Below are 71,838 nucleotides of genomic sequence, written 5' to 3' on the forward strand. Positions count from 1 at the left end.
CAGTCAGAGTTTGACTGTTCATCAGAGTTTGTTGAATCAGAGAATATTTCTTCATTTTCAAAATGCAGTTCTTCATGATCATCCATATCTGCTAAGCCCATAATTCTTTTGTCATCAAATGACACATGTATGGATTCCATGATCACCTTGGTTCTCAGATTATAGACTCTGAAGGCCTTTGTTATCAGAGGATAACCTACAAAAATACCTTCATCAGCTTTTAAATCAAACTTGGTAAGCTGTTCTGGATGAGTCTTTAATACAAAGCATTTGCACCCAAATATATGAAAATACTTCAGATTTGGCTTCTTTTTCTTCACCATCTCATATGGGGTCTTGCCATGCTTATTATTCAAGGTTGCATTTTGAGTGAAACAAGCTGTTTGAACAGCTTCTGCCCAGAAATAAGTAGGCAATTTAGCCTCATCAAGCATAGTTCTGGCAGCTTCTATAAGAGTCCTGTTTTTCCTTTCAACTACACCATTTTGCTGTGGTGTACCAGGTGCAGAGAATTGTTGCACTACACCTCTTTCTTTGCAGAACTCTTCCATTGTTGAATTTCTGAACTCAGTTCCATTATCACTTCTAATGATCTTCACTTTGTCTTCAGATCCATGATCCAGTTGTTTCACATGATCCATCAGATGCAAGGCTGTTTCATCTTTAGAGTGAAGAAAATATACCCAAGTGTATCTGGTATACTCATCAACAATGACAAGAGCATATTTCTTCCTTGCAATGGATGGTACATTGACTGGTCCAAATAGATCAACATGTAGAAGATGATATGGTTTGTTTATTGAGAATTCAGTCTTACTCTTGAAAGATGTCTTTCTCTGCTTGGCTTTTTGACATGAATCACATAATCCATCAAATGTAAGTAGTGATTCAGGGAGTCCTCTCACAAGCTTTTTCTTTATAAGCTCATTTATGGAGTTGAAATTCAGGTGTGAGAGCTTCTTGTGCCATTTCCAACTTTCTTCTGCAGAGATCCTTGTAGACAAGCAAATTGCTTTTCCTTCAGAGTTTGTAGGCAAGTGGATTTCATAAATATTCCAATGTCTGTGAGCAGTTACTGCCACTTTGCCTGTTGACTTGCTTACTATCTCACTGTGTTCTTCATAGAAATCAACATTATATCCTCTATCACAGATCTGACTGACAGAGAGTAAATTGTGTTTCAGCCCTTGAACAAGAGCTACATTTGATATGATGACATTTCCAAGGTTGATGTTGCCATATCCCAGAGTCCTTCCTATGTTGCCATCTCCATAAGAAACACTTGGGCCAGCCTTCTCCACAAACTCTGATAGCAGGGCCTTATTTCCAGTCATGTGTCCTGAACATCCACTGTCCAAGACTAGAACGTTCTTCCTGTTGCCCTGCAATCACAAAGACCACTAATTGTTAGTTTTAAGGACCCAGACTTGCTTGGATCCCTTGGCCTTATTAAGTTTGTTAGCTTTTGCAGCGGTTTTATTTTCAGAGTTTGAGCTAACAGACTTTGCAACAGAGTTTGTACTAGAAACAGAGTTTGTACTTGCAGAGTTTTTATTAACCTTTAAAGAACGTTTCAATTGATAATAATCATAATACAAACTATGATATTCTTTGCAAGTATAAATAGAATGCCATAAACTACCACAATGAAAACATGGATCTTGTGGTTTATATCTAATACTACTTTTTCTAACTCCAGACTTTGTAGGTAAAGAGTTAATGTCCTAGTTTTTCCTGCAAAAATTAGCAAGATGATTAGTATTACCACAGTTATGGCATGTCTTCCTAGGTGCATTTGGAACAGGCATGTAGTTATTACTCTTGTCTATACCAATCTTGCCATTTCTATTTTTCCTAGGCTCCTTGTTTTTGTCATCAGACTTTACCTCTTTAAGCTTATGTTTAAGCTGTTTCTGAGTCATCAGTCCTATGTTAACCTGTTTGGGCTTATCAGATTTTAAATTTTTGTTAATCTCTGATTTTGGTCTACTCTGTTTAGACTTAGAGGATTCAACAACAAATTTGACAGGTTTAACCTTAGGTTTTTTAGTTTTAACAAACTCTGTTTTTGATGACTCAGCTTCAGAGTTATCAGTGTAACCTAGTCCCTTCTTCCAGTTTCCACTACCTAAGATATCCTGAGTAGTTTTGCCTGAATTAGTCCATGTCTTAATGATCTCCCTTTCCTTAGCAAGTTCTGATTGAAGAGATGCATACCTCTTTAATAATTCATCTTTGATAATGACAGCATCATCTCTTTCTTTCTGAACTTCCAACATTTGAACTAATTCTTTTTCTAGATAATCATTCCTTTTCTTCACACTTAGAGTTTCAGATTTTAATCTTTCATTTTCTAAAGTCTGATCTCTAAAGCTGATGTGCAAAGTTTTAAGAAACAATCTTAGCTCAGTTATATCTTCAGTATCAAAGGCAAGAGTAGAATGAGGTACCTTTGCAGCAGATTCAGAGTTGTTGTCAGTGTTTGCCATCAGAGCATAATTGACTTCTTCTTCTGAATCAGATGTATCTGTCCAGTTTCCTTTCTTGGTGATGAAGGCTTTTTCTTTTTCCTTCTTGGCTTTCTTGCATTCAGATGCAAAGTGTCCCTTTTCACCACAGTTGAAACAGGTATACTTGTCAGCTTTTCCAGCTTTCCCTTCTTTGCCCTCATTCTTCTTGAAGTTCTTCTTGTCATAAACTCTGTCAGAGTTTCTGTCTTTCCTTGAAAAACTTTTGCCTTTGTTGAACTTTTTGTAGGCCAACTTCTTGAAGCTCTTCACCATAAATGCTGCTAACTGCATCATCTCATCATCACTTTCTTCAGAGTCTGAGGGAACATCAGAGTTTGAGTCATCAGAGTTTGATGACTCAATGTCAGACTTTGTGACATGAGCTTTTCCCTTGCTCTTAGCAGTTTCCTCTTGAACTTTCAGAGCAACAGACTTTGATTTTCCTCCATGTCGTTTGCTCCTTTGCTCCATCTCAAGTTCATGAGTCTTTAGTCTTCCATAAACATCATCAAGAGACATTTCTCCAAGATCAAGATTGTCTCTTATTGTAGTGACTTTCAAATCCCATTTTTCAGAAAGAGCTAGAAGGAATTTGAGGTTTGAGTCTTCAAGATCATATTCCTTGTCCACCAGAGATAAGTCATTCAACAGTTTGACAAATCTGTCATACAGATCTGTCAGAGACTCACCAGATTTTGAGTCAAAGTGCTCATACTCCTGTGTAAGGATTGTTTTTCTGTTTTTCTTAATGGCCTGAGTTCCTTGACATCTGGTTTCCAGAGCATCCCAGATTTGTTTAGCAGTTTTGCACCCAATCACCCTATTAGACATTGCATTATCAAGGGCACTATGCAACAGATGCTTCACCTTTGCATCTTTACTGATAGATGAGATGTCCTCTGGAGTATAATCTTTCTTTTCTTTTGGAACCATCTTTTGAGGTTCATCTGCAATCCCAACAGAGAGCTTGGTAGGCATATGTGGTCCATCATAAATCCTGTCAAGGTATTCTGGATCAACAGAGTCTAAGAATATGATCATTCTTTCTTTCCAGACTGGATATTCAGATGCCTTAAGGATTGGAACTCTAAAGGATGAAGCTTGTGATTTTTCAGACATGATTGTGTTTAAGATCTCACTGTAGTAATCTTAACAGAGCTGGCTCTGATACCACTTGTTAGGTCCTATAAACTCACTATATAATATGATATAGTGATCACAATCTGTAACACAGTAAGACAATATAAGAAATTGAAATCAATAAACTCTTATATTCACAAAGCTTTGATGGTTACAAAAACTCTCTCAGTGATTTATATTGTATCACCAAGAGCTGCTAGGGTTCTAAACAATGTACTCAATAACTCAACTCATATAGAGTAACCCTAATCTGTGTTTATATAGACACAGTTACAAAATCAATCTCTGATTTGATATCCTATAAATCAGCTAATAAATCTATCAATCAAAGATTGCTCCAGTTTTCTGTTTAGTTTCCATAGTCAGCAAATCACTCCTCCGCTTCTATCCTCCCTTGAAGTATATCCGCTTCTGAGCTCTTTCCACGTGTAAACTCTGACGAGTCTTGACTATGTAAACTCTGATCAGACTTTATCAAACTCTGTCAGACTTTACTAAACTCTGATCAGCTTCCTGATTAAACTCTGATGATTCCTGTTCTAAAACAGACTTTAAGAATATTAGTAATCATCAATTATATCTAACAACTTCCCTCAAGATCCCTTAATTAATTCCATACTGCTCAGATTCTAAAATCATTTCATGCTCTGCTCGGACTACTCGATCACGGCGCGTCCAATGTTTTTTCATTCTTCATCCATATACATTTATGAATCTTTTTCATCTTATGGTGTCTTGCTACCACTGTGTATCTCATCCATGCAATAATGCATAATCATGTTGCTTTTTAATTTCAGAGCAGTTTTGAAAGGGACCTTGGGATTGTGGACAAAAAAGAGTTACGAGTGTTGGGCCTCAGCCCAAAACGCCCCGGCCCAGAACCAGAAGCCCACAAGATAAGCCCAAGACGCCTAGCTCTATAAATAAGAGAAAGAAAAGCTTGTACAAAGGGGGGAAAATATAGGAGTAAAAGAATATATATACACAGAGGTTGTAAGCATCAACATTTGGCGCTAGAAAGAGGGGGCTCTACTATTTTCCAACGAAAGCTCTCTATCCCGACCACCGGATGGCCGGAGGAGAGGAACGAAGAAGGAGCACACGCTCCACAGTTAAATCGAAGCTGACAAGAACAATCAGCTCTCCAGAAATAGATCTCGGCAGCAATCTTCAACCTAAGAAGTTACTGTTCGGAGATGCTTCTCCCGAAGGTTCGATAGCGGCTCCGGCGCAATCTGACCCTACAGGGAAGGGGCGAAAACGAGGCCCTAGACAAACCGTACTCACCCCCCAGGGAAGGCATGTCTTAACCAGCGACGCTCGCCTTCACCTCGAAAGGATCAAGGCGCTAAGGCAACATGAGGAGCGAGTGAAAGCACACGAAACAGTGAACCTCGAGGAGGAGCTTCAGGCCCTAGACACCAAGAGGCGTTTACTTGCCGCTAAGGTGAGGCAGCAAAGAGAGATAGCTCGCCTCGAGGCGGAAATAGGCAACGCCTCACAAGAATATCAAACCAGAGATGATGAGGAAGTCTCGTGGAGGCCTTCAGCCAACAGCGAATACACCACCAGGGCGGATTCAGCAGGCTCTCACAGCTTTCGCCGTCACAAGAAGAAATCGGTTTGTGACGACGAGGAGGAAGAAGAGGAAACTGGATCTAAAACTAAAACTAGTTCCGAGATCACGAAAATCAAAAGCGAGCTCGCGAGATTGAGAAACCAGATCAAAACAGGCTCCGGAGGCACAGAGACCCTGTCGGAAAGCCCCCTATCTGAGGAAATTGAAAACTACAAGTTAGACAAACGCCAAAAAATTCCCTCGATAGGCCAGTTTGACGGGACCACGGCCCCGTCAGACTTCATCAGCCAGTTCGATGGTAGGATGAGCTACTATGGCCATTCAGAAATATCGCGTTGCCGCTTCTTTTGCACCTGCCTCAGTGGCACAGCCTTGGAATGGTTTGAAAATCTACCTCCACGGTCCATAGACTCGTGGAGCACGCTGAAAAACAAGTTTAGAACGAGGTTTTCAAGTAACAAAAGAGGCGGGAAGATCACAGCCTCCCTAATGACGGTTCGCCAAAAATCCTCTGAATCCCTCAGAGATTTCTTAGCCAGATTCAGAAATGAGGTGGCCGTGATACCTAACCTAATCGATGAATTGGCAATCAATTACCTGGCGGCAGGGGTGGATAAATCTCGCCATGGTAGAATTTTAGAAGAATTTTTTGAAAAAAATCCTAAGACGCTCCAAGCAGCCATGGAAATCTTCGAACACAGGCTGACAATCCAAGAAGCTGTAGGCAGTATTCAGATGGCTTCACCTCAGGCCAAGAAGTGGGACAAAAGCTCGGGCTCGAGCAACAGATGGGAACCAAGGAGGCTACAAGGACGTGTCTCACATGGAACTGATAAGCAGGATCCTGTCCAAAACGCCTCCGCGCCTCAACAGCCCCAGGGCGCCCCAGCGGCTCAACGGTCCAGAGCCTCGTGGCCTCCACGCCCCCCAGGGAAGAAAAGGATTTCACCAAACTAAATACGGAAATCACCTCCATCTTGGCAATCATGAAGACAGACCCGAACTATCATCCCCCAAGACCGATGAACCCTAATAGACCCCAAAGTTCCAAGTACTGTGACTACCATGAGGACACGGGTCACACGACTGAAAGGTGCTACCAACTTCGCAACCTAGTGGAGAACAAAATCCAAAGCGGGGAATTATCGCACTTTGCACTGCGAGAAGAGCCTAACCAGTCAGACCCAGTGGGCACTGACAGAATCATTGACGTCATTTCGGGAGGCCTTACAGCCGGAGGAGCATCAAACAACGCAAAGAAGCTTTATGCCAGAGAAGTATATAGGGTCGACTCTAAACGACCCAAGCAAAACCCTTCTCCAGTCATCTCATTTTCAGACGCGGACTACCCAGAAGGGATAATCAGAGCACACCAAGACGCAATGGTTATCACAACAAAAATTGGTACAAACACTGTCAAGAAAATCCTAATCGACGATGGTAGCTCAGTTGATATCTTGTACCACGGAGCATTCTCCAGGATGGACCTGGGTGACAGAAAGCTTGATGACGCCAGGAACGCTCCCTTATATGGATTCACGGGAAACGAAGTCAGGGTCCTGGGAACAATAGATCTCCCAGTACTTTTCGGCTCCCCACCCGCACAGCTGTGGCATGTAGTCAAGTTCCACATAATAAACGCCACAAACACCTACAATGCAATTCTGGGACGAACTACAACGACAGCGCTCAGAGCGATAACGTCGATACCACATTTAAAAATGAAGTTCCCCACTGAATTTGGAGTAGGCGAAGTCCGAGGAGATCAACAGATGTCAAGACAATGTTACATTGGCAATGTCATCCCTAAGAGGAAGCCTCCACGCTCCTCAGGCTCCACGGTTAATCAAGTTGAGGACATACCCCGCAACCCTGAAGGCCCGGAGGCTGAGGGTCTAGATACTAACACATAATCAGCTCACCAGGAGGACAAACCCCCTGGTTTACAACCTGTGGAGGCACTAGAACTGGTCAACCTGGACCCCGCCAACCCAGAAAGGACGATAAGCATTGGAGCCAGTCTACCCCCACATATTAGGGACTCTTTGGTATCACTCCTTCAAGAATTCTCAGATATATTTGCATGGTCCCCAAGTGACATGCCAGGAATCCCCGAAACAATAGCACTCCATAGGCTAAATATCAAGCCGGGTTCCAAGTGCGTGAAGCAGAAAATCATAACTTTCTCACAGGAAAAGCGAGAGGCCATCGAGGCCGAGGTAGATCGCCTTCTTGCCGCAGGTTTCATCAAGGAAGTCCAGTTCCCACGATGGATAGCAAACACAGTTTTAGTTAAAAAGAGCAACGGGAAATGGAGGATGTGCATCGATTACTCCGATCTCAACAAAGCTTGCCCTAAAGACTTCTATCCTCTACCAAACATAGACCAGCTCATAGACTCCATAGCAGGACACGAGCTTATCTCCTTCATGGATGCTTTCTCAGGTTATAACCAAATCAAGATGGCCAAAGAGGACCAAGAAGACACAGCCTTCATCACCCACAAGGGTGTATTCGCCTACACCGTGGTACCATTTGGCCTACTCAACGCTGGCGCAACATTCCAGAAAACAATGGACACTATTTTCGCCCCACAGATTGGACGAAACATGCAAATCTACGTCGATGATATGATTGTCAAGTCTGTGAAGACAGCCCAACACCCCAGCGATCTGAGGGAAACATTCTCCCGGATCAGGGACAATCAAGTACGTCTTAACCCAGCAAAATGCTCATTTGGAGTAACGGGTGGCAGATTTCTGGGTCACTTGCTCACTCAACGAGGCATTGAGGCTGACCCGTCTCAGATCAAAGCTATTAGAGAGATGGAACCCCCAAAATCGTTGAAAGATCTCCAGGTTCTCACGGGCTGTATAGCAGCCCTCAGACGCTTCATTCCACAGTCCTCGAAAAGGAGCCTCCCTCTTTACGAGGCAATAAAAAATGCAGCCAAAGCCAACAAATTCGAGTGGACAAGAGAGTGTGACCAAAGCCTCACGGAAATAAAAGAGTTCTTATCTAACCCTCCCGTCTTAACAAAAGCAATTCCAGGGGAACCTCTCAAGGTCTATCTTTCAGCTTCCGATTCCACGACAGCAGCCGTGTTAGTCAAAGACGTCAAGGGCTCACAAGCTCCCGTCTACTACGCAAGTCACTTGCTAAAGGATACTGAAACACGATACAGCAAGATCGAAAAGCTAATCCTAGCACTGGTAATGGCCAGTAGGAAGCTACGACACTACTTCCAGGGACGCGACATGATCATCCTGACAAATCAGCCACTAAGAAGTGTCCTGCACCGCCCTGATATTTCAGGGAGGTTGGCCGCTTGGACAATAGAGTTAAGCCAGTTCAGCCTAGAATTCATGCCCAGAACAGCCGTCAAGTCACAAGTGCTGTCAGACTTCATCGCCGAATGCAATTTCTCTGAAACCCCAAGTAATCCAGGTCAGTCATTCACGGATAAGGCCTGGACACTATTTACTGATGGATCCTCCACAGAGGAAGCAGGCGGCGCAGGCATACTACTTGTTAGCCCCGAGGGCTTCAAGGTGCAACAGGCAGTGCGATTCAAATTCTCAGCCACAAACAATGAGGCTGAATACGAAGCCCTGATTGCAGGCTTGAATCTCGCAAAACACTTGGAAGTCAAGAACATTGACATATTTTGTGACTCGCAGCTGGTAGTCAAGCAAGTTTCAGGTGATTTTAAAACATCCAACGAGAGAATGGCTTCATACAGAAAAGCGGTGCTGGACCTCCTACAGACTCTGACAGCCTGGTCTATCAAAAACATAGCCAGATCGGCAAACCACTGGGCTGACGCACTCTCACGCCTAGCAACCTCATCAGCAGCCCAATCTCAAGAACCAATCTATATCAAAGAGTTGAGCCAATCATCAATCGTCCGGGATGAAATCAACTGCACGAGAGCCGCCCCCGACTGGAGGTCACCTATCATTGATTTTATCAAGGGAACACTGAATGTTCAAGACAAAAATGAAAAGCGAAGGATTGAGTTCAAGGCTCGCAACTTTTGTCTAATAAACGACATGCTCTATAGACGAGCCCTAACAGAACCCCTACTCAAGTGCGTTGGTCCAGAAGAAGCTCAAACCGCTATGATAGAAATACATTCTGGTATCTGTGGGGAGCACGCCTCGGCAAAGAGCATGGCTACAAAAATGTTAAAGCATGGGGTTTTCTGGCCAACCTTACGAGCCGACTGTGAAGCTTTCACCAAGAAATGCAAACCATGCCAGTTATATGGGGCGATGAACCACAGACCCGCGACAGGCTTCTCTGCATCCCAGCCTCCATGCCCATTCTTCATGTGGGGCATGGACCTAGTAGGCCCATTGCCCAAATGCTCAGGCCAGAAACAATTCCTAATCGTGGCAATAGACTATTTCACCAAATGGGTCGAGGCCAAGCCCCTGGCTAGGATAAGGGAGGTGGACGTCACACACTTTTTCATGGAATCCATTGTATTCCGCTTCGGAGTCCCACGCATCATAGTGACAGACAACGGTTCCCAATTCACCGGCAAAGACTTCGAAGAGGCTTTAAACCAGCTAAAGATAAGCCACATCAAGTCCTCGGTGGCCTACCCACAAGCAAATGGTCAGGTGGAAATCACCAACAAGGCCATATTGCAAGGAATCAAAAAGAGGCTCCAAGAGGCAACAACCAACTGGGTAGATGAGCTCCCCAATGTGCTGTGGGGCCACAGAACTACACCAAGGTCAACCACCGGCTTTTCGCCTTTTAGAATGGCATATGGCACCGAAGCAGTACTCCCGGTCGAAATCAGCATGGGATCTCCAAGGGTAGAAGACTTCTCCCCTGAAAAATCTGAGGAAGGGTTGAAACTCCACAGCGACCTAATTGAGGAGTCTCGAGACATCACTCAACTGAAGGTGGCGCAGTACCAGAAGAGGGTAGCCCAATACTACAACTCCAAAATCAAAATCAGAAAGTTTGCAGAAGGCGATTTGGTTCTTCGAGAAGCGGCAGCATCCACGCCTTCCAGGCAAAGCAAGCTTTCGGCCCCATGGGAGGGTCCCTACATGGTCACAAAAGAAGTCAGGCCTGGAACCTATCGACTCGCTAACCTCAACGGCTCCACGATCCCCAACACCTGGAATGCAATCCATCTAAAGAAGTTCTACCAGTAGATCATGACACCCTTCGCCCACAATGAAAGGCATATAAGCCAACCACCAGAAAAAGTTTATCACAAAGCAAGGCAAAAACGCCAACCACCTACTCTCTTTTTAGCACAATCAAAGAGCCATGTCGGCCAAAATTCTCTGCCAGGACTGTAAGTCCATAAAATTCTCAATTAATGTCTCCGAATATTGCATTAACTATTAAGCAAATTGTCATCTTTTGGTTCAAAGACTTACATTATATTACACTAGTTATCTCCCTTGCAATACTTTTAACAATCATTTCCTTCAACACACACAACACATATGGTTTAACTAACATCTCAAAATTATGCGATTGGCATACATAGCAATATTTCAATAAATCACCCTGCAGGAACACAAGAATTCTTAGGGGACCATACAAAGGTAAACTCTCCAGGAAAAGTAAACAGGATTTCAAACACCGGAAGAAACACGGAGATAACCAGGAGCATCCATATCGAGATCCAAAAAAGCAAGTCAAAAGATTACATAAATCATCCGAGGCATACCCCGGGCACCAGAGGATAAGGTAGCAAAAACCATGTCTTTTAAACAAAATAAAACATTACATGTTCACATCCGGGGCATACCCCAGGAAATCGGCTAAGCAAGGAAAGAACTTCACGCGACAGAGCCCTCACGGCGATCAGAATCTCCTCCACCTTCACGGGCGCGAGCTACTTCTTCACAGTGATGGGCAAAGGAATGAGGTCCCATATCATAACCAGCCTTGACGGCCTGATCCCAGCACAAGTTATAGCCGCTTTCCAGCGCAGTAAAAGCTTCATTATGGCTCTTCAACAAAGCACCCCGTGCCTCCACCAGCTCACCTCCCAGCTGAATCTTGTTCTTCCCCAGCTCAGCGATCACAACACCAAATTCATTCCTTAACTGCTTCTTCTCTGCAACAAATTCAGACCCAATATCTGGTAAGACGCCACAAGGGCGTTCAGGGCCTCCTTTTCAGTAGTAAGCGCCTCAACACGCTTCTCCAAACTTGCCACTTTCCCAAGAGCATCACGGTTCTTACGAGCAAGAGACGCAATCCTCTTCTCAGCTTCAGCCTTTTGTTTCTGCGCCTCAGACACATCGGCCCGAAGGCGACTCAACTCGGCCTGCAAATTGCCACGAACACCCAACGCAACTAGACGGTCAAACTCAAAGGTAAACTGCAGATAGGAAACAAGTACATTAAACCTAAAGGAGCCATCACAAGCTCGAACAAATCGACAATCAACAAAAATCACAGGTAAAAGGAGAATACGAACCTGGTCCAACAACCTTTTAGCAGAAGAAGCAGCCCGGACAGCGGAAAACGCCTCGCCTACAAGAGGCTCTCCAGAATCACGACTCGGCGTCCCAGGCTTCCCCACCTCATTACTCCTCAGCTTAACAACTCCCTTGTTCTTCTTTTCAGCAGGACAGACACTTTCCTCATCAGCTCTGCGCATACGCTTCCGCTCAGAAGTCCTCATGGCAATCGAGTCAATACGAGTCCCACTCGCCTCGCCAAGCAGCTCCAACGACTCACTAGCTTCCACCTCGGCATCCTTCAACTTAGAAGATTCCTCAAAATCCCGCTCACCAGAAAACTCAATTCCCCTGCCAGCCATAGAAGAGGCCCCCCTCTTAGCACACATCGCCATCAACGCAGAGCTCAACATCTTGCGAGGAGTTTGTAAAAACACCCGAAGCGGTTCTCCAGCCACTGCCAGAACAACAAAACAAACAAGTCAGACAACGGAAAAAACAGAACAAACAACAGTACAAAAATGGTATCTTACAACAATGAGAAACCAAAAAATCATGCTTAGTAAAATCCTCAGTAGAGAATTTCTTCTTTTTCGAAAGGAACAAATCCAAAACACTATCCGGGAGGCCCGACAGATGATTCAATTCATAAAGCCAATTCTTAGAAACATCACTCCAAGGCCCCACGGACCCTAATTCCCCACCAGCAAAGTACGCCCACTTGCCATGCCAACCATTGTTGGATGTTCGAACATCAACCAATCGAACACACCTGGGTTTCTTATCCAGGTACAACTGCCCACTCCCATACTTCACTCGGTAAAGGGACAACAATAAATCAACCGTGGGAACCTTCCCCTTGTCATGGCTACGAGCAATAACACCACAAATCTGCACCACGGCGTTAGGGGAAAGCTGCGCTATCCCACAACCCATCAGTTTCAAAAAAGCAGCAAACAAAGGATGCATAGGTAGTCGGAATCCAAGTTCAAAAAAGATGAACGGGATAGCCTGCCACCCTTCTTGAGGCATATGCCACAACCGATCATGTTCACCAGGAAGATGAACAGTATAAACCCCATCAGTACCACAATACTCACCCAACTTCGCCATCTCGGGAGAGTCGGCACCGATTACGCTTCGACGGTTGAAAGAGGGGTTCGATCGGAACAACGCCTTCAATTCCTCCGGCATAAAAGAAGCAGGGGTCAAAGGCTCAGCCTTCACAGGGGTCTTCTTCGTCATATCAAGAATAAGTGGATCAACCGACTCAAGAACCTGCAACTCATCATCTAATGATTCCAAGTTGTGAGAAGAAGAGTGGGGAACCAGGGTGGAAGACAAAGGAGCAAGGCCATCGAACAACGTATCACCGACAACCTCAGACTCAGAACGAGAAGAAGAAGAGGGACGAATCTTGGGCGACATGGATAACAGATAACAAAGAAGGAGAGAACAAGAAAATACCTAAAAAGAACCGTTTCAGACGCAAAGAAAAAGGAAGTGACAAGAAGCGGAAAAGCTTTTTTCGGAATAAGTAGCCACAGGGAGGTTGATCGCCACAAGCCAGCGGGAACTCCAGTTCCCAAGGAGGTCTACAGTCAAAAAATCTACAGGCGCGCCTAGTTAACAAAGGGCCTCAATGTTGGGCTTCAAAATAAAACCAAGAAAAAGGTGAAGGCAAAAATAATTAGGCCATCTAAAGATCGACCACAACTGGGGGGAGACTAAATGTTGGGCCTCAGCCCAAGACGCCCCGGCCCAGAACCAGAAGCCCACAAGATAAGCCCAAGACGCCTAGCTCTATAAATAAGAGAAAGAAAAGCTTGTACAAAGGGGGGAAAATATAGGAGTAAAAGAATATATATACACAGAGGTTGTAAGCATCAACAACGAGCTTCCAGGATTCCGTAATGTTATGATAGACAGAAAACATCTCTCTGATATGCATCCATTTTATCTCTGACCAACTGCAATGGCATGCATTCTGATCCTTCTTTCTTCGTTCTGTTTTCTTCTGCTTCAAGCCAGACGCCTATTCTTTTACATAATATTCTTCAAGGCGCGCCTTTTCTTTCACATGCTCAGGTTACTTCTTAAAGTTTTTGAGTCCATTTTTCATTCTTGCGCCTCCAATCCATAGCTTGTTGACTTTCTTTTATGCAGGGTTCATATTCATCCAGATTCTTCGGTTTCTTTCTCGCAGAACTTCGGAATCTTCACTTTTGCATTTTAGATAGCAGCTAACCGTCAGAAGCTCGATCAATTGACTTGTGTTGAACATAGCTCGATCAACAGGAAGCACCAGTAGTTTCTTTATTTACTTATGTTTTGGTAAAACAAGGATTTTAAATCCAAGGCGCGCCTTCTTCTCTCTTCACACATACGATGAATCATCGTGCACATACTTTATTTTGCTTTATAAATAATAGAGTAGATCTCTGTACTAATAAAATAACTTCTGAATCTTGATAAAAATGGCGTGCCTTAACTCAACATAATCTTCTCTTTCTTGCTTCCTTGTTTATCCCCGTAGCAAACCTTTGTTTCTAACATAAGTTACATAATACAGCACCTGATGCATTTAGTTTCATCTTTTAGTGGTCCCCGCACATCACATGCTTCTCTAATATAATAACATTCCATTTCCAAGCACCAACCCCACTTGCATGTTACTTTCATCAACTTTGTTGCTTAAAAATGTCTTGCATGTCTTCTTACTGTTCTTTTTTCTTGGGAGAATCTCTTTGTATTATTTTATACATGTTTCGCTAGCTGGACTTGACATTATTCAAATCTTTGATCGGATTGAGGCGTGATCAACAACAGCCAAAGAACATGTCCAAGGATGTGTTTATATTAAAGAATAAAATCCTCCACTAACATAAGAAAGATAGCTCCTGAAAAACTAAATTCAATCCAAAGGCCAGGATCGAAGAATCCGAGTCTTGGATGCCAATTGTGCTTAAGCTTGGTGAAACGACGCGCCTGGAATATAGTCGGAAGGCTCTGTTGCTTTTGTTGAAGAAGTTCTAAAATGAATACTAAAATCTTTAATGTTTAAACAACCTGCTTGATTTTGATTCAGTGTGCGCCTCATTTTATCTGATGATAGATCTTGGGCCCTCAATATTCGATAGAGGAGTTCGTCTAGCCTTCCAACTTATATCTTGGATCTCGACCTAGCTTGTGACTTTTCTTTATGCAGGTTCGTATTCATACTTGGCGTTGGAGCTTGTCTTGATTTTATTTAAAAATTAATAATAAATAGTAGTCTCGTACATGCTTGCAGTTATAAAATAGCCTTGTACATGCTTGCAGCTTGACAGAAAAGGCGTGCCTCTGCAAGTCCTGCTCTTCTGACCATCTTCAAATTTCTCTAGTTTATTAATCTAACTCACCTCGTAGGCCGCATGACACTTGAGTATATAAAATACACCTTCTTCTAACTAGTTGGTTTAATTTTCTTTATGTAAGTTGCAAGCGGAGCCCACCAAGGAACATACCCATCATTAGATTGTCAACATGAAAGTCTCTTTCTTGCTTTACTTGTGTACGCATGTGCTTTCCCATTCATGTATCCAAATAAATAGTTTTTAGTGACCCCAGATGCATTATACTTATAGTTTTATATTGTTTATTCAATAACCTCCTTCATAAGTTGCGTAAACATGCACACCACCTTCGTCTCAGCATCTCGTTACTCCTCCAGGCGCCGCCTTTTTTATTCAACAAAAGTCTTCTGTTGCTTCTTTCATTTGCCTTCAGGGAATTTATCTTCATTATTTTCTTCTCTCTTTTTTTTTACAAACCTAGCGCGCCCTTTTCAAATTTGCACGTGTATGCCATCTCTTACTAGCCACACCTTAATAACAGAAATCATTTTTCTTTTAATTAAGTAGGTACAGGATGAAATCGTCGCTGTCCTTAATCTTCACGCCACATAAGAATCAACATCTTTCGCTTAGAGTTTCCATAATTTGTACTTCTAAAATTAATGTCAAAACCCGAACTAGAAGCTCCGGTAAGATGAAGGGCATATCCAGATCCTAGGTCGAAGATTTCAAGGGTCGTACATAAGTTATATTCCCTTGAAGTTCAACTTGAGCCAAATGATTTGGTCAGGGACCTCTCTTTGGGAAGCAACATGCCCACCTTAGTGCCTCACGCTGGGACGTTGATGATTGTAGGAATACTAGCTGACTTTGGTGCTTTGACTGATAAGGGCGCGTCTGGAATGAAAGCCGCTCTCTGAGAAGTTCATATCAATCTACATCTCAGGCTTTCGATATATTTTTTTTACTCGTAACTCGTCTTGGGTCTCATAGCTTGTACAGGGTCAACAATTTATATGTTGGTGTTTATCCTGGTCTTCGACTTATATTAAGGATCTTGTTCCGGGTCTCTGGTCTTCGACTTGGTCTAGGTCTTTGATCTTCAACCTGTATCCTCGGATTCGTCTTGCGTCTTCGACCTGTATCCTCGTGCTTGTCTTGCGTCTTCGACCTGTATCCTCGTGCTTGTCTTGCGTCTTAGACCTGTATCCTAGAGCGCGTCCAGGATCTCCGACCTATATTCGGAGCTTGTACTGCGTCTTCAGCCTTCAACTTGTATCCTAGAGGTTGCCCCAAGTCTTCTCTCATAATCCTCCGCCATATGTACCTCCAAGGCAAGTGCTCCAAGCAACGTGTCCCTTCAAAGAGTTAGCATCTGCTTCGACAGGGTTCTTCCCGGTTAGCATCGAACACTCCATGACCTGGCAAGTTCATTCCTGGCATCATCCTGCACAACACTAAGTCCCTCGTCTTCAAATACTTGACATTCACCTTGCTATTGTAGAACGAGATGTTCTCTGTTGATATGCCGCCTTCCTGATTTGTGACTCTCTTCTGACTTCTTCCACCATATCGGGGTGAAGCTTCTGATTAACTTCATTTGCCTCCTGCTCGAAGTTGTCTCTCCTTAAAGAACTTGCTTCAACCTCGACTAGAACCATTTCCTCAGGATCTTTAGAGCAAGTGAACTACCCCCGAGTGATTGTCACATATGAACTTCCCTCATCTACCAAGAAAACAATGGCGCTGGTCTTCGGAAGAGTCCTTTGTTGCGATTGGCTTTAAAGATGTGTTCTATTGACGCAGCCAAAGGTGTCTGATGATTAGATCTTCCATCATAGTCCCGAGGTGGTGTGTAGTTTCTTCTATAGGTAGTATTGTCTCTGCTTGGATTTTGACGTCGACTTCCATGCTCCGGGCTGAAGGATTGTTCTCGTTTCCTCATCTTGATCTTTGAAGGACTTTGAGATTCATTCTTATCGCTTTCAGCCAAGGATTGTTCCATTTTCTTGTACGCTTCAGCCCGGGCGTAAAGGTCAGCCAAGGACTCGGGTCGTTGATTTGTAGATGCTTCTAGAAGTCTGTTCCTACTCTGAGACTTGTATCCAAGAAACTCTTCGGCATCTCGACATTGAACCTGCCAAGAAACTCAACAACATCGGAGTTGCCATGAAATTTGAGATCTGATGTGTGTTCTTGACGGGCGAAGGAGCCTTGATGACTTCGGCAAAGACTGGTTCTTGACTGGAGGTGACATCTTTCCTCCATCAAAGTGTGTCGAGGTTCTCCAGAGAGTGTTGATGTTGACAGCACCGATCCCTGGAATGTTCTGGACATTAGGTTGGACAAGCGTTGTAGATGGGATTTCCCCCGGTAGCTATGAGGTCGCTTGGCGGCGGAGCAAGGAGATTCGACGACATGGCAAGATTTGATGGAGCAAGGAGATTCGACGACGGATCAAGATTTGATGGAGCAAGGAGATTCAACGACAGAGCAAGATTTGATGATGAGTTGATGATTGAGCGAGAAGATTGCCGATGTCTGTTGTCGAGTTGTGTGGTTGATTTGAGCATCATTGAGATTGAAGTGAAGCGTGTCTGTGCCTAAGGTGTGCCATGTGAGAATGAGGTGCACCTCCTAACATACTTCCTCCCTGCAAGGGATACAACCAACACAACATATCGTATACGAGTATCAGGAAGAATATTTACCTGGAGGCGCGCCCAGTCAGGGGGAGGCGCGCTTCTCGATATTTTGTGCCATCCGTGGGACTTGCTTCCTTCTGAAACCTTTGGAAAGTCTCCAGATCCGCAAATCGCGTTTCCCTCATGTGTTGGCCTCTTGAACCTTCGCTCCGATCTTGCCTTCATCTTTCGCCCTCACAACCTTGCCTTGTTCACTACCGATAACAAACAACCGTCTTCTCCTCTGATCATACTTCTTCATCGAACCCGTCTTCTCCTTCATAACGGTCTTCTCCTTCGATCCCGTCGTCTTCTCCTCTGAACGGACTTCTCAGATAATTCATCGTTACTCACCATGATTGGAGGCGACTAGGCGATCGGGTCGTAGACTAACGTTGTCTCCATCTGTTATCACAATTGCCTGTTCCTGGAGGGTGTCCCCGACCGTGGTGTCGTCCGTCTGGTGTTGCTTGTCTTTCCGACATTGTCTCCTCTGGATCTAGGATCGGGTTGCTGGTTTCCGCCGGGCGTTGTCTCGTCGTGGTTCGACATCTTTCTCCTTGATGGAAAATCTTGAACTAGCCCCTCCTTCTAGCGCCAATTTGTTAACGAAGAAAACTGGTAGGTTAACAAAGATGAGGTTCGCGGCGTGGATCAAGATTCTTGTTGGCGAGAATGTAGGAAGTGGTTGGTTGTTTGTTATGGAGGCGGCTGCAATTGTAAGCAAAGGGTTCAAGATTGCTAACTGGAATAGCTCTCAAGAATGATCGATGCCTACAATCTGCCTACGTACCCCTATTTATAGGGGATCAAGCCGGCACGTAGTTCTTTCTCCTAAGAGACCCATGTGGGCTGGGCCTCCCCTTCTAGAATCTTCCTCCCGAAAGGGGCCCAATACGATGAGGCCTAGCCTTGGGCCTTGTAGACTCTCGAGCACCCAAGGCTTACCCCAAATGCATGGACACTACTCCACTCCCCGACAGGGACAACCCGCCAGACTACAGAGATAGAGCCTTTCAGGGCGCGTCTTCTATTCTACCTCCACCTCCCAAGGAGGACAACTCCTCAGACTACAAGGTAGGGCCTTCTACAATTCAACAGTTGGATTTACTTATGCTTAAGGGCGTCCCCCTAAACAAAAGCATCTCCTTCTGTCCTTCTGAACCATTGCTAACTGAACTGTCTTCGGCAAGATGGCGCGCCCAAAGATAGGGCGCGCCCTATCTTTCTACAGAGTCACTTCTAAATCGGGTTGATCTTGATTCTTCTGGCCCAACCAGGTCTTCTATTGTGGGCGTGGTCCATGAAGTCGGCCTTCATATAAATCATTTGCCTTTAAAATTAAGATGTGTCTTCTCCCTCCAATCAGGGCGCGCCCTCATGGAGAACCTTCTGGGCGTGGTTAGATATGTGGGCGCGCCCACATTGCCAAGCCCAATCTTAAGTGTTTCAATCCATATCTTCATCTTCTATACGGGCCTAGCCCACCAGTAAATTTCATGTCGAATTTTGGGTGTAACACTTACTATAATAAATATCATAGTAAAGATTATTTTAACTATCATATTAAGATTATTTTAAAGATCATAATAAATATAATAATAAATATTCTTTAAAATGATCGAGATAATAATAAAATTTTACCTATAACGCAATCTTTCTAAATGATTGCGTACCTTTATTAATTTTTTTAAAATTGAACGATTCCTTAAAATGACACGGGATCGTTTATCTAATTTTGACTAATATACTTTGAAAATAAATTAAAAAAATTATTTCGAATCAAAAATAAAAAAATTATAAAGTATAGGTTGACATTATTTAAATAAAATGACTTCTGTGTATTTTTATTCAAAACAATTACATTAAATTTATATTGGAACAATCTATATATTATGCATAAACCTAAATATTACGAGCAAAAAAAATGTTTCTAGATCTCTTTTTAGAACCTTAGTATTTTTTAGAACACCTTAATGAATATCCATATTAATCAAAATAATAAATCTCTATAGTAAATTTTCAAAAAACACAATCACGCATTTTTATTATATGGTTACGTAACATCTTAAAAAATCTCTACAAAAGAACATATTAAAAGTAATTGGTAATTTAATATTAAAAAGATATAAATTATTATCATGTGTCTAAGAAACACCTTAGAGAATCTTTACAAAAGAACATATTAAAATTAATTGGTAATTATTATCATGTGCCCAAGGAACCCCTCAAAGAATCCGGTGAAAATTAATTGGTAATTTAATATTAAAAAGATAAAAATTAGTAGGTAAAATATACTATAACGGCAAAGAAACAATGAGATTTTATTTTTTAAATTATAATGGTAATAAATACAACAGATTTTTCGGATAATAAAATTATGACTTTATTGATATTATTGTAATTTTTTTATTTTAATATTATTGTATAATTATTCTAATCACTTTCACGAACACGTTATGGAATCTCTATATAAATTAAAATATTAAATGTTAGGAATATGTGATTTCTTGATGATACAAAGTGTTTTAGTCTTACATAGAATAAAACTGAATGTAGCTGATCAATTGCATGCTAAGGCAGTAGCAATCGATCAGATTCACCCATCAATCGATGATGTGGTACTATAACAAAGCTGGAGCATCTTAGCGATCGATATGATAATAATGTACACTTTTAGATTAGCAGTTGATATATCAATGGATGTATAGATATAGTGACATAATTGTAAATATTTGAAGTCATGTAATCTATCCAAGTGAAGTGAAGATCAATCGCTAGTCATGAAGTATCAATGGCTAATTAGTGAGTTTATCAATCACTATATCAACACCTCAATTGGTAATCAAGGAAGGCTATCAGTCGCTAATTTAAGAAGCCTATCAATCTCTAGTTCAAAGATACCATCAATCGATAATCTTAGCAATTGATAGTTAGCAATTGACAGCTACAAGTCAAGTGAAGGACAAGAAGCACATGGGTTGTTGTGACAGATGCTGCACCAGTTTTGGAAGCTAAACCAAAAGTAGTTTAGTCAAATATTGAGAACCTCGGAGCCTACCATTTTTGGAAAAGCAACAAGAATTTCTAGCTGCCAAATGTTGTATCAAGTTTAAGAAATTCTATATTTGTAATAGCTAGAAACTAAGTAGGAAAATACATTTACAGACTAGTTTTGTTTGTGGTAGTATATATTCACTTTGTAATTTACATTTCAAAGTATCCAAAATACTGAGAACAGAATAGCAAAGCAGTATAGATAGTGAGCAAGAAATTGTAAGCTTCTGCTCTTCATTCTTTTGTAAGCAACCACGTATTTTTACTTGGAAGGTTCTTAATATAAAAATCTCTCAGGTGGATCAAAATATTCACCTAAAATTTTTAAGATCCTGTTCTTTAAATTTGTGTTTTAGTTTTAATTTTCTCTTGTAGCTTGAATATAATTTGTTAAGCAAAAATTAGTTGAAATTTTTGTAGATTGTATTCAACCCTCCCTTCTACAATCTAACTTATTGTTTGCATTGTATGAATAACAATTGGTATCGGAGCTGGTCTTCTAACATACAAGAATTTCAAAGATCCTAAAGACAATCAACAATGGGAAGAAGAGATGAAGGAGTCAAGATTCCAATGCTGGTCAAAGAAGACTACTTTAACTGGAAAGTGAAAATTAGGATGCATCTTCTTTCCTTAGATCCAAGCTACATCAATTGTATTGAGAAGTGCCCAAAAATCCATCCGAGTTTACTGAAGAAGATGAGATAGAAGTGCACAAGGACAACAAGGCCATGAACATTCTATTTAATGGTATTGATGATGATATGTTTGATAGTGTCATTAATTTCCTTACTGCTAAAGAAGTATGGGACACTATTCAAACTCTATGTGAAGGCACTGATCAAGTCAGGGAAAACAAGATGCAACTGTTTGTTCAACAGTATGAGAGCTTCCACTCTAAATCTGGAGAATCTTTAAATGATCTATTTAACAGATTTCAAAAACTGTTAAACGGATTAAAATTGTATGGAAGAATCTACATGGTCAAGGACTCAAATCTTAAGTTTCTAAGAGCCTTGCCTAGAGATTGGAAGCCCATGACTGTTGCTTTAAGACAAGCTCAAAATTTTAATGAATACTCACTGGACAGACATTATGGTATTCTTAAAACTTATAAGCTTGAAATACAGCAAGATGAAGAACTGGAAAAGAACTCCAAGAAGGAGAAGACTGTGGCTCTTGTAGCTGAGAAGGAAGAAGATGAAGAGAAGGCATTAAAATTTGTAATTGCTGGTAAAGCTTGAAGCAGTAATGCTTGTGAAGGAAAGAATGAAGCTGGAAAGAACAAAGGAAAAATCGTTGAAGAAAACGAGGTATCTTCAACTCAAGATGAGCTAGATGATCTTGATGAACATCTAGCCTTCCTTGCCAGAAAATTCTCCAAACTCAAGTTCAACAGAAATGCTGTCAGCTCTAGACCTTTCAATAGAGGAAGTCAATCCAAACCATCTGGTATGGTTGATAGATCAAAAATCAAAATGCTTCAACTATGGTCTAGCTGGACATTTCACTAATGAGTGTAGAAGACCTTCTGCTGAGAAGAAAGGATCTTCTTCTGAAAATGTAGATTATAAAAGGAAATATTTTGATCTACTCAAGCTGAACAAAGAAAAGGCATTCATAACTGAGGATGGTGACTGGGCTGCTGATGAAGGTGACTCTGACAATAAAGAACATGTCAATCTGGCCTTGATGGCAATTGGAGATGAAGCTGATTCTACCACAACTAGCAATGGACAGGTAAAAATCAACAACACATCTGATCTTACTAAGACTTAATGCAAACAAATCATTGATGACATGTCTAATGAAATTTATAATCTTAGAGTCTCTCTTAAATCTCTAACCAAAGAAAATGTTAGAAATAAAGGGACTAATGATTTGCTTGCTGTAAGAAATGGAAAGCTTGAGACTGAATTAATCCAATTGGATAAATTCAAAAAGTCTTCTGAGCTTGCTAAAGATGAGTTGTTGGCTGTTCTAAAAAGAGAAGAAATTCTCAAAAAACAATTGGAAAGGAAACAAGAGATAATAACTAAGTGTAAAGATTCCAGAAATGTTCTTGAGAACATGTGTTCCACTCAAGTTTTTGAAGAAACCTGCAAGAATTCCTAGAAGAAGAACAAAAAGTTGTTAGATCAGTCTGATCTCTTATTGGATAGTGATCATCCATTGATAGATAGTCCATCAACGGATGAAAGCTATCCATCGAAGAATCAGACAGCAGTTGATGAAGAAAAGCTCAAAAATATTGACGAAATATGGGCCCATCAATAAAACTTTTGTGAAAGCATCTGGTAGTTCCGAAAAGATTGAGAATGAAGGGATTGGTCATAGTGCAGAAAGGGTGGAGGCTGGAAAAGGAAAGAAGAAGAGATCTAGGAATGGCAAAGTTGGAATCAATAAAAGGAATGATTACACACTTGATAAAAATGATGTTAGAAAAACTTGCTCTAAGTGTGGTAGTGTTAATCATCTTGCTATTAACTGCAAAACTGTTTTATCTGATCATTGCATGCCTAGTCTTATGATGAATGCTCACATGCCTTATATGCCTATGTTTCTAAATGCTCCCATTCAATATGCTAACATGAAATTCATGCCTAATCCATATTTTGGTGCATTTATGTTCGCACAAAATCACGCAAGCGTACGTGGTCACAAGTAGTATAGAATCAAATTCAGTTCGTTCCCACAGAGACTGGTGTATTCAGAAATATGCACTTATGCACCAATGTATGATTATTGTTCAATGCTCGGACAATTAACAAGTTGGTTGGTTTTTATCTAAATTAACTAATTGAACTCGAATTATAACTAAGAGAATTAAAATCGAATTACTATTGAGAATAAAACATGGGATTCTAACTTCATTATATACTTCATTCAGAGCTATGCCTTATCGATATGTGATGGTTGATAACTAATCAGATAACACGAAACTGATACACGCTAACCGTCGTTATACGTGCACCATACTGCTACACATCCACAATTCAGATAGAAGGTAAACTGACACCAATTATGCTTAGACCCTATATGTCTATAGAATTTGATAACATAACGGCTAAAGAACAAGTTATCTATCAAGATTACATAGGGTGATGCAAGATGGGTGAAATCACATCACTAATCATGTATATCGAATACATAATCCTATGTTCGCATGGTAAGTTCTAAATAAATATATCCACTGTCGCTTCAATAAAGATTAACAAACAATCTAAGATGTTAGCTACACATCCAAGACGAATAAGCACAACCAATACGAAGAAATCAAATTCTTCACACAAATAATTAAGGCAAATTAACTACTGAAATCCATATATAAATCCACTAGAATCCTACGATAATGATTAGTTCATACTCGAACTTCTCATTATCATGGGAATAAGAGTAAACATGATACTGAAAAGTCTAAACAATATCAAAAGAGTAAAACAAGAGTTTCGAAACAAATCCGAATGAGCATCCAAAGTTATGCCTACTTCGAAGAATTACAAAAGTAAAAGCTATGAAATTCGATCTCGATCTTCTCCGTAGCCGTCACGTGCTCCTTAGAATGTTTCTAGGTTATGTTTTTAGTTCCCCGAGCCTTTCTTGTACTTCCCCATCGAACGGGCCTTCAAACGGATCAAAAATGGTCAAAACGGGCCAAAAATCCCGCTCAGAGTGTGAGGAGGGGGCCTCACAGCTCAGGCGGGGGCCTCACAGCTCAGGCGGGGGCCTCACAATGGCAGAACGCTTTCTTGCCCATAACTCTCTCCTCGGGCCTCCGATTGCTTCGCCGTTTTTTTTCAATGAAAGCTATGATTCTCCTCTTCATCCTCCTTCCAAGAAACAAACACAACACAACACTAAAAAAAAATCAAAAACATCAAAAGCTTGAGGCCATTCCATCATTTTAAGTCAAAATGAAGGCTTCCAAGTGGATATGAAATCCACTTATCACACCCCCAAACTTAAACCGATGCTTATCCTCGAGCATAGACACACACACAAACACTACTAATGCACGAATGCAACTAAATGCCTACATCTAAACGAATCATGAAGTGTAATCCTTGTTAACATAGAATCCTCAGAATATGCAACATTCTCGGCATTCATCTTTTTCACATGTTAGCCATGTTCTCTTCCACTAAAAATGTGAAGTGCATCGTGTGTGCTACCATGCTCTCTAGTGAAACAAAACAAAGACCATCAAACTTCAACAAAGTCCTCACTATGAGTCGTTAATCAGAATCAGGTTTGAACACTTCTTTACTAAAGAGTCAACTACAATTTAGGGTCACTAAAGAATTCCTATGCCTCTCCTATTTTTTCTATTTTTTTTTCTTTTTTCTTGCTAAGTCTAAGGTTGGGACGCTTCTCAGTGTAAGTGAGTCACGACCGCCATTCGACTTCGCATATTCTTTTTTTTTATCAAGTAATTCTCCAGTAATCAAAGGTTGTGAAAGGTCACCAAGAAATTGCTTATTCTAATACATTTGCACTTAATACCAGCACAAGTACATGGATCGTCCCTTTCACATGGCATTGCATTCTACCCATTGATCTCAAAGGAGTACTTGATAATTTTTATTCTTTTTTATTCTTTTATTCTTTTTTTTGAAAGGCATATTCATCCCTTAACTCCCCCAAACTTAAGATTTACACACTCTAAGTTCAAAACGGGAATACTCCAAACTCTACGCCCGACTCAACGCGAGGACTCAAGAAATAAGTTAGTCTAAGTCTTATCTCTAGAGCATAAGTGTAATTACAATTTTCACACAAGCAGTTTCTAAGTAACAAGGCATCACATGCGATCAAGACTACTAGCCAAGAAATTATGCACATAAACTCATCATAGGACATCAACTTGGAAAACAACTTCAAGATTCATGCAAACAATATGAGATAATATGCTAAACTAAATGCAACATGCAACCTATATGAACACACACTACTACTAGTCCTTAGATTACCACCCCCAAACTTAAAATATTCAATGTCCTCATTGAAGGTGATAAAAAGGATCGAATATACCTAGAAGGAGTCGGAATGATCACTCGCCTCACCCTCATCGGGTGAAGAGTCAGCGGGAGGATAGACCATGCCAGCACCAAACACAGGCCACTCAATGTCTACGCCCGTAGCACGAAAAGCAGTCCCTAAAGCCTGTGTCAAATCCTGAGCAAATCGGCTATGCATATCATGCATAGTATCCATACGCCGTGCGAGCCGCCTGTACTGAGAATCACTGAACCCCGAATGCTGAACTGCCCGACGAGAAGGCCCTGCTGTAGCTGGTGGACGAGAAGGCCCTGCTGTAGCTGGTGATTGATGATGTCGACCCCCAAAAAAATATCCCCACCCCCTAGGATGGGGTCTGCCAATACCCTCCTCAGGCAACCTCTCTATAATAGAATGATCAATGGGAGCGCTTGGCAACTGTAGCTGCTCATCAGCTGACCAACGAACTCCCACCGCAGTACATAACTTGGTAACAATAGTCGCATGAGGGATGGCCCCTCTCGTGCTAGTGGACAAAAACTTAACAATATTCTGATGGATAATATAGGCAATGTCCACATATTCATCACTGACAATCCCATATAACAATATAGCACGAGCAACAGGTACATCATGTGGATGTCCAGAAGGCATAATATTGGCACAGATAAACAAGTTCCAAGCGCGACCATAACTGTTCATGGCAGAAGCGGGGAAAGATAGCTTCTCATTAGTGGAAGGATTTGTCTTCCAATCCGTACCCAAGACACATAGTCCCTCGATGATTTCATCCAAATCCATTAAGCACTTTGATTTTCGCACCCAATCATCTTGCGTAGATTCCATCTCAGTACCCCCGATAAGTCGGCGGATCGCCTCCAATGTGTAATCCACCGTCAAACCTCGAACAACCGAGTACCCGTTTTGATCCGCCCGAGCATTAGCATAAAACTCCCGTACAATGCTCATCGGAATTGGTCCCGGTGCTTCACAACACAATTCCCAACCTCTTTCTTGAATCATCTCTACCAATTCTCCATCACCCGGTGAAGGTAAGAAACCCCTCTCCTTCGCAATTGGCTTTCCCAAAAGCCTAGTAAATTCCGTTTGTGCTTCCGAAGATGTGAACTTGTTATCCCCGGAACCACCCATACCCGAAGAATCCGATGATTGTGCTTGAACATTACTACTCTCGGCTCTTCTAGCTCTCTTGGGTGCCATTGAATTGAAGGTATGTGTTTTGGTGGAGAGTTTAGGGAGATGTGGTGAAAGAGATGAAATTGGGGGTTAGATGTGTATGTATAGGTGTATGCATATGTATATGAGGGTGGGAATCGGTGGGAGGAGATTTGTATAAGGTTAGATGGATTTAGGGGTGGTTTTAGGTTTAGAAATTGGGTATGTGATTGCTAGGAAGAGTGGAGAGGCTGATGGGTTTGTAGAATAAAAGGGAGGAGAATTTTATTTTTTTTTTATAAAGCGCAGCGGCCACTGCCGTGACCAGGCCGGCGCGCAGCTCACGGCGCGGGGGCGCCGCTCACGCGGCCGCCTGGCGCTGGTAGTGGCGAAAATCTTTTTTTTTTCTATGGGAACCTACTGGTGGTTTGAGGCCCCGGCCTGGTGTGTGGCGCGGGAGCCCCATTCCACCAGTAGGGAAGGACCCAAAAAATTTTCTAAGTACAAAAAAACAAATTTTTTTTTTGTTGTTGTTTTTTTTTAAGCAAAAACTCGAAAACGCGTGGGTTGCCTCCCACGAAGCGCTTTTTTTTAACGTCTTTAGCTCGACGTGAAGCCCGAAGAATTACACAACAGCAAGAACGATGCTTACCGACTCGCGACTCACCGTTCCTCCGAAATAAGGCTTCAACCTTTGCCCATTCACTTTAAATGATTCACTCGGTGTTGTCTCGAAAATTTCAATCGCTCCATGTGGAAACACCGTTTTAATTGTGAAAGGACCAGACCATCTAGATTTCAACTTCTCCGGAAAGAGTCGGAGATGAGAATTATAAAGTAGAACTTGTTGGCCAATGGAGAACTCCTTTTGCACCAACTTCTTATCATGCCATCTCTTGACTTTTTCCTTGTAAAGTTTGTTGTTCTCGTACGCTTGAAGCCTGAACTCATCGAGTTCATTTAATTGAAGCATTCGCTTCTCACCAGCAGCTGTCATATCAAAATTCAACTTCTTCAAGGCCCAATATGCTTTATGCTCTAACTCCGCGGGCAAATGACATGCTTTTCCATAAACCAACTGAAAAGGAGACATCCTCAATGGAGTCTTATACGCCGTTCGATAGGCCCAAACGGCCTCATCAAGCTTCAACGCCCAATCTTTCCTCGAGGGACTCACAACTTTCTGTAGGATTCGCTTGATTTCACGATTAGATACCTCAGCTTACCCATTCGTTTGAGGATGATAGGCCGTAGCAACTCTATGATTGATACCAAACCGCTCCATCAGCGCTGTGAACTTGCGATTGCAAAAGTGTGATCCCTCATCACTGATTATAACGCGAGGAGTACCAAAGCGAGTGAATATGTTCTTCTGAAGAAAACTGATGACTACTGCAGCGGTGTTGGTTGGTAAAGCCTTGACTTCAACCCATTTAGATACGTAATCTACAGCGAGCAGAATGTATAGATTATTGCAAGACGAGATAAAGGGTCACATGAAGTCTATACCCCACATATCGAAGATTTCAACCTCAAGAAGTACATTGAAGGGCATTTCATCCCTTCGAGAGATATTACCAACCCGTTGACAACGATCGCATTTCAACACAAACTGATGAGCGTCCTTGAAGAGTGTAGGCTAAAAGAAACCGGCCTGCAAAATACGAGCCGCTGTCTTCTGTCCTCCATAGTGTCCTCCATAAGTAGAGTCGTGGTAAGCTTGCAAGATTCCTTCAATCTCACTGTATGGAATGCACCTTCGGATAATCTGATCTGAACCTTGTCGAAACAAGAATGGCTCATCCCAACGATACCACTTCGCCTCATGAAGAAACTTTTTTCTTTGAGCATAAGACAAATCGGGAGGAATGACATTACTCACCAAATAGTTAACTATATTAGCGAACCATGGCTCTTCTTCTTGAACCCCAAATAGCTGTTCATCAGGAAAAAACTCGTTAATCAAAGTTGTGTCTTTGGATGCTCGCGCTTGATCTTCCAACCGAGAGAGATGATCAGCCACCTGATTTTCAGTACCTTTCCTATCCTTGATCTCCAACTCGAATTCCTGAAGTAACAGAACCCATCGAATCAACCGTGGTTTCGAGTCTTTCTTCGATACCAGATACCGAATAGCAGCATGATCAGTGTAAACAAACACCTTTGTCCCAAGCAAATAGGATCTGAATTTCTCGAATCCATAAACAATAGCCAGTAGTTCCTTCTCCGTGGTAGTGTGATTCAGCTGAGCACCATTGAGAGTCTTACTAGCATAGTAAATCACATGAAAGATGTTATACTTTCTCTGACCAAGCACTGCTCCCACCGCATAGTCACTAGCATCACACATCATCTCGAAAGGCTCATTCCAATCAGGTGCAGTAATAACAGGTGTTGTGGTTAAGTTCTTCTTGAGAGTTTCGAACGCGGCCAAGCACTCTCCATCAAATTTGAAGGGCACATCCTTCTCTAACAAGTTGCACAAGGGTTTGGTGATTTTAGAGAAATCCTTGATGAACCGTCGATAGAAACCAGCGTGACCAAGAAAACTCCGAATCCCCTTTACTGAGATTGGTGGGGGAAGATTTTCAATTGTTTGCACCTTAGCTTTGTCTACCTCAAGTCCCTTGTTCGAAACTTTATGCCCAAGAATTATGCCTTCTTGAACCATGAAGTGGCATTTTTCCCAATTGAGAACGAGATTAGTTTCCACACATCTTTTTAGTACCATCGTCAAGTTGCTCAAGCATTCATCATAAGAAGTACCGAACACAGAAAAGTCATCCATGAACACCTCAACATTGGTACCAATCATCTCGGAGAAAATAGCCATCATGCATCTCTGAAAAGTTGCTGGTGCACCACAAAGTCCAAAAGAAAGACGACGGAAAGCAAATGTGCCAAAAGGGCAAGTGAAAGTGGTTTTCTCCTGATCTTCTGGTGCGATACAAATCTGATTATATCCTGAATACCCATCAAGAAGACAATAATACTCATGGCCGGCCAACCTATCAAGCATCTGATCAATGAAAGGCAACGGAAAATGATCTTTTCTGGTGGCTTTATTGAGCTTCTGATAATCCATGCATATTCTCCAACCTGTGACTGTTCGCGTCGGAATGAGCTCATTCTTCTCATTAGCTACCACGGTCATGCCTCCTTTTTTAGGCACACATTGAACAGGGCTCACCCAAGAACTATCCGAGATTGGATAAATAATGCCGGCATCAAGCCACTTAAGAATCTCCTTCTTCACCACTTCTTTCATGATTGGATTGAGTCTTCTTTGATGTTCAACAGTGGGTTTACTACCCTCCTCGATCAGAATAATATGTTGACAATAAGAAGGGCTGATTCACTTGATATCTGCAAAAGTCCATCCAATGGCTGATTTGAACTCCCTAAGAATTCTCAAAAGCTTTTCTTCCTCGATACCTGAAAGGTTAGATGCAATAATTACAGGTAATGTAGAAGCTTCGCCAAGAAAAGCATACCTTAGGTGTTCAGGAAGTTGCTTAAGCTCGAGTTTAGGAGTTTCGACAATAGAGGGTTCCAGCTTTTCATGAGAATCCTTCAACTCCGATAACCCAAGAGATTCAATTGGAGGATCTATCTGTCTTCTCCAAGGAGAAGCATTTAAGTATTGAAGGTGTTCTTCTTCCTCCTCATCTCCGAATTCTGAGTCACCTGACAGAACCCTTTCCAAGATGTCAGTTTTTAGCCTGTTGTCAATTTCCGAACGAGCTGCAGCATCGAGCATATCCACTTTAAAGCATTCCTCCTCATCTGATGGAAGTTTTATGGCATTGAACATGTTGAAAGTGACCATCTGATCCTGAACTCTCATTGTGAGTTCACCCTTTTGAACATCAATCAAAGTCCGCCCTGTCACAAGGAATGGTCTCCCCAAGATGATGGGAATCTTCTTATCTTCTTCAAAGTCGAGAATGACATAATCAGCAGGGAAGATTAGCTTATCTACCTTTAGTAACACATCTTCGACTATCCCCCTTAGGTATGTTATCGAACGATCAGCTAGCTGCAAAGACATATTAGTAGGTTTCAGCTCCGGAAGACCAAGTTGCATGAACACAGACAAGGGCATCAGATTGATGCTAGCTCCCAAATCACATAAACACTTGTCGAATGACAATTGCCCAATAGTACAAGGGATTGTGAAACTTCCCGGATCTTTTAGCTTCGGGAGTAATTTCTGTTGCAACACAGCACTACACTCCTCGGTCAAAGCCACAGTTTCCAAATCCTCAAGTTTGAGTTTTCGAGATAGAATACCTTTCATGAATTTAGCATAACTCGACATTTGTTCTGGAGCTTCCGCAAAAGGTATGTTGATTTGTAATTTCTTGAAGACCTCTAGAAATTTTGCGAATTGTTTGTCGAGCTTATGCTTTTGAAGTCTCTTCGAAAAAGGTGGAGGTGGATATACTTGCTTGACCCCAGTATCAGTTTTCAGACTAGACTTTTCGGCTGAATCCTTGCTTGCTTCCTCGTTGATTTTATTCTTGTCAGCTTTAACAACAGTTTTTTCACTATCAGACTTAGATGAGAGCACTGGTGTTTTAACCTGATGATCACTCTCTTCCTTGCTTTGCTCTGTTGCTGATTCTTTATCCTTCGTAACCTTGCTGGACCTCAAGGTGACAGCCTGTACCTGTTCTTTCACCTCTTTCTTACCCGGATTGGCCTCAGTATCACTAGGAAGTGTTCCTTGTGGTCTATTAATCAACGCATTAGCAATCTGCCCAATCTGGTTCTCCAAAGTCTTGATTGACACCGATTGGCTTTTAACCATTAGTCTTAATTCTTCCAATTCTAATCTTTCATTGGAAGATTGTCCAGCCACCCCATGATTTTGTTGCGGGAATCCAGGTGGATGGAATTGTTGTCTCGGTGCAAACTGTTGTTGAAAACCAGAAGAGTTAAAAGGTCTAGATCCTTGCTGCTGAAACTGTTGCTGCTGTTGTGGCATATAGTTCTGATTATTGCTCCAGCTGAAATTCGGATGATTCCGATTATTGGGATGATAAGTAGCCGGAGCTGGCTGTTGAGACCGCTGAAAGTTGCTCACAAACTGAGCGGATTCGCTCGATATAGCACACTGATCCGAAGAATGTGCTCCAGCACAGAGCTCGCAGACTGAAGGTGGCTGCTGATTTCCTAGATTTGACAAAGAATCCACCTTCATAGTAAGAGCCTTAAGCTGAGCAGCTATGGCTGAAGTAGCATCAACATCCAGAATCCCTGCTACCTTGCCCTGATGAAGACGCTTAGTAGGATTCTGATATTCATTCGCGGCCATCATCTCGATCAACTCATAAGCCTCATTATAGCTCTTAGCCCATAGAGCCCCACCTGACGCTGCATCGAGCATTGGCCTCGATTGAGGACCCAAGCCATTATAAAAGCAATTTATCACCATCCAATCAGGCATCCCATGATGTGGGCACTTTCGAAGCATCTCCTTGTAGCGTTCCCACCCTTCACATAAAGTTTCACCAGACAACTGAGAGAATTAAGTGATAGCATTCCTGATTGCAGCTGTTTTAGCCATAGGGAAGAACTTAGTAAGAAATTTCTGAGCCAGATCCTCCCATGTCGTAATAGATCCTGCAGGAAGAGAATGCAACCATCCTTTAGCCTTGTCCCTCAGAGAGAATGGGAACAACCTCAATCTGATGGCATCTTCAGTAACACCATTAAATTTGAAAGTATCGCAGATCTCAATGAAGTCCCGAATATGCGTATTAGGATCCTCAGTCGAAGAACCCCCAAACTGCACTGAGTTCTTCACCATCTGAATAGTGCTCGGTTTGATCTCGAAAGTGGTGGCCTGAATTGCTGGCCTGACAATGCTCGACTGAATGTCATTGATTTTAGGCTCAGAGAAAGCCTTGAGAGCCTTAGTATCATTCGCAACTGGTGGTTGATCAACCATTGTAGCACAAACTATCGTTTCTTCCTTAATTAATGCTTCCTTACGAGCCTGAGAATGTGTTCGCATACACGTCACTCAAGTACCTGAAACACACACAACGAACTAAAGTGAGAAAAGAATCCAAGTCACTGAACTTTAACGACCACTAATGACAAGCACATAAACTAAAATATAACACCGAGTCCCCGGTAACGGCGTCAAAAACTTGTTCGCACAAAATCACGCAAGCGTACGTGGTCACTAGTAGTATAGAATCAAATTCAGTTCGTTCCCACAGAGACTGGTGTATTCAGAAATATGCACTTATGCACCAATGTATGATTATTGTTCAATGCTCGGACAATTAACAAGTTGGTTGGTTTTTATCTAAATTAACTAATTGAACTCGAATTATAACTAAGAGAATTAAAATCAAATTACTATTGAGAATAAAACATGGGATTCTAACTTCATTATATACTTCATTCAGAGCTATGCCTTATCGATATGTGATGGTTGATAACTAATCAGATAACACGAAACTGATACACGCTAACCGTCGTTATACGTGCACCATACTGCTACACATCCACAATTAAGATAGAAGGTAAACAGACACCAATTATGCTTAGACCCTATATGTCTATAGAATTTGAAAACATAACGGCTGAAGAACAAGTTATCTATCAAGATTACATAGGGTGATGCAAGATGGGTAAAATCACATCACTAATCATGTATATTGAATACATAATCCTATGTTCGCATGGTAAGTTCTAAATCAATATATCCACTGTCGCTTCAATAAATATTAACAAACAATATAAGATGTTAGCTACGCATCCAAGACGAATAAGCACAACCAATACGAAGAAATCAAATTCTTCACACAAATAATTAAGGCAAATTAACTACTGAAATCCATATATAAATCCGCTAGAATCCCACGATAATGATTAGTTCATACTCGAACTTCTCATCATCATGGGAATAAGAGTAAACATGATACTGAATAGTCTAAACAATATCAAAAGAGTAAAACAAGAGTTTCGAAACAAATCCGAATGAGCATCCAAAGTTACGCCTACTTCGAAGAATTACAAAAGTAAAAGCTATGAAATTCGATCTCGATCTTCTCCGTAGCCGTCACGTGCTCCTTAGAATGTTTCTAGGTTATGTTTTTAGTTCCCCAAGCCTTTCTTGTACTTCCCCATCGAACGGGCCTTCAAACGGATCAAAAACGGTCAAAACGGGCCAAAAATCCCGCTCAGAGTGTGAGGCGGGGGCCTCACAGCTCAGGCGGGGGCCTCACAATGGCAGAACGCTTTCTTGCCCATAACTCTCTCCTCGGGCCTGCGATTGCTTCGCCGTTTTTTTTCAATGAAAGCTATGATTCTCCTCTTCATCCTCCTTCCAAGAAACCTACACAACACAACACTAAAAAAATATCAAAAACATCAAAAGCTTGAGGCCATTCCATCATTTTAAGTCAAAATGAAGGCTTCCAAGTGGATATGAAATCCACTTATCAATTTAACATGGTTGCTATGCCTATTCAAAATGATAACATGAATCATGTGTTTGTCAATCAATTCCCTGTGAATTCTACCATTGTTGGTTCTTCTAATTCTGCTTTGTTGCCTAAAGTTAAGAAGCACAATTCTGAGGATGAAGTTTTTTCAAAATCTTCTAAATCCAAAGAAAACAATGCTTCTACACCAAAGGAGGTTTCTAAAAAAACTGGACCCAAGACTGCTTGGGTATCAAAATCAACTTAAAATGTTTTTGATCTATGCAGGGAGGAAGAAAGAATCTTTGGTACCTTGATAGTGGTTTCTCAAGGCACATGACTGGAGATTTTACCCTGCTCATCAAATTTGAGGAAAGAGCTGGCCCTAGTATTACCTTTGGAGATGACAGCAAATGATTTACTCTGGGATATGGCTTGATTTCAAAAGGAAATGTCATCATTGATAATGTTGCATTAGTCAAAGGTCTTAAGCACAATTTGCTTAGTATCAGTCAACTATGTTACAGAGGACATCAAGTTTGGTTCTCAACAAAAGCTTGTGTTGTTTCTGACAAAAAGGATAACAAAGTGGTGCTAACTGGAAACAGGAAGGGAAATGTCTACATAGATGACTTCAATTTAATCAATGTAGAATCTATCACTTGCTTATTCAGCAAAGCAAGTTTGGATGATAGTTGGCTATGGCACAAGAAATTGTCCCATTTAAATTTCAAGACCATGAATGATCTTGTGAGAAAAGATCTTGTTAGAGGACTTCCAAAATTGGAATTTTCCAAGGATGGCCTATGTGATGCTTGTCAGATTGGAAAGCAAAGAAAGTCATCTTTCAAAAGCAAATTGAAATCCACAATTGATAGACCTCTACAGCTTCTTCATATGGATTTGTTTGGACCAGTCAACATCATGTCAATATCAAAGAAGAAATACTGTCTTGTGATTGTGAATGATTTTACAAGATTTACTTGGACTTATTTTCTTCATTCCAAGGATGAAGCAAGTGAAATCATCATAAATCACATCAAGATAATTGACAACATTGATCCAAAAAGGACAGTCTCAAGGATCAGGAATGACAATGGGACTGAGTTCAAGAATTCCATAATAAAAGATTTTTTTGAAGAATAAGGAATACACCATGAGTTCTCAACTGCAAGAACTCCTCAACAAAATGGTGTTGTTGAAAGGAAGAAAAGAACTCTTATTGAAGCTGCTAGAACAATGCTTGGAGAATCAAAGTTGCCAACATATTTTTGAGCTGAAGCTGTTAACACAGCATGCTATACTCAAAATATCTCTTAGATAAATCAAGCACAAGGGATGACACCCTATCAATTGTTTAAAGGAAAGAAGCCAACTCCGAATTTTCTACATGTCTTTGGATGCAAGTGCTTTGTATTAAGGAATCAAGGTGAAAACCTTGGCAAATTTGAAGCAAAGGCAGATGAAGAAACTTTTGTTGGTTATGCAGCTAAAAAGGCCTATAGAGTCTGCGACCTAAGATTAAAGATTGTTATGGAATCTGTCCATGTGATGTTTGATGACAAGAAAAACAAGGCCTAGAAGATGAAGGCTTTCATGATGTTCTTTAATTTGAAAATGAGACTGAAGGTGAGGTGGAGCTGGATAATGATGATGATGATTATGCTGGAAATGTTAATATTGGTGAAAACACTCGATCAATTGCTGATAATACATCAATTGCTATAATAGCAGTTGATGTATCTCAAACCTCATCAATAGCTAATGTTCCATCAACTATCAGTTCACCAATTGCTAGTAGTTCAAGGGCCACATATTTAGGGGGAGCTTCTCAAAATGAGAATGACTTCACAAATGAAGCCAGTTCATCCAGATCAAATCTTCCTCCCCTGAGAAAATGGACAAGGGATCACTCCTTTGAACTCATTATTGGAGATGCAGCTGCGGTGTCAAAACAAGAAGAGCCACCATGGATGTGTGCCTGTACAGTAGTTTTCTATCACAGGAAGAACCTAAAAAGGTTGAAGAAACTCTTTTTGACCCTGACTGGATTTTAGCTATGCAAGAGGAGCTAAACAAGTTTGAAAGAAATAAAGTATGGAAGCTGGTGCCCAAACCAAAAGACGGGACCATAGTTTGTACAAAATGGGTATTAAGAAACAAGATGGATGAAAATGGTGTTGTGACAAGGAACAAAGCAAGACTGGTTGCTAAAGGCTATTCTGAAGAGGAAGGAATAGACTGTGATGAAACATTTGCTCCTGTAGAAAGACTTGAAGCAATTAGAATTTTCCTTGCTTATGCTACACATGCCAATTTCAAAGTCTATCAGATGGATGTCAAGAGTGCCTTTCTAAATGGTGAGCTAGAGGAAGAAGTCTATGTTTGTCAGCCACCTGGTTTTGAAGATCCAAATTTTTCAGAATTTGTATATCTTCTCTTGAAATCTCACTATGGACTGAAGCAAGGACCTAGAGCCTGGTATGACACTTTATCAAAGTTTCTTCTTGAGAATCACTTCACAAGAGGTACTGTAGATAAAACTTTATTTTATAAAAATGTTAATGGCTCTAGTATACTTGTTCAAATTTATGTGGATGACATAATATTTGGCTCTACAAATGAGAAACTTTGTAAGAAGTTTGCCAAGCTTATGCAAAGTAAATATGAAATGAGCATGATGGGAGAATTGACATACTTTCTTGGTTTGCAAGTCAAAAAAGTTAGTGATGGCATATTTATCAATCAAACTAAATATGTCTATGACTTATTGAAAAAGTTTGATCTAGTAAATTGCTCAACTGCTAAAACTCTCATGGCCACTGACACTAAACTTTAGTTGAACACTAAGGAAAAGAAAGTGGACATCTCAAGTCATAGAGGCATGGTTGGTTAACTTTTGTATTTAACAGCTAGTAGACCTGATATAATATTTGCCACTTGTCTTTGTGCTAGATTCTAAGCTGATCCTAGGGAATCTCATTTGATAGCAATTAAGAGGATTTTCAGATATCTCAAGGGTACTCCAAATCTTGGCATTTGGTATCCTAGAGATTCTGGTTTTATTTGATTGGCTTTTCAGATGCTGATTATGCAGGGTGTAGAATCAATAGAAAAAGCACAACAGGCACTGTCAATTTCTAGGAAATATGCTGGTTTCTTGGTTCAGCAAAAAGAAAAATTCAGTTTCCACATCAACTGCAGAAGCTGAATATATTGCAGCTGGAAGTTGTTGTGCACAGATCTTATGGATGAAGAATGAATTGGAAGATTATGGTGTAAAAGTCTCCAAAATTCCTATATTCTGTGACAACACAAGTGCTATTGCCATAATTGAAAATCCAGTACAACACTCAAGAACAAAACACATAGATATCAGGTATCATTTCATTAGGGAACATGTGATGAATGGAACAATTGAGCTTCGTTTTGTTCCCAGTGAAAAACAACTAGCAGATATTTTTACCAAGCCACTTGATGAATCCACATTCTCAAGATTAGTAAGGGAACTTGATATGTTAAATTTCTCTAGTTAATTATTTATGTTTTACTACAGCCTGTGATATGTGACAGCTGGGTTAAAATTTTGCCTAAGTCAAAATAGCCACAATCGATCGCTATTTTAGCGATCGATAGTATATCACATATCACTGGATATATGAATATATTTTAAGTATATCGATGGCTAATTTCTTTCCATCTCAGCCATTGATATATTAAAATATCAACCGCCAGTATCTAGTAAACTTATCGATCGGTATAAACACACACACACACACACACACACACACACACAGATATATATATATATCAATTGATGATGCTTTGCTACTTTTTGAACGGTTACTTCATTTGCTTTTTACTGAGAGTATAAATAGTTTGCCTTTACTTTTATTTCATTTCTCACCTGCATTTGCAAACATTTATCTCTCTCTTCTACAAAACTCTCTCGAACCCTAATCTCTCCAAGCTCTTTCAACAATGGCGCCTGTAGTCAAAATCACAAGTTCAACTAGGTTTATCTATGAGCAGAAAAATCAAGTCGCTTTTGTCGACAAAGAAGGCAAACGAAGTGAGGCCTTTCACTCCTCGATGGATTTCATCAAGGAATGTAAGTGCTCCTATGCCATGCTTCATGCTCCAACTATCTACTGTAAGATTGTTGAACAAATGTGGACTTCTGCCAGGTACAACCCTTTGTCCAAAACTCTCTCTATTATGATTAATAATGTTAACTATGATATAACTGGTGACACTGTTGGGGCTGCTCTTAATCTTCCTAGGAATTCCACTGATAGATTGCCTAATGATAATGAAATCCTTAGAATGCTTAGGGATATGCATTACAATGGTGATATGTCTAACTTAGGACAGATTCTTAGACGCCATATGCGTAAAGAGTGGTGCTTTTTATGTGATTATATTATTAAAGTGTTTTCTGGTAAAGTGTCTAACTATGATGCTTTTACCATGTCTATGCAAACTATTTCCCATATGATGCTAACTGATGGTTATTTTAATATTGGTGAATTAGTTCTGTTTGAGATTGTTGCTAAACTTGGTTCTCATGAGGGTAGAACCAAGAACATATATTTTTCTAGATTTTTAATGATTATTGCTAACCACTTAATCAAGAATCTAGTCATAGCACAGCCAGATAACAAATTGGAATGCTTGATTCAAAGCAAGAGAGTGTGTGGTGATCTGTTAAGAATACTTGCAAATGAGAAAGTACCCTTGACATTACCATCACTTATGCAGGTATCTTCTAATCATGTCAACTCTTCCGACCCCCAAATATCTTTTGTTTCCAGTGTAGCTATGGAGAATAATATAAAATATAATTATTCCTATCACTTTCATGATCACGTTATGAAATCTTCATATAAATTAAAATGTTAAATCTTTAATACAATTTTTTTCAAGTCTCTTATTTTATTTAATAAGTTCATTAAGATTCTACTAAACAATTTATTAGGTGATTCGTTAGTCGGTCATATATAATATATGATTCTGTTATGTGTTCTTTTAAAAAAATAGAATATTATTTAAAATAATCTAGTAGAATGATAAAATATTGATGTCTTTTATAATAAGTGTTGAACTAAAATAATATTCTAGCAGAACACCTATTAGATCAAACACTTGAAGAGTTAGAATCATACAAAAAGCTTAGATTAAAGATAATTAGAAGAACACTTATTAGATCAAACATGTAAAAAATCGTAATTATATGAATATATCATGAATATATTAGTTGAAGAATAGTAATCTTGAATTTTTCCAAATTAAAGAACTACAAACCACATTCTACTCGCTTTTCTGAAACACTGCCGAGAACCATAAAACCTGTCTACACTTCAAACTGCCTAATAGCTTAAATAATATATATGCAGACTACTAAAAAACATGATCCCTCGACTAAACACCGGAAAGAATAGCTTTATACATAATTAAAGGGATTTTCCTATTGTAATAAATTACATTTTACATAATAATCATTATAAAAGATCTGTATAAGCAAAAATCAACACATCAATCAAAACACTAGACAAGATCTAGTCTGAAAAAACCATATATGCATCCTCATCCGTCTCCCCATAGACCTCATCCGTCCTAACATGGATGAACCTCCTCATCTGTCCAGTCACTTTGCAGGCTTCTAAAAGCTCATGAGTACCATAACTGTTGTTCTTTTTTCTTTTTTTTGGCTAAGCAGATAATTATATTAATAACACCAAAAAGATCAGTACAAGGAAACCACTGGAAGCATACCCCTGACCCATTACAAGAGCTAGCCAACATGATACTAAATAGCAAAATAACCTGAATACTATGCACGATTGCAAACCTAACATCATAGATGCTAAATTAACCTAACACCATAGATTCTAAAAACCTGAACCAAAATACTAGAAACTTCTTGAAGCAAACTCGTCCCATTCCACCATCATCTGAGCAACTTCCATTAAATCAGAATTCAATATAGAGGATTCGATTACAGCATCCTTATGAGTTTCATGATCATGAATGGAAAAGGATGAGGAGGAGCCTTCGCCTGAACGAGCTTCCCATCCAATAACTGCAAGCTCTAGAAGGTCTCTTGCTTTGAAACCATTCCAAATGCCTTGATCAAGGTTCACCACTTGCTTATCAAAAACAGATGATATCCTGCAATTGGCTGCAGAGCTATTGAACAAAGGAGTCCAGAGGGAAGCTGGGTAGGTTCGAGAAAGCCCTAAAACTGCAAGCCCATGAGTATCCTCGTTGAATTGGACCGGAATATAAGTCATATGAATGAAATGACTTAGCTTCTCTAGATTTTTAGTCGGCCTTGTAAAAGAATAATAATTTTTAAACCCAGAACTCACATGATAGATTGCCTCCTGGGAGATTGTATATAATTTTAAATGCTCCCCTAATAACCATCCATTATTTACAAGTAAAAAAAATAATCTAAAATGGCTTCTAGAATTGCATGCAGAGTCTCTTTCACCGGAATACTGGCAGAGAACGACTGTAGGATCTTTCTTTTTCCACTCTTCACTAATACACCTATACCTCCACTGAAATGTTCCCTCTGATTCATAGCACAAATTCCATCCACAAGGCATAATTTTTCATCTTCGCTAATTCTAAATTTCCAGAAATCCAGAGAATTTTTATACCAAAAGATAGCGATCATACCGTCTGGGTTTGTATGCAAAAGGGGATCTCCACTAAAAGGGATGAGAACTGAAGCGTGGCCCCATTTATTCACCCTTGCAAATATCAGATCCTGAATAGTTTCCTGCGGTAGTTTCTTGCGATGGAATTGAAATTCGTTCCTGCACAGCCAAATGGATCGAGCGTGGCTGCTACAACTAGCCTCCATATTTTTGAAGTCTTATAATCATGCTTGACACGAAAGATATCCTCGAGACTGTTATAAAAAGAGTTATCAACATGGGTCTGAGCAGCAAAGCGCATAATAGTATCAATCAACCTAGTGATCAAAAGATAGTTCACGAGATCAGCACTTCCAGTATCTCCCTTGACAACTTGAAGTTGGGAGCTCTCCGAGACGGTTTAAGATTCTTAAGATTGAAGCAGTAATCAAGCTTATCGAGCACAACGACCTTGTACTCAGGGTAGCTCTAAACAAGACGATTAGCCACATGAAAAGCAGTGAAGCCAACAGCTCCAGTAATAAGGATATTCTTGGACGTATAATTAGCCATATCAAAGCAAAATTCTAGCAGTAAAAATACATTCAGCAAGATCAGATCACAATTTATCAGATAAATTTCAGCATGCATCAAACAATATCAACCACTTTTTCCAAAGCCTTACGAATTGGGTCAGTTTCTATAACGACTCGAACTTTTCTGTAATTATTTATTATTTTGTTATTAATTTTCTAAAAGGTGAGGAATAAAATTTCATATTTTATTCTAATTTTTTTTTGATTTTCAAAAACAATTTATTAATGCTATACGGTTATAAAGTACTCTGTAAAGTAGTTCCGATATGGCCTTTATTAATGCTATCGGTTGTAGTGAAGGTCTCTCAAATTCTAGACCTCCTTTGTTTGATGGCATAAACTTTGCCACGTGGAAAATAGATTTCGCATTTATGCTAGAAGTCAAGGTGTCAAAGTTTGGATGGCCATAGAAGATGGTACAATACTTCCGACTAAAATAGTCAACGATATACTCATTGAAAAGAAAGTTAGTGAATATACTCACGATGAAGAAGATAGAATGAATATCGCCGCTAAAGCGGAAATGGTTCTCACAAGTGCACTTGCAGAAAAAGAGTATAAACGAGTAAACAATTGCAAGTCCGCACAAGAAATGTGGAACAAGTTAGTAGTTACCTATGAAGGAACTACCGACATAAAAGATTTTCGAATGGATACATTGATCCAAGAATACGAGAACTTTAAACTCCAAGATGGAGAAAATATCATCGATATGGAAACAAGATTTACACGTATAGTCGATGAATTAAATCAACTCAGAAAGAACTATGCTCAAAACGAAAAGAATCGTCGAGTTCTTAAATCTTTGCCTCCGAGTTGGAAAGTTAAAGTTACTACGATCAAAGAGATGCACAATCTCAATGATTACCACATCGATAACTTATTCGGGAACCTTCGTGCTTATGAAGAAGATAATGTTCCGGATAAGGTCATTCCTAAAGTGGAAGACAAAAAGAAAAATATGGCTTTGAAGTCCATCTTAATCGATGAAGATGAAAACGACGAAGAGTTGAACGAAGAACTCCAAAATCTCGATGAAAGTGAGATAGCTCTATTAACGAGACAACTCCGTCGTGTACTTCAAAGTAAAGCTCAAAGGTATGGAAAAGGCTTCCTTAAATCAAATAATCAACAAAGACTTTTCAACTCTAATGGAAGGCCAAATTACTCTCAAAATTATACTCCTAACAATAAGAGTAATTATCCTACCACAGGCAAAATCAATCAAAGTCCCAATGGTTATAATATTGCCAATAAAAATGGTACTTACACTCCTCCTAAGCCAAAAGAACAAAATCCGGAGGAAACACCTAATGTGTGTTTTGAGTGTAAGCAACTTGGTCACTTTAAACGGGAATGTCCTAAGCTCTCTAAGGGACGAATTCTCGTGGCCGAGAACGGTTGGGATTTAAGTGAAGATGAAGAAACTTCGGAAGCTACGAAAGAAGTAGTTAACTTATGCTTAATGGCTCTCGAGGATGATTCTTCGTCATCGGACATCTCCACTTCAAATGATGAGGTACGCTCTCGTACTAAACTTTTACACAATATACATCTTTTTAGTGATTCATCATTAAACTTGCTAGATATGAGTAAAAGTGATTTGATTGATTTGTTGGTTGAAATGAATGAAAGAAACAATAGTGTTAATCAACATACTCTCTCTCGGATTAATGAATTAAATCTTAAACACGAGGAGGAAATCTCATCTTTATGTGAACAAAACGATTTCTTGAAAAATGAAAACAACAAGTATAAAGATGTTGTTACAAAGTTAGAAATCGAAAATACATCCTTAGTTTTGAACACCGAAGAATTATAAAACGAGAAGTTACAATTAAATGAAAATACTCGTATGCTTCATGTTGACTTATTAAACATAAAAATTCAAAATGAGTCATTAACTCAATGTAAGTCAAATTCGGTAGTTCAAAAGGATAATGAGGAATTGGTTCATGCCTTGAATGAAAAAGATGAAATATTTGAGTTGGAAACTCAAAGGCTTAAAGATGAACACTCCAAGATCTTAGCTCAAGTTATGAATCAAGAAAGGATTCTTAACGACAAAATTAATATTTTGAGCAAAGAAAAAGATGATCTTGAGAGAACAATTCAAAAGTTCACAAAAGGGAATGAGTTGTTAGATAAAATGGTACATTCGAAAATATCATATAACCATGAAGGTTTAGGATATGATAAAAATGCTCAACCTAAGAAGTTTGTTCAAGGAAAGAAACAAACTACTTTTGTTCCCGCTACACCAAAGTATAAATGCTCTTATTGCAATAAAGATGGACATACGGTTGAATATTGCAAGATAGAGAATGGTGAGATTAAGGGGAAGTATATATGGGTTCATAAAGGAACTAAACCATATACAAAGGTTGATCGTTTTGTACCAAATAACTATGTTGATGACACTCAAAGAAAACCAAAGTTTAGTTTTGTTCAAAAACCGTTTGCTTATCAAAATAGAAATTCGGGGTATAATGCATATACTAATGGTCAATCGTCTAGAAGTCATTTTGTTCCTAGTCATCGTTTCTATCCTCAAAATACCATGTATTATTCAAATGATAAAAATAACATGTATCAAGGTGGCAACTATCAAAGATATAATTTGCAACAACCAAGATACTATGATTATTCTAGGAACAATGCATCTAGAAACTCCTATATGCCTACTCAAGCTTATACCATGCCTATTTTCTATAATGCAAATGTTTATTATGATACTCTAACCCGGGGACCCTCAAGACAAAAGGGTACCTATAAATTCTATTGATTTGTTTTGTAGGTGTGCCTTGTCACTAAACGAGACATGTGGTATCTTGATAGTGGTTGTTCGAGACATATGACCGGTAATAAGTCACTCTTAAATAGCATTAGAAAGGTCACCGCTGGAAGTGTCACGTTTGGAGATAGTAGCAAGGGGAGTATCGTTGGTATTGGCGATATCGGGAATGGACATTTCAAGATTGCTAATGTACAACTAGTTACGGGACTTAAGTATAATCTTCTCTCCATTAGTCAACTTTGCGACAATGGATATAAGGTGATTTTCTATCCTACTCATCGTTCTATCTTAAATAAGGATGGAAAATTAATGCTTGCTTGTCCTCGTAGCAAAAATGTGTACACATGCGATATTAATAAACCTTTTAATGTATGCCTAATTACTACACAAGATGACCGTTGGTTATGGCATCGTAGATTAGGACATGCGAATATGAAGTTAATAAAGAATATCTCAATGAATGATCATGTTAGGGGTATACCAAAGTTAAACTATCAAAAAGATCATACTTGTGAAGCTTGTGAAATTGGAAAGCAAATACGAGCTTCCCACAAAGCTATGTTTATGGTATCAACCTCTAGACCTCTCGAGTTATTACACATGGATTTAGTTGGACCGGTTCCAGTACAAAATCAGTGTTGATGATTTTTGACGGTTTACGTGGACGGAATTTCTCAAATCTAAAAGTGACGCTTTTGAATCATTTGCTTCTTTATGTAAGAAGATTCAAAATCAACAAAATAATACCATTGTCTATATAAGGACTGACCATGGTAAGGAATTTGAGAATTCTAGTTTCACTACTTTTTGTGAGGATAATGGAATAACTCACAACTTCTCGGCTCCATACACACCTCAATCAAATGGAGTTGTAGAAAGGAAAAATAGGACTTTACAAGAAATGGCAAGTACTATGCTTAATGAGTATCATCGTCCTAAATATTTTTGGGCTGAAGCTATGTCTACTACTTGTCATATTCTAAATCGAGTCTTATTACGTCCTATGACACAAAAGACTCCCTATGAGATTTATTTTGGAAAAACTCCTAAAGTTAGTTATTTTAGAGTTTTCGGGAGTAAATGCTTTATCTAAAATTCGAAAGATTACCTTACTAAATTTGATCCTAAGTCAAGTGAAGGTATATTCCTTGGTTATTCGACCAATAGTAAAGCATATCGTGTATTTAATCTTAAAACTCTTGTGGTGGAAGAATCTATGAATGTTGCTTTTGATGAATGAAAACCACCTTCGAAGTATATTGATCTTGTTGATAAAGAAGACGCCGAAACAGATGGTGTCGAAGATGCTATTCGACAATTCGAAAATATGGATATGGGTATTTTCCCTCCTAATAATCCATTAGAATTGTTACAAACCGAAGATGAACTTCCTAAAGAGATTCCATTGATAAGAAGTCAACCCTTAGATAATGTTTTAGGTGATTTGACGAAAGGAGTTCAAACCCGGTCACAAGTTCAAAATGTAGTGAATCATCTTAGTTTTCTTTCGCAAATTGAACCTAAAACTGCTAAAGAGGCTTCGCTAGATGAGGTCTGGATATCCGCAATGCAAGATGAATTAACCCAATTCACTCGTAGCAAAGTTTGGGAACTCGTTCCACCACCCGAAGATACTTCCATTATTGGAACTAAATGGGTGTTTAGAAATAAATTAGACGAGAATGGAACGGTTGTTCGTAATAAAGCAAGATAAGTTTTCCAAGGATATACTCAAATGGAAGGAATGCACCCGTGGCTAGAATTGAGTCTATTTGTATGTTTCTAGCCTTTGCGTGTCATAAAGATTTCAAAGTATATCAAATGGATGTGAAATCTGCATTCTTAAACGGGATATTGGAGGAAGAAGTTTATGTTAAGCAACCTCCCAGTTTTGAAGATGCAGTTAATCCAGAATATGTGTACAAGCTATATAAAGCTTTATACAGATTAAAACAAGCTCCAAGAGCTTGGTATGAAAGTCTTAGTAAGTTCCTATTAGAAAATAATTTTAAGATGGGAACGGCCGATAAAACTCTATTTACACGACAAGAAAAAGATGATATACTACTTGTCCAAATTTACGTAGATGACATTATTTTCGGTTCAACAAATAATGATCTATGTAAAGAATTCTTTGAAAATATGAGTAGGGAATTCGAAATGAGTATGATGGGAGAATTAAATTTCTTTTTGGGTTTGCAAATTAGGCAATCCGATTAGGGTATACATATATCACAATCTAAGTATTGTAAGGAAATGCTCAAGAAATTTGATATGGAGAATGCTAAACCCATATCATCTCCTATGTCAACTTCTGACAAATTAACAGAAGATCTGAAAGGAATTCCTGTAGACACTAAGAAATATTGTGGCATGATTGGTAGTTTGCTATATATTACCGCAAGTAGACCCGATATTCAATATAGTATTTGTATGTGTGCTGGATTCCAAGTTGCTCCAAAGGAATCGCACCTATCCGTTGTTAAACGGATATTACGATACTTAAAAGGCACGATGGATCTTGGCCTTTGATATCCTAAGGGTGTACCTTTTGAACTAGTATGTTTTTATGATTCTGATTATGCTGGACATTTGGTAGACAGAAAAAGTACTAGTGGTACGTGTCAATTCCTTGGTGGATGTTTAGTTTCGTGGTTTTCCAAGAAACAAAATTCTGTATCTATATCAAATACGGAAGCTGAATATATAGCCGCTGCTAAATGTTGTGCACAAAAATTATTGAAGAATCAAACATTAGCAGATTATAATATTAATTTTAATGTGATATCTGTTTTATGCGATAACACGAGTGCAATTGACTTAAGTAAAAATCCCGTGTTGCACTCAAGATCAAAGCATATAGATATACGACATCACTTCTTACATGATCATGTTAATAAATGTGATAGCAAAATGACTCATGTGGAAACTGAGCATAATGTCGCTGACATTTTCACAAAGCCTTTAAGTTCCGAAAGATTCGCTAAACTCCGTTTGGATTTAGGAATGCTGGAATATTCAAAGTGATTAATTTTGGCCAAATATATTTTAAAATAGAATTTTTATCATATATACTAGTCATCTTACGTGTAAGAAATTTTATCAAACGGAATTCTTCTTATGTGTATTCTTAAAGTTCAGATTTGTCAATAAGAATTTATTGATCGGACTTTTATGACTTAGAGCACTGATTTATTTCACATACAATTGATAATCTTTCTTAGGCGAGCGAATATTTTCTTAAAAATATTTCTAAGATACTACGTATATGGCATTAATTCTAAACACACTTTAAATTGCCAAAATTATTACTTATATACTTTTATATTCAGCTAATTATGTGTTGATAATTATACATAATTTTATCCAATATAATTTTAAAAATACCCTTTTCTCTCAAAAATTGGATAAATTTATGGAATTATCAAATTGTGGATTATATTTATTTACCCTAAATTTTGGTAAATATAATTATATTTAATCTCCTAAATTATGTTTGAATTGGTTTTGTCCAAATTTACTCGAAATTATTTTTATAATTTGGACAATATTATTTTAAAGGAGATATATATTTCTGCATCATTTTACGATTTTTATACTATTTAATATCTATTTTTCAAAAATCAGTTTATTAAAAATCAAATTTCTATTAACAGTTTTTGTTAAAAACGCGGGTCAAATACTTACCCATTTTTCTGATCTAACCCGACCCATCAGCAACTTTTAATCACGCCTGCTCGTATCAACTCTACATTAAATCTCAGTCGTTCATTTGCCTATATATATATTTGTACAGTGTTGAGAAGCCACAGCCGCACACTGTTCACCTCTTGTTTATTTCGTGAGTCTCTCGAACTCTCTCTCGAGTTCTCGAGCTTACCTCCCATGGCGATTCATCCTACTCTTTTCATCGCCGTCTCGCTCTCTATTCAAACACTTTCTACACTTCAAAAACTGATTTAATCACTAAAGCCTGTGTTTGATTCATGCGCTGATATGGGTTGGGTAAGAGAAAAAGGATCTCGATCTCTAAATCTCGTTGTTGTTTTAATAAACAGCGAGAATCGATCGTTTATCCTACATTTATATACATATATCTCTCAATTTCGATCTTGTTTCGATTTTTAAAACCCTGATTTTAGGGTTTCATAAATCGACCTCTCTGATGAGTTTTCGAGATGTTTTTGCAGGTTTGGTGGTGATTCCAGCACAGATCGGAGACATTCCATGACTCCTCGATTTGTTTTAAGTGTTGCACATCCTCAATCAACCTCGGCGAAGCCCAGTTTTACTCCCCTTTGCCGATCTGAAACCTAAACTCCTCTATTCTCGCTTCTTTCATTCTAGTCTTCGAAACCCTGATTTTAGGGTTTGTATTTTGCTTTATCTCTAACTTAATTTGTTGGGATTTTTGCGGGTACTAGAAGTATTGGGCGAGTGCGCAACTCGGCCTACTCAAGATTGGGCGAATTTGAGCGGTTTGAGTTTTAGGGTTTTCAAACCCTAATTCAAGCTTCATGGACCGAGGCTTGTTTGATGCTGTGGTTACCAGACCTGTGATAATCTGAACCTCTCAAGGGCGATTAACATCGCTTTGAGAGTTGGGATATTTAAACCTCAACTCGACCTTGAGTCATTCGGCATGCATAGCTCTGTAGCAGTCCTGCTCGCTTAAAGACTTCAGAATCTCCATTTTTGTTTCTTCTACTGGCTAAAAGGTAAGGATCTCAGGAGGTTCAAAGCCCTGAGACTATGGTGAGGGGTTCTCACGGCCTTTGTCGCCCTTAGATTTATGAATAATGTTGCGGCTCATGTTGAAAATGTGATATGTTCTCTTGGATGTTGGATTTCATGAGCTTATTCGAATTATTATCATGACTGTTGGACTGACTTTACATGTATGTTCGAATTTCTGTCATCTGATAATTTGGAATGTATATATGTATGATAGGATACTTACCATGAGATTATATCTGCCTAGAATAATTGCATAATTAGTTCTGTGCTGATTGAAACTTGTGCAAATTTGTATGTTCCTTAGTTTGAATAGTACAAATGTATGTATGTGTTAATTAATCCGGTTTGTTACTTTTATAAGCTGGTACTTGAGTCTATCTTGTTTCTTGAACTGCTGCCATGATTATGTGACTATTTGAATAAGACTATGTGTTTGATGCTTGTGGTATGACCTGCTGTTTTTAAATCTATGTGATTTTAATCTAAAACTGCAAAGGATTAAATATTTATATTTCACCATACAAAAATTATGTTTTCAGCAAACTTGAGTAAAATCTTACTTATTATGAAAATCTGACTTTAACTAATCAAAATGGTTTTAAAAGATGTTATTGACAACTTGGCTGTTTTCAAACTTTTGCCATATCAGTCTTATCTGCCAACCTGGTCCTTGCAAAATTATAGGTTTTTGGTAGTTATGATGTAATTTGATGTTCTTGTAATTATGAGGATTTTAAACTTAACCATCTAAAATGTATGATCTTTGGTGCTAAAATGTGCTTCTCTGAGAATTTATCATGTATATGCCTTTATGACTAAATCTGAATTTTAATCTATTTAAAAAAAAAACATTTTGAATGTGTTTACCTTCATATCCTGTCTTGCTTGATACTTGCCTTAAATTTTTTATTAATATATTCATGATTTTGATAGCTTGGTATGCTCTACTTTTAAAACTCTTGGATAAATTCAATGAGAAAAATGTTTTTTTAAACCAATGATCTGTACTTAAAAATTTGCTATGATTGGTGTTAGAAAGCTGGTAACACATACCTTGAAAATCTGGAACCTAAATTTTATGTGTTTGGCAAAATTTTGTGAGATCCTGTTGTGTCTGTATAAGTTAGCATAAGCTGGTAAAAGAAAAATTGTAAAATCTGTTGTATGTTTTTTTGCCTTGGAACTTGAAATTTTGTATCTCCATGCTTGTCCTTTGGGTTCTGCATATGACTGCTATGTGCCTTATGTGGAATTAAATGCTGACTGCCTATCTTGGACTCTGCTGTGACATGGTTTGAAAATTGTATGGACTAACTATAATAAGATGCTCTGGACTACTTGACAATATGCATCCTGAAATTTTGTTCTAGTTAAAATAAAGTTTTTGAAAATAAACAAAAAAATTCGACAGTTTTATTGAAAGGAGTTTTTACAAACTATTGGCTATTTCTCTTCTATCAAAACCTTTTTCTTCAAAAAAAATTTGCTGAATTTGTCCTGAAACTTTAATCTGGTTCCTTAAGCTTCTTTTCTTGAATACTTGGTTGATATGTGCATGCCTTGCTATGATCCTTGAATGATTTGTGTGTTATATGCTTGCCATGTCCCTGGTACATTATTTGGATGGTCATCCTGACCTGCTAAATTGACTTTGCTGCACTATCCTTGGAAGTTGTTCTTTTGCAGGGTTCTGGTACGTGTAATAAATCTATGCTCTGCTCTTCTAGTTGTAAATGCTAAATTTTTCTTGCTTATATTGGATACTATGATTATACCAGTTGTTTGAATGAATGTTGTATATCTTGAAATACTGTTGCCTGGATGAATGATAATTCTGTATAAAAACTTGTTCCTCTAAGATCTTTTTCTAATAATAATAAAAATTGGCACACTCACACAACCACCCACACACAAAGACATGGCTAGGGATCCCTTTGAGAGCCCTGGTATCTTGACACTGGTGTGTTTAACGGCCACTTAAAACTAGGATTTTCAACTTTTAAAAAAAATTATAAAATAATTAAAATTATGGTCATGAAATTTGGGTTGTAACTTAATATATTATGTCTCCCTAAACCTTGTTTTTGGCTCGTCTGATAATCTATGATGTCTTGACTTTGTCAATATTATGATTGCCTTCTGTTTGCTGATGTGTCTTGCAAGAATATTTGATATAACATGCATGTATACTCCACCATGTACTTTCTTTGCTGAATGATAAATATTGCCTCTTTAAATGTTGTGTGTAATTCAAAGTTTGTGTACCTATGCCATGTATCGATCAAACTCGATTTTTTCAAAATTAAACTGATTTTCTCAAATAAAATTTAAGTTTCTAAAAACAATCTCACTTACGATTTGTTTTAAACTTAACTTCCGAGATTAAAATGGATTCTGTTGAAATTTCGATTTAAATCGACTTCGACTTACATCATTTACCTTTAACACTTGTAAAATTTAAAAAATACAGTTGTTGAGGTTTGGAGTATAAGACAAAAATCTGAAGCTTTTCACTTAATAAAATCTGGGAGTTTTCATAATTAAAACATGTACTTTTTCTTGGAACTTCAAAATTTTTGTCTCATCTTACTCGATTGATTGACTGATGTATGCTTGTATGCTTAGCTGTATTAATATGAATGTGTTGTTTGCTATTGTTCTTGAATCTCATTGTCAAAACAAATCGGTCCTTATAAACAGTTGAATATCCCCTGTTTTAAAACAAGTATACCTGACCCATTTTAAAAACAATTTCGATGCTCAACTTATCTGCAAAAAGATTTCTAAAAGATACCTTTTTCAAAAAGTCTTTCAACAAAACGGATTTCAAAAAGTGTCTTGTCTCATTTAAGGTGGTTGTTACAAAATGACTTGATTTTCAACTCCTGTGTAAACTGATGTCACTATGTGGGTCCTTTGCATTTACTATCATAGAGAACTGCAAACCTTCTTTTATTCCCTAGAAACCCACAAACTTCCCCTGACCAAACATATCCTAACCACTTCACTATATAAACCCCTGTCCCTTTCCAAACACTTTACACCAAACAACTTTAGACCCAAACAGCTTACCCACTGCCCAAATGAATTTCCAGTTACTCCCCTCCAACCCAAATCCCGACCCGAACACCCAAACCTATGACCCTAACCTCCTTGATACCATGGAAACCAAACAACTTGTCCACTCCCAACAAGCTTCTTCTTTCAAATACTATACCCCTAAACAAAACAACTCCACTGCCACCTCCCTACTCCGAAAACCACAACATTACTACGACCCCTACCTCCCAAACCAAATCCCCTTTTCCACCAACTATAACCTTGACCCATCCCAAACCCAAACCAAAATTTGCTCAAACACCATTTCCTCTCCCATCACTTTGCCCCCGGTTCTCTATAATAGGCGAAGGAAGAGCTCCACAAGTGCCCGGGTTCCACGGGTTATCAACCTTTCAAACGTTGGTAAGTTGAGCAAAATGATGAAAATTTTTCAAACGGGAATATGGTTTTTATTCAACAAAAAAGGGATGTTCATTCGTTTATAATGGCTGCTAGATGGGACAATCTGATTTTTATCGTGGTCAAAATTATCACACTTACCTCATGGGTGAGTTCTATGGTAATTTAGTCACGAAAACAAATCAGGTTGGTTTGTTTGTTTTTGACAGTATTCTTCAAGGTCAGACTATACATGTTACCATGGATGTTATCTTTCGGGCCTTAAGAATCGACCCCGCCCATATCCCCCAGCCTTGTATTAATATATATGAGGCATATCGGTTCAATCAGCGGGATTTCGAAATCCACATTAGATTTTTCTGTGGGACAGACGCTCCCATTGGGTTGTGTCATGAGAATTGCGGGATTAGCTTTAAGCACTTTTTGCCTAAATTTCAACAATTAGCTATCATACTTAGGGCTAATCTGCTGCCTAAACCCCAAGGTGACCAATACTTTGATTTTATCGACTTAAAAATCATGTATCAACTAGTCACAAATAGGCTCGAGTTTAACATTGTTTCTGTGATAATACTGAACATGTTTCTTGCTTTTCAACAGGGTTACATGCCTTATGGACAACTGCTCACTGCTGTCTTTGACTTGTTTAAGATTCCTACCCCACGTGTATTTGCTCAACGTGTAGAATACTGTAGGATAGAGAATTTGGTTGTTGAACAAGTTCCCCTTAAGAAAATAGTGCCTTATAAGTATGGTCCCCCTACCCCTCCTGAAGAATCTGCTAATAGGGATTATGCTAGAGAAAATGTGATTTTAAGATCTGTCATTGATGAGCTTAAGATTAAAAATGAAGATAATTTGCATGAGATAAAAGCTCTTAAAAATGAAATCTTAGAAAATTCCACTAAGATTACAGATCAAGAAGGCAAGCTGGGGATTGGGCAGGTAGAAAATGGGAAAAAGGCTGTGATTGATTTGGATGATGATGTGGACTTTGAGACTGTGTGTGCTGGTACTATTTCTGTGACTGCGAATCTGCCAAATCTGACAGATTTCAATGCTGAGCTGGGAGTTGTGGTTGCTGGACCGGATGTTTGAACCGGTTGACTTTGATGTTCTGATGTTTTCTGATATTAACTAATGTTTGTGTTAAGGATGTTTTGCTGTGGGGCCAGTAATGTTTGTTTCTACTGGCGTAAAAAAATAAACTTGTTGCAGGTTTCTATTCCGCAATAATCAGTGAACCACACTGATTATGAGGAATATTTTGGTTGTAATATAAAACCAACAATATTTCGGATACATTTATCTCGTTTACTTTATGTCTACACGAGAACACACACACTATTTATTTATTTCTCGAAATTAATTTTGATAGATTAAAATCTCGAAATTAATATTCAGAATATTATATCTAATTCTCGTTCGAATGATTAAAATCTCTACTTGAATAATATTAATAATATAAAAGAGCAACGATTTTAATACTGCTCTGGACTTAATTAAAATTCGAACCGTTTTCAGCAAGTAAAACTCAATATGACTTGGCTACGTTTTATAAAGGACAAAATCGAATCAATTTTACTCGAAATATAAAGAGAAAGTCGAATTTTGTTTCAAATTTCGAGGATAATCATCTCGACTTAAAATTAATTCGTGAGGATGTACAGAAGAAACCTGTTAAGATTTCTTCTTATGGGAACAAAAGGAATGTATCTCCCATCACACATATTTAAACTATCTCTTTCCTAAAGAGAGATCTTTTTGGTCTTTCTCAACCAAAGGGGAAGAAGAACGTTATATAAATTTTAAGCTTTTACTCCTGAAGGGAAGAAAAAATATTAAATTTAATGGGAAGAAGACGTTATTAAATAACGTACAAAATTTTTAAAATTTAAAGACCTTCCCAAAATGAATAACAAAAAGTACTTTCTAACAATCTTTTATCTATTTCAGGAACTCGGAAGGATTACCCCTTTACATTAAGTGCTTCGTGGAACATTATTTTTCAAACTCATGCATACACGTAGGGAAAGCACACACTTTTAAAATTTAATTTTGTGTTTGTTTGACAAATACCAAAAAGGGGAAGATTGAAAGGATATCTTCGATATATAATTATTTATATATTTGTTTCGGTATTTGTGACAAACATTAAAATTAAATTCACCTAGTAATCCTCCCAAATAGGTCATTAATTTATTTGATTAATTAAAAGTGGAAAGTTATTTTTGGCAAGTAATTTTAATCTCTAAATACTGCTTCACATCAAAATACATTTATTTTAAAGGAAATTTTTGTGATTACGGATTAGTGGCGCTGAGACGTATCGTGAGTCTACCATTATCTCTTTCCTGCTACTGCAACATTAAATTACATGAAGCTCGAAAAAGGACTATCAATATTTGGTATTCTCTAGAGTACTCATGTTACATTATTTACAAAATTTATATTTAAAGTAATTTATTCCATATTTAAACATTTATTATCTCTCGGAATAAATAATTTTAAATCTTTAAAAAAATTATTAAATCCTTCATTCCTCAAGATTTACTTCATCCTAGGAAGGATTTATTTTCTCCACATTAATATTTGTCCCTAAAAATATTAATATCATTTTTATACCTCCTCTCGAATATTTTCTCCTAATCTCTCAAATTCAGTATTTTTCGGAGAAAAATATTCGCAATACTTAGAAAGCTCTTTCAACGTATCAAAATCATGATTTATCATAAACAATATTTTTCTAAGTATTTTGGTATCAAAACCTTCGTCAAGTATCATTCTCTGTTTTCCAAAAGACGAAGTGTTTCGGTTTTTCGTAAAATGGCTTTTATCTTAGATATCGGTTTAAATACCTTAAGATTATTCTCATCCCTCAAAAGTATTTTATATTTATAGGAATATATTTTAAGTATTTATTCAAGTTTTAAGTTTGGCCATAATCCCTCTCTGATAATTTCAAAAGAATTATCGTATTTTATTCAAAACCCGAAAACCTGATTTATCGTTTTAAATTCAAATAAAATACTTCCACTTGCCAAAATGACTTGAAACTTGAGATTAGCCAATTAAATATTATTCTTAGTGCATGGTTAAATTTTCGTAATTCTCCGAGAACTTTCATTTTAGAGCGTTTTCTATCTGCCGACCCGATCACTGGCTGAACGTTTGACCAAGCTAGGGTTGACAACAAATTACCAAAATTTCCAGAATGCCATTTCTAATATTCTAAGATTTATCATATTTTTTACGGAATTTATTTCGCATGTTCGAAATATCGCGTTTTTATTGTAACGGATTTTATCGGTATCTCGTAAAGCGTGTCTGTCTTTTAATGCATCAATTGCACAGAATTTTTAGTCCAAGATGCTGGTCAAGAACACCTTTTTAGGTGTGCGGAACAAGGGGACAAAGTTGAGTAGTGGCCAAGGTATGGTTAAATTACCATTTGCATTTTTACTTCTACTTTCTTCACATTTACCCCACCCATTCTTGCCTATAAATACACCCCTCCACCCATTCATTTCTCCCAAGCTAATAGCCAAATATATGCTGAGATTTTAGAGAAGAAACACTCTCCCAAAGTTTATTCAAGTGCCCACTTCCTCTACTTCATCTTTAAAACCTTCGATTCTTCATATATTCCGATATATACAAGGTTTTAAACCCCTAAGCTTCGTTCCACCCAACCAAGCCTCGCTCATCTTAGCATTTTCATAAACCACTCTTTTCGACCTCCCGAAGGGCTGCCCAAATTTGTTCGTGTGTTGAAAATCGTATCGAACTTCCGACGTATTTCTCCGGAGAACTTTCGTGCATAAATCGTGTAAGTGGTTACTTTTAGCTTCAATTATCCGAGTCTTAATCGACCGATTTCAAAGGGCTTTTTAAACAAATTTATCTTCATCTTAAGCTCTCTTGATTTCAAAATACACTAGTTGGCCACTCGTTATTATCAGGAATTTTGTGCACTGACCTTACTTGCTCACTAACTCATAATTTGTGCTCCCATTCCCATCACTCCCATACCCTTCTTGTTTTAGTGAGACACCTATTTTCAACCCTGTGCTTGGTGGGGATATCATTAAGATTAGATACGTGGTTTACGTGTTTATTTTCCGAACGTGTGAGTTGGGTGTGATTTTACTTGTTTTGGTGAAAAACCCCGTTTGGGCCTTCTCGCTATCGTGGGGTACTAACCGAACAAGCTACTTGGTTCAATTATGTACGTGTGAGTGTGTGTGATATAACTTGTGCTCGACTTCGGCTCCGTCTTTTCAAAACTCACTCATCACTCGATCTTATTAAAATCAACAACTTATATTTCTCCGCGCGATATAATTTATTAAAATTGAACCAACGACTTAACCACCATACTAAAACGTTATAATCGACAAATTTCAACGTGGTTAAAATTGGACTAAAACTTGCGGAACCAAAATTTTTATAAAACAAGGATATATTTGTGATATGGGTCTGAAATTGGCCCTAAAAATTATTGGGTAATTTTGAGCCCGGGTCTGATTAAAGGCCAGAATATAAGGCCCGGATTCTGGGTCTATCACCCAAAATTCGTGGCTAGCAGATTGAGGTTATAAAAAGCCCGTTGGGCATTCATGTTTGAGAAACATGGGCTGCCCAAACTCAAGACACGAGCCCCCAGCCCGGTCAGGGCCCAGAACTCGAATCCTAGTCCTACTAGGAGTCTGACTGACGAGTCCAGGACTCCGAGAGTCCTATAAGAACTCTGAGTTTCGTGGATAACTAACTAGAGTCCTAGATAACCTCCAGCAGCTCAAGATAAGGATCAAGGATCAGTCCTATCCTATCTCTGACTCAAATACCTATTTCTACTAGGACTCTAACACCAGGGATCCTACTTCTGATCAGTCTCTAACCCTGAGACATCTATATAAAGGGCTCTACCCCTCCAAAATAGAACTACGTTTTTTGACTTGATTCTTCACCCCGCTGAAGATACGTAGGCACCTCGTGAGGACCCGTGTGAGTTCCGACTCGCGAGATCAGTCAAAAAGCACGAAGCTCACCCCTCGATTTTTGATCCATAACATTTGGCGCCGTCTGTGGGAAGAAGACAACAACCATGGTGTCCACCAGATTACGCTCAGAAATTCATGCACCTTCAAACGGAGACAACACCGCAACCCAGGATCCACCCTTGTCTCAGGTCACCGCTGGAACCTCAAATCCCGTCACCACCACACCACCAGTCACGTTGGCCCTTGCTAGCAGTGGCACAGCCACCGCTGCTCAAACCTCGATTCCTATGATTTTTGGCACGCTGCCCCCTATGACTAATGTTGTGGCCACAGCCACTGATCATGGGACTCATTACTCAACCGTTGTGACGACCACAAGAGGACCAACCGATGAGTATGTAGTTTATACGGACGACTCTTCTGAAGATTCGGAGAGGGACTATGATATTCCCCCACGAAGGAGGAGAGACGGAAACCAGAGCCGAGGCTCCCAACACAACACCGGGCCGAATAACCCCGAGTCCCGTCGACCCACGGACCAGGAGTACGAAGCCAGGATTCGAGCTTATGAACAGGAGATAGCTCAGTTGAGAAGAGACAGGGCGGCACGCCAGACCAGGCAGCCACCACCCGAACCTCGGCAACGGACTGAAAACCCTCAGAACGCAGGTATGAATAGAATTCACTTGTTGGCTGCAGGTGATCCAGATAACCCGATCCCCCCATTCACCGAGGAGATCATGGCAGCAAGGATTTCTCGAAAGTTCAAGTTGCCCACAATTAAGGCGTATGATGGAACGGGTGACCCCGCGAATCATGTACGAACTTTCATGAATGCATTGCTGTTGCAACCAGTCACGGAGGCCATTAAGTGTCGAGCCTTCCCCCAAACTTTGAGTGGGATGGCACAACACTGGTATAGTCGACTACCCCCTAACTCTATATCCTCGTTTGGAGATTTGAGCCGAGCTTTCATAGGCCAGTTTATTGGAAGCAAGACCCACGCTAAGAGTTCAGCCTCGTTGATGAACCTTCATCAAGGCAGGAACGAATCCCTCAGAGACTATATGAATAGGTTCACTAAGGAGGCGCTCAAGGTCCCGGATTTAGACCAGAAAGTAGCCATGATTGCCCTACAGCAAGGAACCACGGATGATAATTTCCGCCGATCACTAGCCAAGAGGGCCCCTGAAAATATGAATGAGCTCCAGGAGAGGGCCGGGAAGTATATCAAGGCTGAGGAAAGCCTGAAGAAATCTCAGAATAACCAGGGACCGACCCCGAACCCAAAGAAACGTGGAAACGACACCGAGTACAACGCGGATAGTAAGTATTCAAAGACAGGGGATGGTGATAAGTCCCCCACCAAAAAGAAAGCAGGACCGAGGTTCACTGAGTATGCAAGGCTGAATGCCCCTAGGAGTCAGATCCTGATGGAAATTGAGAAAGATGAAAGTGTTCGATGGCCGAAGCCTATCAGGACTGACCCCGAAAAGAGAAACAAGGACTTGTACTGCAGGTTTCATAAGGATACAGGACATAAGACCGATGATTGCCGGCAGTTGAAGGATGAGATCGAGTTTTTGATCCGAAAAGGCAAGCTGTCCAAGTATACTAGGGATACGGACAAGAATCCCCGTGACAATGACAACCGTGGAAGAGACAACGATGATAGGAATAAGAGAAACCAGCCTAGAGGGCCTGTGATCAATGTAATCTCTGGAGGACCGACCGCAGCAGGCCTATCTAGTAACTCACGAAAAGCTTATGCTCGTGAAGTGATGTACATTGTTGGAGAGCCCCCGAAGAGGGCAAAAATTGAGTTTGCTTTAGCATTCGACAATTTAGATCTTGACAGAGTTAAATTTCCCCATGATGATCCTTTGGTAATCACCCCGGTGATTGGAAACTCTTCTGTAAAAAGGGTACTCGTTGACGGTGGAGCCTCAGTAGATATCTTATTTCATGATGCATATGAGAAGATGGGATATTCAGATTCGCAATTGACACCTTCAGATATGCCTATATACGGCTTTAATAATGTGGAGACAAAGATTGAAGGTATGATCCAACTACCCGTGACAATGGGCACCGAGCCTAGACAGGCCACATGTATGCTGAATTTTTTGGTCGTTAAGGCTTCATCAACCTACAATGCTATCCTTGGGAGGACTGGGATACATGCTTTTAAAGCAATCCCATCCACCTACCACTTGAAGATCAAATTCCCTACCAAGAATGGGGTGGAAGAAGAGATAGGAGATCAAAAAATGGCTAGAAGTTGTTATGTGGGGGCTCTGAAATCTGGAGGGACCGGGGGGCAAGTTCTCCCAATTGAGGACTTGGATGTCCGAGAGGAAGAGGAAAGGAGAGGAAAGCCAGCTGAGGACTTGGTTCCCTTCTCCCTATATCCAGATGAGCCCGAGAAGGTGACCTATGTAGGGGCGTCGCTCCCCGAGGATATGAAATCCGAATTTGTGAAATTCTTGAGGAACAACCGGGATGTGTTTGCTTGGACCGCAGCCGATAAGCCAGGGATTGATCCCCTCTTTATGACACACACGCTTAACGTAAGCCCAGATAGAAAACCCGTGAAACAAAAGAAGAGAAGTTTTGCCCCTGAGAGGCAGGAAGCCATAAAACAGGAGGTCGATAAGCTTTTGGAAGCAGGTTTTATAGAGGAAATCCAATTCCCAGAATGGCTAGCTAACCCAGTCATGGTCAAGAAAGCTAATGGAAAGTGGAGGATGTGTGTAGACTTCACATATTTGAATGATGCTTGTCCTAAGGACTGTTTTCCTCTCCCAAGAATAGATACTCTGATCGATGCTACAGCTGGGCACGAGATGTTGAGCTTTATGGATGGCTTTAGTGGATACAACCAGATCCGAATGAATAAGGACGACATTCCTAAGGTATCATTCATCACTGATTTTGGTATCTTTTGTTATTTGGTTATGGCGTTTGGTTTAAAGAATGCAGGAGCCACATATCAACGCCTGGCAAATAAGATGTTCAAACATCTGATTGGAAAAACCATGGAGGTCTATGTTGATGATATGCTAGTGAAGAGCTTGAACAAAGCTGATCACCTTGAACACCTGAGAGAGGCTTTTGAAGTCCTGAGGACACATAAGATGATGTTGAATCCAACCAAGTGTGCCTTTGGAGTTGGGTCTGGAAAATTTTTGGGTCTGATGGTCTCAAAACGTGGAATTGAGGCCAACCCCGACAAGATAAAGGCCATCCTTGATATGGAGCCGCCTAAGTCTATAAAAGATGTTCAAAAGCTAACAGGAAGAATCGCGGCACTAGGACGTTTCATCTCGAAGTCCGGGGATAAGTGCTTGCCCTTCTTTAAGGCTTTGAAGAAAGTTAAAGATTTTGAATGGACAAGTGAGAGCCAAGAGGCCTTTGAGCAGTCGAAGAAGTATATGGCAGAGCCACCACTCTTATCAAAGCCCGTGGATGGAGAAACATTATATGTCTACTTGGCTGTCTCTGAGAAAGCACTGAGTGCGGTCTTGGTTCGTGAGGATCGAAAAATCCAGAAACCCGTCTACTATGTTAGTAAAATTTTGCATGGAGCGGAGCTCAACTATTCTGTGATTGAGAAGTTTGCCTTAGCCATGATTACAGCTTCAAGAAAGCTGAGGCCTTACTTCCAGGCTCACAAAATTGAAGTCTTGACAGACCAGCCCCTTAGGAACATAATGCATAGCCCGAAGGCTAGTGGGAGATTAATCAAATGGGCAGTAGAGCTTGGGGAATTTGAAATTCGATACAAACCACGGGTGGCAATCAAGGCTCAAGCTCTAGCTGACTTCCTCGTTGAATGCACCATCGACAACAAGGAAGTCGGGGGGCAGGAGAGTATGGTAGAGGAACCCAAAGAAGAGGAGAAACCTAAAGAGTATTGGTTACTAATTTTTGACGGAGCTTCAAAAACAAAAAATAGTGGGGCAGGGCTGGTGCTCCGAAGCCCGGATTGCTTCACGGTCGAGTACGCGATCAAGTTAGACTTTCCAACTACCAACAATGAAGCTGAGTATGAGGCCCTTATAGCTGGATTGGGATTGGCGAGAACCCTGAGGGTTAAAAACCTGAAAGTATGTGGGGACTCAAGACTTGTGGTGTCACAGGTTAATGGAGAATTTGAGGCACCAGAAGAAACAATGTTGAAATACTTAAGGATTGTGAAAGCCCAGATGACGCAATTTAAAGAATGTTTGGTAGAACATATACCTAGGGAAGAGAATACAAAGGCTGATGCCTTATCCCAGTTTGCATCCTCAGAGAATGAGGTGTGCTCGGGAAGTGTTTACTATCAGGTTTTGAAAACCCCAAGTATCAATGCCAAGCTGGTAGCCCCAATCGACACGGGGGCCACTTGGATCGATGAGGTCAAAACGTATCTCGAAACTGGACATCTACCACCTGATGCTGGGGAAGCACGAAAACTACAAGTAAGAGCTTTAAAGTATGCACTCATTGAAGGGATTCTCTATAAGAAATCTTTTGTTATACCTTATTTGAAGTGTTTAAGGCCAGATGAGGCCCGGGAAGCCTTGAAAGAGGTCCATGAAGGAATCTGTGGCCAGCACCTAGGCGGGAGAGCCTTGGCTCACAAAATTACTCGCCTTGGGTTCTTTTGGCCAAATATGCTGAAGGATGCGAAGGATTATGTTAAGAGATGCGATCGTTGTCAGAGATTTGCACCTGTTGTGCGCCAGCCCCCAGAGATGCTGACATCCATTAACTCCCCGATTCCCTTTGCTATGTGGGGGATGGACATCCTAGGGCCGTTTCCACTCGCCAGTGCTCAAAGGAAGTTTTTGATAGTGGCTATTGACTACTTTACCAAGTGGATTGAGGCCAAACCCCTGGCCAAGATAACCACCAAGCAAGTTGCTCAGTTCTTTTGGGAAAACGTCATATGCAGGTATGGCATACCCCGAGTCTTGGTTACTGACAATGGAGCTCAGTTCAACAATCCAGAGTTTGTGGGATACTGTAACGACTATAGCATTGAGCTACGATTCACTTCGGTTGCCCATCCTCAAGCCAATGGGCAAGCTGAAGTAGCCAACAGGATAATCCTTGATGGGCTAAAGAAAAGAGTCGAGAAAGCGCATGGGTCTTGGGCTGAAGAGATTCTCCCTATACTATGGGCATATCGAACAACCTGCAAGGTCTCCACAGGAGCAACCCCGTTCCAGTTAGCTTACGGGGCTGAAGCCGTAGTGCCACTTGAGATAACTCATACCTCCCCCAGGGTCCAGCAGTATGAGCCCGAAGCCAATGAGGAAGGAATGAGACTCGCACTCGACATGATCGATGAGGTCCGTGATGAGGCTAACGCCAGGATCGTTGAGAGCCAAAAACGAGCTTCCTATTACTATAATCTCCGAGTCAAGGAACGATTCTTCAGAAAAGGGGATTTAGTCCTAAGGAAAGCTGAGGCCTCAGGAGTTGGTCCCAAGGGAAAGATGGCCCCAAACTGGGAAGGTCCGTATCAGGTGAAGGATGTTATTGGTCGCGGCTCGTACAAGCTTCAGACCCTGGATGGAGTTGAGTTTCCAAGGAGTTGGCATGCCACCAACTTGAAGATTTATTATATTTGATTATCTTAGCAAGTAGATGACCATTGAATAAGGTCAGATAGACCACTGCCAGTTAGTTTATAACTTAGTTGATTTTAGTTGTTTATCTCTTCTACTATAGATTCAATAAAATTTCTTATGGATTGCTCCATATCTCATGCTTCTAATGTTTTCCTTGAGTTTTTGTTTACTTACCGTGAACGGGTCAACTTGGAACATGAATTCAACCATAAATAAGTTACGATTAACATTGATTGAGTGAAAATTACAAGCTAAGGCTTGATAAGTCCGATACTACAAGTTAAGGCTAGATAAGTCTAAATAAGTAGACCACGCAGGGTCCTTAATAAATCCTACTCATCAGACTCGGAATCAGCCTCCGAGCTATCTGCAGACCCGGACTCCCCAGCCGGATGCTTTTCAATGACACCCAAATCTTCGACTTCCTCTTCAATAGGACTAGGAGAGTCAAGAACAATCCTCATGGGACAGAGGTAATCCCATTTAGGATGGAATAGGTCTGGATGATCCTCATGAATGAAATGAACAGCCTCATTCCACCCGTTACTGTAATCCTCTGCAGAGGTGGTCTCATTGTGCTTCTCCAGCAGATTCTTGAACTCATCAGAGTCCATATAGTCGTCGATGATAGCATCTTTTCCCTTTCGAGCCTCGACTAGCTCGCTTCGAGCTTCCACTAGCTTCGATTGAGTCTTAGCCACAATCTCGTCTTTTTCCGCATCCTTGATTCGAAGGGCCTCCATGCCCTTCTCCAAGGATTCCTTAGCCTTCTTGTGGCTCTCAGCTTGTTTTTTCCAAGCTTTAGCCTGATGGAGGGCAGCCTGGAATTGAGCATTAGCCTGAGACAAGTAGATAAACGGGTTAAGAAAGACTCGGAAAACATAAACAATAAGTTTGTAAGAACACTCACACTAGCAAGGGCTTGAGAGCCAAAGCCATCAATCCCCTCGATCTCCGACTGTAGCACCACATCCTGGTAGTCGGCAGGGGTAATAGAGTGAAGGGACCAATCAGAAGCATGAACAGTCGATCCCAGCACCGAATCAGTCCTTCGAAAACCCCAGGCCGGTTTAAAGGCTTCAGACTTGGAAGCCCGAGGCTGACTAGATGATCCTCCCTCTGAATGGGGTTGAAGGAAGGCAGGCAACTCCCGAGGGACCCGAGGGTCTTGAGCCAACCTATGCCGCTTCATACGACCCGTCTCCTCTTGGAGAGGCGCATTCTGCTCATTGATTTTTGTGGCAGCTGCAAAACAAAAACAAGAAATAAGTTAAGTCGTGAATAATGGGGTAGACCCGAGAAAAGTCCTAGGTGTAAAAAAAAAAGGGGGTTTATACCTTCATCACTAACCCTTGAAAGACCAAGCTTTCTAAGATTGAATTCATCAAGGAGATCCCAGCATTTGGATTGGCCATTGTCTTTGACCAATTCAGCATAGGCTGCCTTCTCGACATCCGATAGGTGGATGGAGTCGACACTCCCATCAACGACCTTACAAAACTTGGATCTGAATAGAGTTCCCCAATCTCCCCCTTCCCAGTGTAGCTTGAAGAACTCTTTCTTCCAACGAGGGTTGTTATCCGGAATAGAGGAATTGTTGAAAATATGAGGCTGGTCAGGCCGATGACTAATAAGAACCCAACCCGTGGAGCCCACCGGGTAGTTCTTGAATTGGAAAATCTTACGAAACAATGAGACAGACATGGAAAGGCCTTTAGATAGGCACTGAACCATGAAACAATGAATTATGCGCCAAGCATTGGGCGTCAATTGGCAAGGATTGAGTCCCACATCAGCTAAGAGCTTAGGGATGAAGGGATGCAGGGGAAACCTAAGTCCGGCTAGTAGAGCATGCTTGTATACAAACAAGTGCTGCGGATCCCAATGACAGGTCCTATCCCCGGGTTCGGCACGGACCAGGGAATAAGCTTTGGGAAAGTTAAGCAATCTATGATAGGCCTTGGCCAACGAAGGCGAACAATCGGCAGCATAGCCATAAGAACCTAGCTCAGCTAGGGAGGGGTATTCATCCCGCATAATATTGATCAAATCAAGTAAAGATGAACAAGAAGAGTTTATGATTATAGTAGTACCTCTCTTGGACTTGGAGGAGGTGCCCATGGCCTTGGAAATCTTGGCCAAGCGTGATGCTTCCCGATCAGCCATTTGAGCTTGAAAGAACCTTGGTGGTGAAAGCTTGAAGCTTGAGAGAATTCTAGAGAGATGTTGTAAACTTGTAGAGTGAGAAGTGTGAAGTGAGAAATGAGGATGCTCACTTATTTATAGGATGGCCAACAGGTCATCTAACAGGTCAACAGGCCAAGTGACCTGCTATTACAGGTCAACTAGCCCAAGCCCAAGAAAAAGCCCATAATCTAGAAGGTTTTGGAAGGATCTAGATTTTCCTAGAGCCTAAAAATAAATGAAAATACAATATTTATACATATTTTCATGTATAAAATATGTATAAAACCTTATAAAACCCTAATCAAGGGATTAGCCTAGAAAAGGCCCCTAAAACCTTGATTAAGGCCTAATCTTATCTTATACCATTAACAAGTCATAATCAAGCATGATTACACTTAATGGTTGCATAATCCATGTTTAAAATATGTATAGTCCTGAAACGCTCGAGAGCGCCCATGAAGCGCCCTGGGAGCGCCCATGAAGCGCCCCACGAGCGCCAAGAGCGCCCGAGGTGCGCTTGAGGACCTCACCACCATCGACCTGGGCACCCAAAATGCCCTAAATCGACCTGGGTGAGGTCGACAATTAACATTGGGTGTTAAAAAACACCTAACGCCCGAGAGCGCCCGCGAAGCGCCCTGGGAGCGCCCTATGAGCGCCCCAGGAGCGCCAAGAGCGCCCGAGGTGCGCTTGAGGACCTCACCACCGTCGACCTGGGCACCTAAAATGCCCTAAATCGACCTGGGTGAGGTCGACAATCGACTTGGGTGTCAAAAAACACCTAATGCCCGAGAGCGCCCAAGAAGCGCCCTGGGAGCGCCCTATGAGCGCCCCAGGAGCGCCAAAGCGCCCGAGGTGCGCCTGAGGACCTCACCAGCGTCGACCTGGGCACCAAGGATGCCCTAAATCGACCTGGGTGAGGTCGACAACTGACTTGGGTGTCAAAAAACACCTAACGCCCGTGAGCGCCCATAAGCGCCCAAGGTGCGCCCACGGTGCGCGCGAGCGTCGACCTGGGCGAGGTCGAGCGCCCATGAGCGCCCGAGCTGCGCGCCAGCGTCGACCTGGACGCCCTGAGCGCCTTAAATCGACCTGGGCGAGGTCGAGCGCCCCTGAGCGCCCGAGGTGCGCCCGAGCTGCGCGCCAGCGTCGACCTGGACGCCCTGAGCGCCCTAAATCGACCTGGGCGAGGTCTAGCGCCCTGGAAGCGCCCGGAAAACGCACAAAAAGCACCCCAGAACACTTGATGTACCCCCAAAATGCCTCGGATCGACTAAGGAAAGTCCAGAATCGGCCTAGATGGCTGACCTTACTCAGAATAGACTCGAGAAGTGATTGAAAATGCTCTAAAACTTTAGAAAAGTTTCTACGAAACTTATCCAAAGTTGGGGGGCAAATGATATGGGTCTGAAATTGGCCCTAAAAATTATTGGGTAATTTTGAGGCCGGGTCTGATTAAAGGCCAGAATATAAGGCCCGGATTCTGGGTCTATCACCCAAAATTCGTGGCTAGCAGATTGAGGTTATAAAAAGCCCGTTGGGCATTCATGTTTGAGAAACATGGGCTGCCCAAACTCAAGACACGAGCCCCCAGCCCGGTCAGGGCCCAGAACTCGAATCCTAGTCCTACTAGGAGTCTGACTGACGAGTCCAGGACTCCGAGAGTCCTACAAGAACTCTGAGTTTCGTGGATAACTAACTAGAGTCCTAGATAACCTCCAGCAGCTCAAGATAAGGATCAAGGATCAGTCCTATCCTATCTCTGACTCAAATACCTATTTCTACTAGGACTCTAACACCAGGGATCCTACTTCTGATCAGTCTCTAACCCTGAGACATCTATATAAAGGGCTCTACCCCTCCAAAATAGAACTACGTTTTTTGACTTGATTCTTCACCCCGCTGAAGATACGTAGGCACCTCGTGAGGACCCGTCTGAGTTCCGACTCGCGAGATCAGTCAAAAAGCACGAAGCTCACCCCTCGATTTTTGATCCATAACAATTTGTTTGTGGATATTGTGTTCTAACTTTTGCAGTGAGGTGAAGTGAAGTGAGGTGATCTTCGTTCTAAGACCCAAGTCTTTGACGTATTGACGGGGAGTTGATAGTGATCGCACCGTGAAGAAGAGGAAAGACCCAAGACCTAATACCTAAGATCCAAGACCTGCAAAAGGTTTAGAAGTACAAAGACCACTGGAGGTGCAACGATTTTGAGGAAGTAACAAGGTAGTTACGTTCCGAGACGAGTCTTGTAATTTACATTTATAGTGAGGAGGTAACGAAGAGTTACGCTCCAAGATATATATTTGTAAAGGCTTTCCCGCCTACTGTAAATGAGTATCTTTATTGTAGAGAAAATCTCGAGTTCGGGGAGGAGCTCGGGGACTTGACTAGGGGTGAGTGGACTCCAAGGGTTGAGTTAGCCACCGCGAACCAGGACAAAATCGCTCGTGTGATATTTTCCTTTTCTTTTCTTACACTTCCGCATGTAACTGCCAATACTATCGATACAAGTTCTAAAGAAGGGGTGAAAACTTTTTAAAATGACATAAATATTTTTAATTGGTGATTAAGCTATTCAACCCCCCCTTCTAGCTTAATTAAACCATCTATCGGGACCTAACAATAACATTGCACAAAGAAATCGGTCTCAAATCATTCGTTGTTTCCAGAGTAGTCTTCTTTGGAATAAGAACCACTAAAGTATTGTTCAAGCCCACAGGAATATTATTAGTAGATAAGATATTTATACAAGCAGAAGATATATCATTACCTATGATTTCCCAAAATCTTTGATCAAAAGCTGGGTTCATTCCGTCTCGACCTGGGCTTTTATCCGGATGCATTGAAAATATTGCACTGTTAACCTCATCGGCTGTGAAGTTTGCAGTTAGCATCTCATTTTGTTCTCTATTAATTCGACTTTCAATAGTCGGACTACACCATATACTGCTTCATTTGATTGAAATAGCTTTTTATAATAATTGCCAATAATCTCTCCTAGACCATGTTTCCAGTCGTGCCAATTGCCATCATCATCTTTTAGTTGGGTTATCTGATTCCTTTTCTTTCGCGCAGAAGCATACACATGAAATTACTTCGTGTTATTATCTGCTGCTTTTAGCCAATGCTGTTTTGCTCTTTGTTTCAAGAAGTCTTCTTGTTGACTTAAAAGTTTTGAGTACTCTTTCATAGCCTCTGTATATATAGCATTGCTGAGAAAAAGCATCATTGCCTCCCCTGAACCTAATCATTCTTTCTCGACATTTTCTTAGACTTTCTTTGAATTTTTTTGACAGCCTATCCCCCCAAGCTTTGAGTTCTGTTGTGCCATAAAATCTCCCTGGGCTTATTTTACAGCCCATCATATTATATGGGCTTTACTTGGGTTTACTAGAGTCATCTGGTTAGGGATAATGGGCTTCACCATGGCTGGGTGAATCATTGAAGGTGTACAAAGAGATACATAGACTTGCATTGGAAGCATAATGAAGACTGCCATCAGAATGGGGTTGCACCTGAAGGCGCTTTAGGGGTTACCGCTGCTAGGGGTTACCACTAAGTGCATCCTGGCTTGCAGTTACGGGGCTGCAGTTAGGGGATGCCGCTGGCAGGGCTTCCGCCACCTGGGAGAACGGCAGGCAGACTCCAAGAAGGACTCTTCTTCCTTGTTTCTAGGGGGACGAATTGGAGGCATATTGGGAGTATATCAGCTATTATTTATCTATGGATTAAGAGATAAATACATCTATTATGGAGATAATTATAATTGGTGGAGATAATTCAAGAATATTCGGATAATTATGCAAGATGAAGGCTTCAAGTGACCTACTTGGAGTGGGATGCCGCTAGATAACTACAAGAGGAAGTTGTTTTATCCTAAACTAGAGGGGATAAGAGCTTATCTCTTCAGAGTCCTAAATCGAGAACTACATGGGCTTGATCCCTATAATATAGGGTATGTAGGCACCTTGCAAAGGGACTTGGATCATTTTCACGAGTTCTACACTCTAAAGAGAGGCACGTGTAACCTTTGTGACAGATATTTCCGGGCAATTGCAGGACGGAATTCCATAATTCCGGCCTCGTTGTTTGGTTCTTTGCAAGCTCAGCCCCTAAACACACTTGTTTCTCATTCGTTTTCTTTAGTTTATGTTAACAGTAGCCCCTAAGAGCTAGCCGTGATTTTCGTAGTTGTAATAGATATCCCTATAATTGTGCTATGCGGTTCTGGGGGGTGTTGTATCAATTCCTCTCACAACACTTTTTGGCGCTAGAAGGAGGGGGTTACTGATCTTAGAGAGAAGAGATGTCAGAAATTCCCGAAAATACTGAAAACCCAAAGACGTCGGAAGGCGCTACGCAAGGTGAAAGCGATGTTCCGAGCGGGGAATTAACACGCGAGGAGATGAAGGCAAAAATAAAGAGGATGAGTCGAAAGATTGCTTCTCTGAAAAAGAAATCAGCAAGGTCGAAAAAGGCTAGCAAGGTGACTCCCACCAAGCTAGATTTTGATGGAGAAGGTGGTAGGAAGGAATGCGGCAACCCTGAGGATGGAGCTGACCCTGAGATGGATGATAGAGAGCACTCGTAGGATGCTAGTGTGTTTGATCGCCTTGGAAGGAAACTGACCGAGCAAGACTTGCGGCACAGGCTTGGCAACAAGGCCCCTAACGGGGATGAACCTGAAGGCTCGCAACACAGGGCTACTCCCAGCCAAAGACAGGAGAAGCCCGTGTCTGAAGCTCGGTCAAAGGATAAAAACTAAAGGCCGTCAAAAATTGTCTCCTTTCATGATGATGAGGAAAGCTCAGGGTCGCACAATGACAATGAAATAAGCAAAAAGAAAGATCGGCCCCTGGATGATGACTATGAGGTTGCACTTGATGATAGGGATGATAAATGCAAGATGGAAGAGCTGCTGGAAGCCCTAAAGAAGGTGAAAGCCGATAAGAAGTCGAAAGCCGAGCTTACCGTTAAGTCACCATTTACTAAGAAGGTTAGGGAGTCACCCCTACCTCGTATCCACAGGGGGGTTGGCGACCTGCGATTTAACGGAACCACAGATCCCGTGGAATATCTTAGCCAGTTTGACACCGATATGGAGGTCTACCAGATTCAAGACCTCACAAAATGTCGCTTGTTGGCTGCAACCCTGAGGGATGATGCTCACCATTGGTTCAAGAGGCTTCCCGGTGATTCCATCAACTCTTGGAGGAAAATGTGTGAACTATTTGTGGGCCAATTCAGGGCTTCCGTCACTTATGTCCCACCTGCCAACACTCTGGCTAATATTAAGCAAAAGGAACACGAGACATTAAGGGAGTATTTCAAACGCTTCAACTCGGAGGTACCCCGTGTTAGGCCAACATCCCAGGAAACCCTGAAGAACTTCTTGATAGCAGGGGTAAGGCCTAGAACAGACTTCTAGAAGGAATTGCAAGGACGGGAGCCTGAAACCCTGGCTGACTTCTTCGCTAAGGCTAAACCCCATAAGGTGATTGAGGAATCACTAGCTAAGTTAAAGAAGGAGTCGAAGTCTGAAAGCTGTAGCAGCTGGAAGAATAAAAGGGATAGGTCCCACAGCCCAGACAGAAGGAACACCTATAAGAGGAATCCCTACGTAAGGCCTGCTGATGAGAAGCCTTCAAGCCGAGATGGCAAGACTTCACCTATTACTGTGAACACAACCAACACGCAGGGCTTCGATAAGTCGAGACTCACGATGAGGAAGGCAAGAGAAACGAGGTATCATGAATACACGCCTCTAACAGCCTCCATATATCATATTTTCGAGGTTGAAGATAAGGCGAGACTCTTCCGGAAGCCCTTCCGAAATGGACCCCCGGGGAAGAAGGACCAGGGAAAATATTGTGCTTTCCACGACTTGAACGGACACGACACGGCGGAATGTGTTCATCTTAAAGACCACATAGAGGATCTTATCAAAACAGGATACCTGACGGAGTTTGTAGCCAAGAGGCTAAGAAGTATAAGGAAAAGAAAGCTGAAAGAACGAATAACCAGGAAGCCAACCGTAACACTCGAGCTGGCAGTGTACGGATGATCATCGGAGGGCCCTTCGTGGGAGGCCAGGGACGCAGTGCTATGAAAAGATATGTACGGGAGGCCCGAGGGCCACCCTTAACCAATGTGTGCCATCTGTCTGAAAGGCCTCCCAAAATGTTCAAAAGGGAGACCATGGACATTTCCTTCACTGAGTGGGATGCACGCGCGGTACACCATCCTCATAGCGATGCCCTGGTGGTAACAGCCGTGATCGGAAATGTCAATGTACACAGGCTTCTTGTCGATAACGGAAGCTCTGTCGATATCTTAGCCTATAGTGCGTACCAGAGGATGAAAATGGCAGACAGAGACATGATGGCTTGCTACAATGAATTGTATGGTTTCACG

At 40.5% G+C, this 71,838-nt stretch overlaps 6 protein-coding genes and 1 non-coding gene across 7 annotated transcripts; 5 read left to right on the plus strand and 2 right to left on the minus strand.

Moving 5' to 3' along the window:
- The first annotated feature begins 6,251 nt into the window (after positions 1–6,251).
- On the plus strand, positions 6,252–7,142 carry LOC108203323 (uncharacterized). Its single transcript, XM_017372159.1, has one exon. It carries the CDS (start codon positions 6,252–6,254, stop codon positions 7,140–7,142), a length of 891 nt encoding a protein of 296 aa, XP_017227648.1.
- A 20,408-nt stretch (positions 7,143–27,550) lies between these two features.
- Positions 27,551–28,018, minus strand: LOC108203321 (uncharacterized). Its single transcript, XM_017372158.2, has one exon. It carries the CDS (start codon positions 28,016–28,018, stop codon positions 27,551–27,553), a length of 468 nt encoding a protein of 155 aa, XP_017227647.2.
- Positions 28,019–30,280: 2,262 nt separating this feature from the next.
- Positions 30,281–32,881, minus strand: LOC135152190 (uncharacterized). The gene is made up of 2 exons (XM_064092025.1): positions 32,795–32,881; positions 30,281–31,684 (listed from the first exon to the last, which is right to left on the minus strand). The coding sequence occupies exons 1-2, from the start codon at positions 32,879–32,881 to the stop codon at positions 30,281–30,283; spliced, it is 1,491 nt and encodes a 496-aa protein (XP_063948095.1).
- On the plus strand, positions 32,376–32,482 carry LOC135152528 (small nucleolar RNA R71). The gene has a single exon (XR_010291703.1). It is a non-coding gene; the product is annotated as a small nucleolar RNA R71 (small nucleolar RNA).
- A 9,132-nt stretch (positions 32,882–42,013) lies between the features above and the next one.
- On the plus strand, positions 42,014–46,124 carry LOC108203320 (uncharacterized). The gene is made up of 4 exons (XM_064092026.1): positions 42,014–43,132; positions 43,529–44,335; positions 44,411–44,977; positions 45,666–46,124. The coding sequence occupies exons 1-4, from the start codon at positions 42,014–42,016 to the stop codon at positions 46,122–46,124; spliced, it is 2,952 nt and encodes a 983-aa protein (XP_063948096.1).
- A 12,609-nt stretch (positions 46,125–58,733) lies between these two features.
- On the plus strand, positions 58,734–63,233 carry LOC135152191 (uncharacterized). Its single transcript, XM_064092027.1, has 4 exons — positions 58,734–59,005; positions 59,129–60,653; positions 60,768–61,140; positions 61,249–63,233. The coding sequence occupies exons 1-4, from the start codon at positions 58,734–58,736 to the stop codon at positions 63,231–63,233; spliced, it is 4,155 nt and encodes a 1,384-aa protein (XP_063948097.1).
- Positions 63,234–69,730: 6,497 nt separating this feature from the next.
- LOC135152192 (uncharacterized) lies at positions 69,731–71,488 on the plus strand. Its single transcript, XM_064092028.1, has 3 exons — positions 69,731–70,011; positions 70,192–70,771; positions 70,853–71,488. The coding sequence occupies exons 1-3, from the start codon at positions 69,731–69,733 to the stop codon at positions 71,486–71,488; spliced, it is 1,497 nt and encodes a 498-aa protein (XP_063948098.1).
- The last annotated feature ends 350 nt before the right edge of the window (positions 71,489–71,838 follow it).

This window comes from Daucus carota, chromosome 4 (genome assembly GCF_001625215.2).
Source record: "Daucus carota subsp. sativus chromosome 4, DH1 v3.0, whole genome shotgun sequence".
NCBI lineage: Eukaryota > Viridiplantae > Streptophyta > Magnoliopsida > Apiales > Apiaceae > Daucus > Daucus carota.

What these genes read in the sequence shown, in the direction of transcription:
- LOC108203321 (XM_017372158.2), bottom strand. Translation starts at nt 28,018, where the DNA reads ATGTCTCCTTTTCAGTTGGTTTATGGAAAAGCATGTCATTTGCCCGCG.
- LOC135152191 (XM_064092027.1), top strand. Translation starts at nt 58,734, where the DNA reads ATGATTGCCCTACAGCAAGGAACCACGGATGATAATTTCCGCCGATCA. An exon ending in GCAGGACCGAGGTTCACTGA is followed by an intron (nt 59,006 to 59,128) that starts GTATGCAAGGCT and finishes CTTGTACTGCAG; the next exon opens with GTTTCATAAGGATACAGGAC. An exon ending in ACTGAGTGCGGTCTTGGTTC is followed by an intron (nt 61,141 to 61,248) that starts GTGAGGATCGAA and finishes CCATGATTACAG; the next exon opens with CTTCAAGAAAGCTGAGGCCT.
- LOC135152192 (XM_064092028.1), top strand. Translation starts at nt 69,731, where the DNA reads ATGTCAGAAATTCCCGAAAATACTGAAAACCCAAAGACGTCGGAAGGC. An exon ending in ATGGATGATAGAGAGCACTC is followed by an intron (nt 70,012 to 70,191) that starts GTAGGATGCTAG and finishes TAAAAACTAAAG; the next exon opens with GCCGTCAAAAATTGTCTCCT. An exon ending in TCAAACGCTTCAACTCGGAG is followed by an intron (nt 70,772 to 70,852) that starts GTACCCCGTGTT and finishes ACAGACTTCTAG; the next exon opens with AAGGAATTGCAAGGACGGGA.
- LOC108203320 (XM_064092026.1), top strand. Translation starts at nt 42,014, where the DNA reads ATGGCCATAGAAGATGGTACAATACTTCCGACTAAAATAGTCAACGAT. An exon ending in TCTCCACTTCAAATGATGAG is followed by an intron (nt 43,133 to 43,528) that starts GTACGCTCTCGT and finishes ACTCAATGTAAG; the next exon opens with TCAAATTCGGTAGTTCAAAA. An exon ending in CTATTTTCTATAATGCAAAT is followed by an intron (nt 44,336 to 44,410) that starts GTTTATTATGAT and finishes TTTGTTTTGTAG; the next exon opens with GTGTGCCTTGTCACTAAACG.
- LOC135152190 (XM_064092025.1), bottom strand. Translation starts at nt 32,881, where the DNA reads ATGGTTGATCAACCACCAGTTGCGAATGATACTAAGGCTCTCAAGGCT. An exon ending in ATGACATTCAGTCGAGCATT is followed by an intron (nt 31,685 to 32,794) that starts GTCAGGCCAGCA and finishes CAGATTGGGCAG; the next exon opens with ATTGCTAATGCGTTGATTAA.
- LOC108203323 (XM_017372159.1), top strand. Translation starts at nt 6,252, where the DNA reads ATGAACCCTAATAGACCCCAAAGTTCCAAGTACTGTGACTACCATGAG.